Genomic DNA, 57,392 nt, shown 5'->3' with positions numbered 1-57,392 from the left:
GTGAATGCGTGTTATCGGCGTATTAGAGGTCGTTTTGGTATAACATCCGTTATCATCAGCACCATTATTATTAGCTGCAGCATCACCAGCTACAACTGTTGTTGTCAAAATCGTCTTGAGTATCATCGTCATAATTATCATCTACACATTATACTTATCATCTACACATCATCATCATCATCATCATCATCATGATGATGATCATCATCATTATCATCATCATCAGCGGCAGCAGCAGCATCAACATTATCATCATCATCATCATCATCATCATCATCATCATCATCATCATCATCATCATCATCATCATTTTATAAAACTCGTTGATAGTGAAATACCCCATGTTCGAGAAGATTGAGTTTTCCCAGCGCCATGACAATGTACAGCGCCACCACTGGGAACCAATACACAATTAGTATTGTGTCGCCGTACACTCCTCCGAAAAATTCCTCCCCATATCTGAAACAAGAAAAAAAATTAACAAAGATATCCGGCGTTGATCATTGTGGTTGGTTTGTATGAAAGATAAAAATTTATATCAATAAGATCAAATGTATTGCCACATGAGATTCGTGAGGACACGACGAGAAAATACGAATGGTGGTGTGAGGATTCGATAAAACAATATTCACGTATTACTTGATTTATAATACCGATTATGCACATCGCCACCGAAACACAAATGCGAGATTTTTGATAATGTCTATAGACACTTGCGCCACACACAAGAAATCTATCAAGTCGTTTGAGACAATAATGTATTTGAAGTTTTCGATAAAGATATACAAGGCAAACTTCCCTGCACTCTGGTGGCTATGTCTTCTTAAGAATTAAACTATTTTGAAGAAATTTGGTAGATGGTCACACACTTAACAGTTGAACGAAATTATCTTTAAATCTAGCACTTGGTATAATCCAATCAGAAGTTTTCAATGCTGACCTTTAAGCTAAAAAGTGACACCCAGGTGGCAAGGATTTGGAACGAATCAAAATAATTTCATAAATAATTTACGAATTCAGCCAGTGGTTTCGCGCTATATTGTTTTAAGCTTGTTGTTGCCATGGCAACACGCATTTCCAGATATTCAAATGCTTTAATGAATGTTAGTTAAAAGACCAGCACGAGGCCATTCCTGCCAAGATAACTGAAAAAGCCACCGCAATGTTTTGCAAAAGAAGTGATTCTAGTAAATTGTTGATGACGACGAACAGATGGACAGCGACTGAACAGAAATAGCTCATAATTGAACAGTTGGGTTCAGATCAGCTAATTATAAAACAATAATTATTTGAATGCTCTTTAATAAAAAGGGTGTGTATTTGCACAGCGTTTTTAAATAGATAAAACAGGTAACTCATTTATCAAATATGGTACCGTAGTGCCCTTCACTACGTTTCTTTAAAGTTACGCGACTCGTTCGTACGGTTGCAAGTGCCACTTGAGTGTAGTCAATAAGTACAGTGCACGAAGTGCAGTTATAAAAATGTGCCATACCTAGGGGTTACTTGAATAAGCAAACAAAATACCACTGGCACAAAGACAAGCCCACCAACCGTTTGTGTGTAAAATTGAACACAATCTAAATGCGTCAAATTCTTAAATCGGATGATAATTATTTAAAGTTTAACAATTAATTGTAACGTTGACTTAGGGTAAAGGAATCATTGCATCATAATCATCATTTCTACAATGAACATTTGCCAAGGCAAACAAAGTTCTTAGGATTTATTATTCCCTTTATTTGAAACCGCCTCAGCATGCTTATCGCTATTTCAAAACTATTAAGTGTAAAGTCATCTATGCCGGACACAAACATATTCCGGCCATTGTTCTCAAGATTTATTTCTGTTAGTTAATAACGGCTCCTTAAGCCCAGGGTTGTCAATACCATTGCGTTAAAATAAACGAAAAGGTTTAAAGGGGCCTTTTCACAGACTTTGGCACTTATTGAAGTATGTCGTTTAATGCTTTATATTGATAGATGTAAACATTGGATCTTAAAGCTCCAGTAAAAAAAAAATAAAAAATAAAAAATAAAAAAAAATAAAAAATAACCCTCAACTGGGCTCGAACCACTGGCCCCTGGAGTAAAACTTTATCGCTAAGACCACTCGGTTATCCCGTGATCATGCAATGAATGACGTATTTTATACTTTGTATAAGCAATCCTCGTAGTATCACAAAATATAACGACAACAACAGAACTCTTCAAATTACACAATAGTTTCGCGTTGCAACGTTTTATAATTTTCAGGTTTTTAAATCGTCAAAAGATGCATATACATTTAGAGCATGGTAAATGTTCAGTATAACTGTTTCTTCTCAAATATCATAACTACAGCGAAAATTTGCGAATCGGAAACATTTTTTAATTTTGTCCATTTACCAAAACGTGAAAAGGCCCCTTTAAACGAATCGAATGAAAGGACAACTTACGAATCCACAGTGAAGATGTTGACTCTGTGGAAGACCGGATGGTTACCGAAGCGAACGATGTTTATGGCAGCATACTCGAGCTCCTTGGCACGACGGTGTAACTAAGTGAAACGGTTTGAAATGAGCCCCAACTTGACGTTTTGCATAGGCATAAATTATAGTCCCAGCTTAGCCTGTTAAGTCCGCTCAGGTTAATCAGGGACGACACTTTCCGCTCTTAAGCGTACTTTTCGTCTAAAGGAAGTCTCTTCTTAGCAAACATTCAGGAACGATGCTCTTCGCTTTAATACATTTTATATATACAGTCTCTTTTTACGAAAAATTTCACTCTAGGCGGAAATTGTGTCGTCCATGATTAGCCAGTGTGGACTTCACAGGCTAATCTTGGACCACACTTTACGCGCATCAACTAGGTCCGTTTTTTCCAGAATGCGACTCAAATAAGGGTCAAACTTACAATTATATTAATGAAACTCAGAGAGTGCAATATGTCAAGGTATGGGTTAATTGAAGGCATGTGTAAAAAAGGAGGCAACTATTCTATGCAAGATCAATAAATCAGAACAACCTAACAATATTCGCATTATCAATTGTTAAGAAAGCTGCCTAAAAATGTTATTGAAGCTGGTCAATAAGTTTTAGAGATCTTGAACAGCAATAAATTATCAAATGTAAATGAAGTCAAAAGTGCCCTGAAAAACCATTGGAGTGGAACGACCTGACAACGTTTGCTGGTTCGCCCTTAAAATACGCTGAACATCACATCGTTCATTCAATTAAGGATCTTAAGATCGCTTGTATTTCCACTTTGAGTTTAAGAGGAGAATTTCTTTTAAGAAAAAATTCCAGAAAAGCGGAACGACATTGGTCGCACATGCATTTTACCCAGTTGTCCCTGAACAAGTCTCCTATTGTGATAACGAAGTATATAAAGTGGATTTGACCAAAAGATGACACCGCATATAAAAACATTACAAAATACATGTTAAAGAACACAACATTAACGTTAACAGTCATAACATAACGTACTGTGATTTTAGCAATACCGAAGTGCAAACAACATAACAAAATATTAATTACTTTGAACAAAGAACTAAAACATTATCATTTCAGTGGAGGAATACGTGAAGTAAATATACAATAGACCTTCGCGCGTCGGTACCTGCTCGCTGGATTGTATCAACCAGTCTGCATGCATGACGCCCGCCGACACGATGTGGCCACTGGAGTTTCGCTCCATGAGGCCCAATATCCGGGAGGCGTTGAAGGCAAATAGATACGTAGGGCTGGAATAGCCAATGTCAAGAGTTGTGTTATGGACATAGAATATCACATCGGCTTGAAAAGTCAATGCCAATTGTTTGATTATGGACATAAAATATCACACCGACTGGAATAGCTAATGCCAATAGTCTTGTTGTGAACATAGAATATCACACCGACTGGAATAGTTAACGAAAAAAAGTCAGATGATGGTCAAAGACTATCGCACCGACTGATAATGTCAATGCAAAAAGTATGGTTTTGGTTATAGAATATCACATCGGCTAAAATGGTTCATGCAAATTCAGGTTATGTTAACAGAATATAACATTGGCTGGAATAGTCAACGCAAAGTCAGGTTATGGTATCAGAATATCACATCGTCTTGAATAGTCGATGCAAAGTCAGTTTATGTTAGCAGACTATCAGATCGTCAGGAATAGTCAATGCAAAGTCAGGTTATGTTAACAGAATATCAAATAGGTTGGAATACTCAATGCTAAATCGGGCTATAGTATCAGAATATCACATCGGCTGGAATAGCCAATGCACTGTCAGTTTATGTTTACAGAATATCACATTGACTGGAATAGTCAATGCAAAGTCAGGTTATGTTAACAGAATATCACATCGGCTGGAATAACCAATGCAAAGTCAGGTCATTTTTATAGAATATCACATCGGCTGGAATAGCCAATGCACTGTCAGTTATTGTCAACATACTATCACATCGGCTGGAATAACCAATGCAAAGTCAGGTCATGTTAACAGAATATCACATCGGCTGGAATAACCAATGCACTGTCAGTTTATGTTAACAGAATATCACACCGGCTGGAATAGTCAATGCTAAATCAGGTTAGTTAACAGAATATCAAATCGGCTGGAATAGTCAATGCAAAGTCAGGCTAGTATAACAGAATATCAAATCGGCGGGAATAGTCAACGCAAGTCAGTGTTTGTTCACAGAATATCACATCGGATAGAATGGTCAATGCAAAGTCAGGTTATGTTAACAGAATATCACATCGGCTGGAATAGTCGATGCAAAGTCATGTTTTGTAATTATAATAATTATCACATTGACTAGAATAGTCAATGCAAAGTCAGGCTAGGTTAACAGAATATCACATTGACTAGAATAGTCAATGCAAAGTCAGGTTTTGTAATTAGAATATCACATCGGCTGGAATAGCTAATGCAGAGTGAGGTTATGTTAACAGAATATCACATCGGCTGGATAAGTCAATGTAAACAGTTTGGTTATGCTCACACAATTTAACATCGGCTGGAATAGTCAACGTAAAAAGTCTGGTTGTGCTAAGACAATATCACATCGGCTGGAATAGTCAATGCAAAGTCAAGTTATGAAAACAGATATCACATCGGATGCAATAGTTCACGCAAAATCTTTTTATGGTTATAGCATACCACAGCTCGCCTGGTTATGGGCATATAATATCGTCGCGGAGTGTTAACTACACCTGTTTATGTTCTTCTATTACGATGTATATTAGTGCGACATGACCACGCTTATGACATTTCCTCAATTATAATCAAATAAAGTATGATCATCCAGAATATGATTCTATATAACAATATAAGTGACATATTACCAGTGTGTACTGTAATAAAAGTGTACTAAACATTCAATCGCGATAATGACAATACTGGCATATCAAACGTGTGAGAAATTAATAGAAAGAATGAGAAGTATACGACATGCAAGTATAAATCTATAAAACAGGTAAACTAAAAATAATCATCACGCACGTTGTTGAAGTAATGCTAAGCGTAAATGCTTCATACTCAATGCAACGAAGGCACATCGGGCGCATAGGAAGCAGATAACATACGTTATTTGCATAAATTTAAGCACGTTTTTCCGTAAACAAGCAAACCTTTGCATTTAATATTTACTGAATCTCGCTGCATGATGTTTTAGGCAAAGTGATACAAATAATTGTTTTTAAGTACAGTATATACAATAGCTAAATTGGTTGAATGAAGCTTTTGTTCATTGCGAAGGTAAAAATCGTAAACACATTCGCGATTTAAACATGTTTTATAACGAAATACGCATGTATTATGGATAAGCTAAGCTTTGTATTTATATTTCTGTATGTTCATTTAAACATTTCAAAAAGCCGCAAAAATGCTAAGTATGGTTCGCCGTAGTCTCCATTTCTAAGTATAGCTCGCCGTAGTTTCAATTACTTAGTATAGTTCGCCGTAGTCTCCATTACTAAGTATGGTACGCCGTAGTTTCAATTATTAAGTATGGAACGCCGTAGTCTCCATTACTAAGTATGGTTCGTCGTAGTCTCCATTACTAAGTATGGTTCTCTGAAGACTGCATTACTAAGTATAGTACGCCTTAGTCTCCATTTTTAAGTATGGTTCGCAGTAGCCTCCATTACTAAGTATGGTTCGTCGTAGTATCCATTACTAAGTATGGTTCGCCGTAGTCTCCATTTTTAAGTATGGTACGCCTTAGTCTCCATTTTTAAGTATGGTTCGCAGTAGTCTCAATTACTAAGTATGGTTCGCCGTAGTCTCCATGACTAAGTATGGTTCGTCGTAGTATCCATTACTAAGTATGGTTCGCCGTAGCCTCCATTTTTAAGTATGGTACGCCTTAGTCTCCATTACTAAGTATGGTACGACTTAGTCTCCATTACTAAGTATGGTACGCCTTCGTCTTTATTACTATGTATGGTACGCCTTAGTCTCCATTACTAAGTATGGTACGCCTTCGTCTCCATTACTAAGTATGGTACGCCTTAGTCCCCATTACTAACTATGGTACGACTTAGTCTCCATTACTAAGTATGGTACGCCTTCGTCTCCATTACTATGTATGGTACGCATTAGTCTCCATTACTAAGTATGGCACGCCTTAGTCTCCATTACTATGTATGGTACGCCTTAGTCTCCATTATTAAGTATGGTACGCCTTAGTCTCCATTACATGGCACGCCTTAGTCTCCATTACTATGTATGGTACGCCTTAGTCTCCATTACTAACTATGGTACGCCTTCGTCTCCATTACTAAGTATGGTGCGCCTTAGTCTCCATTAATAAGTATTGTACGCCTTAGTCTCAATTACTAAGTATGGTTCGTCGTAGTCTCAATTACTAAGTATGGCACGCCTTAGTCTCCTTTACTAAGTATGGTACGCCTTAGTCTCCATTACTAACAATGGTACGCCTTAGTCTCAATTACTAGATATGGTTCGCCTTAGTCTCCATTGCTATGTATGGTGCGCCTTCGTTTCCATTACTAAGTATGGTACGCCTTAGTCTCCATTACTAAGTATGGCACGCCTTAGTCTCCATTACTAACTATGGTACGCCTTAGTCTCCATTACTAAGTATGGCACGCCTTTGTCTCCGTTACTAACTATGGTACGCCTTAGTCTCCATTACTAAGTATGGTACGCCTTCGTCTCCATTACTAAGTATGGTGCGCCTTAGTCTCCATTAATAAGTATGGTACGCCTTAGTCTCAATTACTAAGTATGGTTCGTCGTAGTCTCAATTACTAAGTATGGCACGCCTTAGTCTCCTTTACTAAGTATGGTACGCCTTAGTCTCCATTACTAACAATTGTACGCCTTAGTCTCAATTACTAGATATGGTTCGCCTTAGTCTCCATTGCTATGTATGGTGCGCCTTCGTTTCCATTACTAAGTATGGCACGCCTTTGTCTCCATTACTAAGTATGGTACGCCTTAGTCTCCATTACTAAGTATGGCACGCCTTAGTCTCCATTACTAACTATGGTACGCCTTAGTCTCCATTACTAAGTATGGCACGCCTTTGTCTCCGTTACTAAGTATGGTACGCCTTAGTCTCCATTACTAAGTATGGTACGCCTTCGTCTCCATTACTAAGTATGGCACACATTTGTCTCCATTACTAAGTATGGTACACCTTAGTCTCCATTACTAAGTATGGCACGCCTTAGTCTCCATTACTAAGTATGGTACGCCTTCGTCTCCATTACTAAGAATGGTACGCCTTAGTCTTCATTACTAAGTATGGCACGCCTTAGTCTTCATTACTATGTATGGTACGCCTTAGTCTCCATTACTAAGTATGGTACGCCTTAGTCTCCATTACTACGTATGGTACGCCTTAGTCTCCATTTCTAAGTATGGTACGCCTTAGTCTCCATTACTAAGTATGGTACGCCTTAGTCTCCATTACTAAGTATGGCACGCCTTAGTCTCCATTACTATGTATGGTACGCCCTAGTCTTCATTACTAAGTATGGTACGCCTTAGTCTCCATTACTAAGTATGGTACGCCTTCGTCTCCATTACTAAGTATGGCACGCCTTCGTCTCCGTTACTAAGTATGGTACGCCTTCGTCTCCTTTACTAAGTATGGTACGCCTTAGTCTCCATTACTAAGTATGGTACGCCTTCGTCTCCATTACTAAGTATGGTACGCCTTAGTCTCCATTACTAAGTATGGTACGCCTTAGTCTCAATTACTAAGTATTGTTCGTCGTTGTCTCAATTACTAAGTATGGCACGCCTTAGTCTCAATTACTAAGTATGGTTCGTCGTAGTCTCAATTACTAAGTATGGTACGCCGTAGTCTCCATTTCTAAATATGGTACGCCGTAGTCTCCATTACTAAATATGGTACGCCATAGTCTCCATTACTAAGTATGGTATGCCTTCGTCTCAATTACTAAGTATGGCACGCCTTCGTCTCCGTTACTAAGTATGGTACGCCTTCGTCTCCTTTACTAAGTATGGTACGCCTTAGTCTCCATTACTAAGTATGGTACGCCTTCGTCTCCATTACTAAGTATGGTACGCCTTAGTCTCCATTACTAAGTATGGTACGCCATTAGTCTCAATTACTAAGTATTGTTCGTCGTTGTCTCAATTACTAAGTATGGCACGCCTTAGTCTCAATTACTAAGTATGGTTCGTCGTAGTCTCAATTACTAAGTATGGTACGCCGTAGTCTCCATTTCTAAATATGGTACGCCGTAGTCTCCATTACTAAATATGGTACGCCATAGTCTCCATTACTAAGTATGGTACGCAGTAGTCTCCATTACTTAATATGGTACGCCGTAGTTTCCATTACTAAATATTGTACATCTTAGTCTCCATTACTAAGTATGGTAAGCCTTAGTCCCCATTACTAAATATTGTACGCCTTAGTCTCCATAACTAAGTATGGTACGCCTTAGTCTCCATTACTAAGTATGGTTCGTCGTAGTCTCCATTACTAAGTATGGTACGCCGAAGTTTCCATTACAAAGAATTGTTCGCCTTAGTCTCCATTTCTAAGTATGGTACGCCTTTGTCTCCATTACTAAGTATGGCACGCCTTAGTCTCCATTACTAAATATGGTACGCCGTAGTCTCCATTTCTAAGTATGGTACGCCGTTGTCTCCATTACTGAGTATGATTCGCCGTAGTCTCTATTTCTAATTATTGTTCGCCGTTGTCTCCATTACTAAGTATGGTTCACCGTCGTATCCATTTCTAATTATGGTTCGCCTTTGTGTCCATTATTAAGTATGGTACATAGTCTCCATTACTTTTATGGTTCGCCGTAGTCTCAATTTCTTAGTATGGTTCACTGTAGTCTCCATTACTAAGTATGGTTCACTTTAATCTCCATTACTAAATATGGTTCGTCTAAGCCTCCATTACTAAGTATTATTCAACGTATTATCCATTATTAAGTTTGGTTCGCCTTTGTCTCCATTACTTAGTATGGTTCGACGTAGTCTCCATTACTAAGTATGGTTCTCTGAAGAGTGCATTACTTAGTATGGTTCAACAAAGTCTCCATCGCTAAGTATGGTTTGCCGAAGTCTCCATTGCTAAGTATGGTTCGCCGTAGTCTCCATTACTAAGTATAGTTCAACAAATCTCCATTGCTAATTATGGTAAGCCGTTGTATGGTTAAACAAAGTCTCCATCGCTAAGTATGGTTCGCCGTAGTCTCCATTACTAAGTATAGTTCAACAAATCTCCATTGCTAAGTATGGTTTGCCGTAATCTCCATTACTAAGCATAGTTCAACAAAGTCTCCATTTCCAAGTATGGTTCGCCGAAGTCTCAATTACTTATTATGGTTCGCCGTAGTCTTCATTAAAAGTATTGTTCGCCGAGGCATCCATTACTAAATATGGTTCAACAAAGTCTCCATTGCTAAGTATGGTTAGCCGAAGTCTCCATTACTAAATATGGTTCGCCTAAGCCTCCATTACTAAGTATGGTTCACCGAAGTCTCCATTACTAAGTATAGTTCAACGTAGTCTCCATTATTACGTATGGTTCGCCTTAGTCTCCATTTCTAAGTATGGTTCGTCAAAGTCTCCATTATCAGTATGGTTCGACGTAGTTTTCATTACTAAGTATGGTTAGACGGAGTCTCCATTACTAAGTATGGTTCGCCAAAGTCTCCATTATTCAGTATGGTTCGACGTAGTTTTCATTACCAAGTATGATTCGACGTAGTCTCCATTACTAAGTATGGTTCTCTGAAGACTGCATTACTAAGTATGGTTCAACAAAGTCTCCATCGCTAAGTATGGTATGACGAAGTCTCCATTGTTTAGTATGGTTCGCCGTAGTCTCCATTACTAAGTATGGTTTAACAAAGTATCTATTGCTAAGTATGGTTAGCCGTAGTCTTCATTACTATGTATGGTTTAACAAAGTCTCAATTGCTTAGTATTGTTTGCCGTAGACTCCATTACCATGTACGGTTCAACAAAGTCTCCAATGCTAAGTATGGTTTGCCGTAGTCTCCATTACTAATTATGGTTCGCCGTAGTCTTCAGAGGGCAGGGATGTCGATGTGGAGGTCCAGGATGTCGACGTGGAGGTCGGTGATGTCGACGTGGAGGGCAGGGATGTCGACGTGGAGGGAAGGGATGTCGACGTGGAGGGAAGGGATGTCGAATTGGAGGGCAGGATTGTCGAAGTGGAGGTCAGAGTTGAAGTGGAATGCAAGGATGTCAAAGTGGAGGGCAAGTATGTCGAAGTGGAGGTCAGGGATTTCGATGTGGAGGTCAAGTATGTCGATGTGGAGGTCAAGTATGTCGATGTGGAGGTCAAGTATGTCGAAGTGGAGGGCACGGATGTCGATGTGGAGGGCAGGGATGTCGATGTGGAGGTGAACGATGTCGATTTGTAGGACAGGGATGTCGAAGTGGAGGGTAGGGATGTCGAAGTTGAGGCAGGGCTGACAAAGTCGGAAGCTTTGCAAACCAAAAGCCGAAATTCTCTTTAGCTTGTATCAAACGTTTCTTTCCATTCATCGAACAAATATAACTCTTCGGAATATCGCAGGCTTATATGTGAGACATTTTTAATCAAAGATTGTAACAGCTTCATACTATGCTAGCCCAGTGTGATGACTGTCTACTATCGCACAATAATTTGAATACCACGGACATTCTTTAACCGAACTAAGGACGGAACTGACCATCCCATGCAGCGTACACTATAAAGTAACATTCTGGTCTTCTGTTTTCAGTGTTTTATTTATAAATTTAAATAATTCAATCGCACTTCAAGTACTTCATGTGTATTTGTGCTGGTACTTACTTGTGCCGGTACTTACTTAAACTTGACCGTGTTAATGGTATCTATGATGCTCTGGTCCGTCAGAGTCTCAATGACCGAGAGATCGTTCTTCCAGAGAGCGAGAAGGCTGTCCACGAAACACTTGTTTAAAAGCCTGCAAATACAGCGGAATACGTCTCCTTTGAATAAGTAATAATAAATTACCGGACCGTCTGCCGGCGACTCAATGTGTTAACCGGTTTAATCGTAAAAATAACCTTTCATGAAATCAAGACTAATTGAAAATAAGACTTCTTGAATAAAAGACTTAAAACTTCGTGGAAAAAAGACGTCTCTTAAGTTGCGTCAGATGTAAACGTTAACTTCAAAGACTAATTATCATTGACGTTTAGTTTATTCGGTACACTGTAATGAAAGTAATGCATATACACACACAATTTTATCGAATTTTTTAAATATGTATATGTTATTCGTTATTTGTTATAATTATATGTATATTTTTTAAATAAACAAGAAATATGTCCAAAGGGAACGGACGCCACCCCCCCCCCCCCTCCAAGTCAACTTTAATACAATTTTATGGTCATATGTGACATTTGAAATCAACCAGTGACCTTAACCTTTGAGCAAGGCAGGTGGGTGTTACACGCGACACGTAGTCTGATGATAGTTGGCATTTGTGTCAAATTTCACTTTATATCGAGATTATGGCTGCGACAGGAAGTTTCGATCAGATGAGCAGACGCACCGACAGAAAGTGCGACTGCATATAGTCAATAAGTGCAGGAACACTCATTTGTAGAAAAGGTTGTTGATTCGTTATCAAAGAAAAGAACAACGCCTGTCAAGCATCTTTAAATCCGAGAGTAATCTCTCGCTAAGTTGCTACAGTAACCACTTTGTGGTTTGTTAAAAGATGTAGTTACTGTCGTATTTAAGATCGCACGACAAAATTATTTAACCATTAACTTGTCAATTGTATAAAATAAACGGTCATAAACAGAAACAATGTCCTTAAAATAAAAGACCCTCGAAAGCTTTAAAGCAAATTAATAAAATAATTGGCATTGACCTTTGAAATAGTGTGTTTATGTAAAACCATATGAACCGCGCTCTGGGAAAACAGGGCTAAATGCATGTGCGTAAATTGTCGTCTCAGATTAGCCCAGTCTCCAGACACTAATCAGGGACGATAGTTTCCGCCTATACTGAATTTTCGTTTGCAAAAAAATCATTTAAACAAAATAAATCCATTTAAACTAAAAGATCGTCGCGAACTGCACATGCTGATCTGAAACGACACTTAACGCACATGCATTTTGACCCTTTTCCCAGAGTTTGGCTCAAATATGTTCCTTCGAAAATTAAACCTTAATGTAAGTATGTCTTATGATGATTTATAATGTGGGCCCCAGGACCCATGTCATTTTCATGGTCGTAATTTAGCTTTTCCTACCGGACACACATGGACTCCATCGTGTGGTTGTCTTTCGCAGTCAACGACAAGATCTCCTCGTGTAGATGGTACAGCTGCACAAGTCAACATGCAAGTCAAGATATATTTTGGTAATACATGTTAACTTTTAATTGCCCAGATTATGAAAAATAAAACATGTGTAACTTCTTTCTCAGTGAGTTATAACTGTTCATACATGTACTTATGACTTAAAAGAGCATTTTATGTATTCAAACATACTTTTTAGAAATGTTAAACACCACAGGACTGATATAGCCATTCCATGAAAAAGTGTATAAATTAGCCTCGCCCAGGGAGGAATGGTGATAATGCATATGCGTCAACAGGCTAATCAGGGGCGACGCTATCGTCTTTAAAGGGATTTTTCATTAAAAGGAAGTCTGCTCTTTGCGAAAATCCAGTGTATGCGGTAAAGGTCGTCCCTAATTAGCCTGTACAGACTGCACAGGCCAATCATGGACAATACGTATTCATAGAATAACATAACAATCTGCAATTAAACTACAATAACAGTATGCATGGTTTTGTAAGTGACCTGGTTGTTCGGCAACTGAGCAGTCAACCTTTGGAAGTTGTAGAGTTGTTATTGTAGAATTTTGGTGAAGATAATGTGATTATTAAACAAACTAGTTTCGCTCATGTGCTAATTGCGTTTATGGTAAAGAAAACCAGAGCTTCGGAAAGCAATGTCGGTTTAAATTGCATTCAACTGACTGAAAATCTTGCAAGTGGACCCGAACAGAAAGTAGTTCACACTCACCCCAACGAGGCTCTCTTTGCTGAGCACGTTGTCGTTCTTCAGGATCAATCGGATGACACGCTGCTCGTAGGTCACGTGACTCCTCACCCATGCGCGGTCCTCAAATATCCGGGAACTTGGCGGCAAGAGTAGCTCCGCAAAATCCGTGTTGAACTGGAACTTGATAATGCCGATGGACAGCAGGAGAGGAGGGATAACCGCCAGGATGATGGTCAACACGGGGTGGTGGGCTATCACCTTGCCCACTCTGAAGTCAATACAAGTTTCGTTCTTGGAAAACCTTATTCAATGCATGTGCATAAAGTGTCGTCCCATACTAGCCTGTGCATTTCGCACAGTTTGATCAGGGACGACACTGTCCGTCTTAAATGGATTTTCATTCAGAAAAGACTTCATTTAAACGAAAATTTCACACAGGCTCATATGGCAGGATACCTTACGCACATGTATTTAGCCCCGTTTTCCAGAACGAGGCGCATACAGTATTCGCTCACGTATGCACGACATGCACAACATTGACATCAAGTACCATCATGTTACTTTCTGTTATGATATACATTGTGAGTTAGTTTTTAATTTTTATCACTAATTGTATAGCCTATAAGTAACAAAGAAGAATTTATAATGATACGGTGTTTCATTTAAGCCACAAGTTCGTTCGCACTTTTGATCTCCATATTACAAGCGCGACACGAAATCACGATGTCGTGCAAAAATTTCAATGCGAGATTGCAACGTGTTTTCGAGCTCTCGCCACGTCAGTTGTATGCCATGGGTGTTCCCATAGTACGTCCCGTAAAGAGACGGACTTGTTGAAAAAAGGCACTAAATGCAACCAGACATCGTACCTGTAAAATATCATCTCCAGGGAGCATATGAGCTTATTGCGGGCACGTGCCAAACAGTTCAGCCGTGACTTAGCTTTGGTGTGTGGAAGCGAGCCATTCGCCTCCTTATGACCGGTTCCGGATGTACCATCCGATGTACCATTCGAAATACCATTCGATGCGCTGTAATTCGTGACATCTGAAAATATAGAATTAAATACAATAATTAGAAAAAGAACATGCACAGACTCTTTATGTACACTATCTCCTCTTGAGATGTATTTTACTCCAGCGTTCTGTAGTCCTTGAGAAGCGTTTTATCAAAGCTGTCTCATTCGTTAGTCGATCATTTTCGTTGTATTGATTGGTCTATCAATACTTCTTTCTCTATCAATCGACCATTGCATCCCCGTCGAAGACGTAAAACCAGGCCTTTTTCAACTATTCTCACGGATAAAAATATATGCAAGAAAATTAGCAAGAAAATACTATATCAACTTTCGCGTGTATTCTTAAATGTAATTGCTCTAAAGTCTAATGGATAGATTATTTCTTTTTATAAGAATATTTACATGCAACATACATTTTGGCCTCGCTCTGTGAAACGCGCCTTAATATATGTGTGTCGAGTGTCGTTCCATACTGCACAGGCGCCTTAATATATGTGTGTCAAGTGTCGTCCCATACTGCACAGGCGCCTTAATATATGTGTGTCAAGTGTCGTTCCATACTGCACAGGCGCCTTAATATATGTGTGTCAAGTGTCGTTCCATACTGCACAGGCGCCTTAATATATGTGTGTCAAGTTTCGTTCCATACTGCACAGGCGCCTTAATATATGTGTGTCAAGTGTCGTTCCATACTGCACAGGCTGTTCTGGAACGATACTTTACGCACGTGCATTCAGCCCGGTTTTCCCAGAGCGTTCAGTTGTATTTTATTTTCCCAATTAGCGGTAGACACATTTCTGAAATCAAAATGGGTGTTTTATCCTTAAATGTGAGAAAAAAAGCCTGCATTCACGATCACCTCGGTCTCGCTTCGGTATTTTAGCTTTTAGCCAACCGTGAAGGCTGCGTAGGTTCCTAATTTTTTGAAATTATATATATATATATATATAAAATATGAAGAATGGGATCTAGTTTGTCACACTTAAATAGCGATAAAATATATTGAATGCTTACATTTGCAGTGTAACAAAATACAGTGGATGTTCACATTTAAAGAGTTATAGAATGCAGAGAATGTTCATATCTGAAGAGTGATACAATACAATTTGCTGTTCACATTTTAAGTGTCATAAAACACAGTTGAATACGCAAAATTGAATACTGATCATTGATATTGTGATCAATTTGAAAACTATTACGGGAGTGTACCTGAGCAATGCTATTTCCCCTTGGTCAGAACAACTTCCGGTCATCAATGCCCGCCGGCTTTATTCAGTTACTTTCATACTGATCAGATATGATCAATTCACACAATTTATATGCATGACTTTATTATAACTCAAAATGTGCGCATGTTTATTTGACTTTTTCAGAAAAGAGTATTCGAAAAAATCGCTCTTCAACAGTAAGTTGTTTAAAAGCACGGAAATGTGTGACCATAGTTAAATTAAGCCTGTATTTAAAATTAAAAATGTAATGATTTTACAACCTGGTTCGATTATTGAGTCTGAACATTGTCTTTTTATGGACTTTATGCTATATTGAGAAGGTGCACGGCTCTCCAAAATAATGTGGTTCGTAGCCAAAGTCGACATTGTCATATTGTTAGTTTTTTTACCAATTGTAAGTTTTTTTCCTACTACTAAACTGTTGAAATTTCGCAAACACCAAATACTACGGAATTTCATTTCATTATGTGTTATTAGTGCATACTGCAAACACCAAATACTAAAGGAATTCATTGCATTATGTGTTATTAGTGCCTACTTTGAAGTTTTGAAAAACAGAATATTCAAATCGTGTGCACACATTTCCAAATTAAAAATCAAACATTTGAAGGCGGTAATTGGTTAAGAATTTACTTATAATGTATCAATCATGTAATGTCTCGTAACTTGTCATGTAAGGTTCTGTAAAAAAAACAACAACAGACAAATCGTGTAAAAAATATAATATGTAAGTTAACAGCAACATTCACTGCACACACTATTGCGCAATAAAATCAAATCACAGTGCAATCGATAATGTTCGCGTATTGCAATATATTGAGCATTTACGTATAATGACGCATCGGCTGTAAAATCAGGGTTATTCCCGTGCTTTACCTGTAAACGCAGGGTTGTCCATCAGGTCAATATGCAAACACTTTGAAGATTGTTCTTTAAAGAATTATCACAGAGGTGAGCGTATAGGAAAAAAAGACGTCACAGCGTGGATTGTCCTTCTGAAACAAACAACACACATTAACAATTTAAATGATTAGTATACAATATTTTAGGGAAAGAAACAGATATCTACACAAAATTCATTTTGAAATATTAGCCTCGCTCGGGGATAACGGGGTTCAAAAAACGTGCGTAAATTGTCGTCCCAGATTAGCCTGTTTAGTCCGCACAGGCTTATCAGGGACAACACTTACCACTTTAACTGGATTTTTGTTGAGAAGAGACTTCCTTTCCACGAAACATTCCATCATAGCGGAAGTGTTGCCCCTGATCAGCCACTGATCCCAGAGCGCGCTTCATATATAGGTCCACAGTCAAAACTGACATAAAATGTAGAAATTAACGATTTGAAATACTTAATAAAAACTGATATTTGAATCGACCGTAATTACGTGGGATGTAATGACGGAATGGTTCGAGGTAAGCTTTAAACGGAATTAGTCAAATCCCTCTGTTAAAGTGTCTAAATGCGACGAAAGTACGCCATTGTAGCGCCGTTAAATATCGCATCGCCGTTATATGTCGCAGGCTACAAGATTTGTCGCAACGTTGACGATAAATGTCGCAAGGACCATCAAATGTCGCAAATCCTACTGACGATATATGTCGCAACTTTTACGATAAATGTCGCAAAATTTTCAACTGCCGATATATGCCGCAACATTAACGACAAATGTGGCACACCTTTGTAAGTCATGTAAAAATGAAAAGTTGAAGTAAAATGACTAAAACTTTAAGGTAGATCTAAATTACCCGACGAGGTTCCACCAGAATGTTCAGTTTTTCGTTAGTATTGTCCGAAATGATGAGTTGTGGTCAGTATTTTCCATAAATGTCAGTTGCAGTCAGTATTGTCCGAAATGGTCAGTTGTGGTCAATATTGACCCAATCAATTCTTATAATTCTTGGCTCAAGTAGCCAATTGATTTCACTGTGCTAAATTGACTGCTGTTTTCAAGATTGGCCAAGGATGTAAGATGTGATAAAACTTTAACATTATTACAGCAATACAAATTACGATAAAACTGAATTGCATATTATATGTTAGTTACATGACTGTAGTACATGTATCATTATCTTAGTATTACTATTTTGCAGACGCACTTGCATATGCCGTAATTTGCACTGGCATACTGATAAACTGATTGAAGACTGATATGTTCTTTTTATTTTTTTTCAATATCGTTGCCTTCAATTCATGCTTAACATATAGGCAGCGGAATTATATTTCGCCGATTCACTTACTCGCTGCAGAGTATAAATCTAATGAAAAATACCACATCACCGTTTATCACATATAAGTGAGCTTTCCCCAAAGTAAGTATATCCCGGAGAGAGTCTATTGAAGCAAAACACTATGCACTGAAATACTTTACTAAATGGTCTTTCTTTCTGTTTGATGGGGAATACAAAGACCTATAAAATACTAGATCTATGTATTTTATAGGTCTTTGGAGAATAGTAACATTCCTCAAATACCACTTTTTGTAATAAAAGCATTATCAATTTCCTCAGGTCAAATGACTTTAATATGAAATGAAAAAATAAACCACATTGGACTTTACATTATTCAACATTCCAATGTCGAAGATATGTGTGTTTAATGAAATTTGATAACTCAAAACGTAAACGCTGAATACCGGTATACAAACACCTGTATCGGCTGAGTAAATGGCTAGATTTACATACCGGTACTAGTATTTAAGACTTATCATCACGCTATCACGCATGAGCTATGATAGAATTTAATGTAAACACACAGACAACAGTAGCTACCGGTAGTAGTTGTTAATGCCTATAGTAAATGCACTCTATGTTAACTATTTTTCGAAATTACTGATTGAAAGAAAAGAAAATGAAAGAAAATTCAGAGAGTGACGTATTCTATCTTTTTTCTTTAAAAAGATCAGTGATCAAAATGTTTGATTATTTTTCTCATGTTAACGTTGCTTTTCTTACAGGGAACATAAATGTTGAAAAAATGTATTAAAAATTGTATACAACCTAATGTGTTCATTTTGTTTTCAGTCATTGTCGTCTTATTGGAATTAAGTTTTTATAAATGTATATATTTAATTTAATATGATTTCCATTTAAAAACATTGCGTTTATAATTATTTATACTTGTGTTGCTGTACTGTAGACATTTAATTAGTGTATTGACACTTAACATAATATTTCACTTATAATTCTGCGATACATCAATGGTATTGTGGGGGTCAAAGGGGGCAGGGTGGGACCATGGGAGGGGGCGGGGTGCTGCGGTCCTAGCAGGATTTATATCAGGACACTGAAGCCGTATATTTTATGATATAAAATCAAGATCTCATACACGTGTATATCTCACACGCTCTTCTTTAAACCTTTATTTGAAATACCACGAACTTTGAGCATAAACATATTGCGAAAATGTTAACTGGCCAAATAAACATCGGATTTATTACCAAAAAAAATGTAAATTACGTATTTTAGGAGTTCAATAAAAAAAAATCCATGACTTTTCGCATAATGTTATTAAAGATGCTGAATCTGTATCTTTCCAGTATTTCGTTGTTATTTCTCGTTTCGAAAATTGTGTTGGCACTGTTTTACAATCCACAAAATATTAATATTCCCGACCCACGGCGCCTGACCAAAACGGATAATACCGGATTTTTTTTGCGTTACCGATTATTACGCGAAAATACTCCAGTCGGTCTATGTTTAACCTAGAAAAAATTGCAAAAGAATTGATTCCGTGTGGGTCGTATTCTCCTATGTCTAATTAATTCATAGTGTTATTTTCAAGTCTCAACTAAATGGGGTAAAGTGTTATAATTCAACGTTGAAAATGGCGAAAAACGCGAAGTTTTATGATTCCAATGTAGTACACCATACGGGTGCTTCCAATAAATATGACGTCATAAAGTGACGTGAAACAGTACAAAATGGCGGGCAATGTTAGTTGTCACTATATTGATGTGATATCGACTGTGATTTGAGGTTATAAAGACGATAAGTAGAAGTTTTGTCTTTTAAATTATAAGAATTGTAATATTTCAATATAGAGCAATACTTAATTGTGCCGACGTTTTAGCTGAAGCCTAGTTGAAAGAAGATAATAAGAAGATAAGAGCCCCCTTCAAAGACATGCATCAAGTAATTGAATTGAGTCGTTTTAACTTCTTTGAAGACTTTTTACATATAAAAGACACATGGACAGTTGATATTTACCAAAGTCATCGTAAATACATGAAAAAGGGTGTGTTTTTACAAACTGTGAACAGTAGTCTGCAAAAAATTTAAAACTACGGAAGCGTGTTTGTGTCAAAATTCGCAAATTTTGGGAAAATATTATTTCTTCGTTTTTCGCATTGTATGCCTTTTTTTGATTTAAACAAGTTTTTTAAGTACATACAAATTGCTAAGTATTAAATATTATCTATATCTACGCCATTTCAGGTCACACGGATCAGTGAAATACAGTATGTGACAAGACCAGCTGATCAAGTAGCTTTGGCCATGTTTCTCATTCAGCATGGTATTTTATATTTACTGAACAATCAATTTTAGGAAGTATTTGAAGTATTATAATCAGAAAAAAAAATCAAAGCATAATTATAGATATACTGCTAGTCAATGCTGTTTGGATTGGGTCTCTTCAACAGTGGTTATTAACAATATGCCACTCATGCCACCAAGCACGTACTTAATTATACTGAACTTGAAATATGCTATTATATAATGAACTTCAGCATATATTTCACGATCCAATAGGACGCGGAAAAAGCAACACACACCGATTCAAAATGCTGGGCGGCTTTAATGGGGAGCTACACAAATCATTATTTAACGCTATTCTACTTCTGTTACAGTTGTATGTATTGAAATTATATTAAAGATATATTTATACAAACAGTTACTTTAGCATTTTTGTTGCAGGACAATGTATGATGGATTACCAGGCGAAAAGCAGAAGTTTAAGATCGGATGTGACTTTGATATCAAGTTTGACTGCTTATTCTGTGCTAAATATGCTTAATCGGACAAAAATAAATGGGGTGGGGGTGTATGGGATGTCAAAACTTTTGACTTTCAAGAAACTATAATAACAGAGACATGACGAATATACCAGATATATTCAAGTATGAATTGTGCCAAGTTCCATCGTCTATGTTTGACAAAAGCGGACTTCTAAGAGAGTCAATCAAACGCATTTATCCGAATATTTGGAATATGGGTGACTGTAAAGCTAACACCTTACCACAATCACCAACATATGCTTAAGATGGTGGGTCATTGCTGCAACGTGTTCCATGGAAAAAAAACAGTACATTTCAGCAGATATGCAAAAAATACCTCCGGAGTATTAGACAACAATTTGGCAACAGAGCAAAAGTTGTGTTTGACTGGTATTCCTCCTCACCAAGTCTCAAGGATGTTACACATATGAGGAGAACGAAAGGAAAAATAGGGACTAAGGCACTATTTAACCTTGATACAACGTTCAGGTCAGATAAGGAAATATTCATCAACAGCACAGAAAACAAACATAACTTCCTAACCATCCTGAGCAAATACCTGAGAGACAACAACGTGGATGCAATACAAGCAGACGATGACGCTGATACGCTGATAGTAAGCACTGCAGTTCAAGAAGCAACATCGCATAATACGGTCGTTGTCGGTGAGGACACTGGCGTGCTTGTCTTATTGTGTCACCATGGAGACGATTCAAGTCACAATCTAATGTATAAATCAGATATTAGGCGAGCAAATCTGACAAATAAAGTATGGAATATCAAGAAAACGAAGAATGTCCTTGGACCATAGTTATGCAACATGTTTCCGTTTATACATGCATGCACAGGTTGTGATACGACTTCTAGGATATATGGTACTAGTATCAGCAAAGAAGCCGTACTGAAGTTTTTCAAAACCAGTACCGAATTCAGACAAATCATTGAAATATTTAATGAAGAAGAACCAGACGTTAACGAGATAACAACTCGTAGTGTAGAGGCAATGATTCTTCTCAACAACGGTGTTCCTTCAGAAGGGCTCGATATCCTGAGATTCCGGAAGTTTACCCAGAAGGTTTGCACAAGCAAAACATCCGTCCAAGTGGAGACATCACCACCAACCACTGATGCCTTTCGCTTTCACTCACTGCGTACATACCTACAGACACAGATATGGCGAAGAAACAACACACTGGATAGAGTAAATTGGGGCTTGGCAATATCCAACAAAAATTGATTCCAGTAAGGATACATCTTTTGCCTTCTCCTGAATCTCTACTCAAAGTCATACGCTGTAATTGCCGACAAAGTTGTAACTCAACACGATGTACGTGTAGGAAACATGGACTCGATTGTTCACAAGGCTGTGGGAACAGGGCAATATCAGAAAATCAATGACTTTTTGAGGTAAGTGTGCTGTTTTGGTTTCACAATGCTTTACTTTATGTTTACATTTTTTACCGAAACAATATACTACCAATACATACATTGACTACATTGGATGATTGTTCTCACTAACAAAAACGTTATTGTAAGTGAAAACAAACTACCTCCAAGTGTGTGCACACAACTTGTGGAAACTGTAGTACAATGCAGACATTGGTCCATGGGCTAGGTTCGTGTTGCAAAATGCAGCATTCTTGTGAAAGAATTCTCATGATGAGTGAGCGCCAGCGGCGTTGAAAGTCTATTGGCAAGATACAGGGAAGTTTTTGCTAAGTAAATGTTAATGGAACAGTTGACTGAATGTAAATCTAAAAGGCTATCCCAAAAAGTTGTTTTAAGATTAAGTACAAATAAATTAAACAAGAAGTGGTGAAATATTGCAAACCATCCTATATCAATCGGAAAATCAGTGACATGAATTAAGGGAGCTTGTTTTTTTTGCGAGCAAGTAAATGCCCGGATGTAAATATTATTTCTGATTGGCTAGATGTTTATTTATGCTCTTATTTTAATTAACGTTATCATAACACCATTACTATTTACGAGACTGAACGACGTTTTAATTCGGAAGCTAAGGTCAAAATTATATCTTTGTTTTTTTTTCTCGTTTTGTTTGTTACTGTTAAGTATACAGTTACGATTGCTTCATTTTCATAAAAGCAGAAAGGAACAATTCGTCGTGTTGTTATTGTATTTGTTGTAATATTTACCTACTTCGTTAAAAGTAATAAAATATGTTGACCCTATACTGAAAAGGGTTATAAAAACTTGCATTTAAACTTTTAAAGGTTACACAATGTATAAGTTCTTTTTTAATCTGATATAGTAAGCGTGTTTCTGAAGAACGACTTATTTATCAATACTTCCTTTGTATTATTTTTAAAATAAAAAATACTAACTTCAAGGATTTGTAGTATACTATAGTTTATAGTATTCGAAAATCACCTACCTATTTTGAAAATGCATGAGGAAAACATAATGTTACAAATTGGATAAGCTGTTTATGAACAAATTTTATATGTGACCTCTAATGTTACTTTGACCTTTGATGTAGGAAATGGAGACGTGTCTTCAACGTGACAGTCCGTCTCCTCGTGGCGATCATTTGTGGTAAGTTATTGGCGTCGCCCTGGATGGCGACGCCTAGTATGTAATGCATTTTTTTCGCTTATGGGAGGAGAAGTTATTTTACGGATCAATGTATATATTTTTGTTTTAAGAATATCTTGCATAGTGGTGATTTTTTTTGTAAATTAGTGTAAATAAGTACTGCATTTGTGCCTATTACATTAATTACAACATTTATTGCCAATAATGCAAAGCTATTTGTTTTAATTAATAACTGATCCACAACTGATCACAGGGGAAAGATCACAGGGACTAGGGAAATACGCGAAACTTTCGTATAAACGCAAATGATGTTTTGTATAAAAACAAAACATAATCAAAATATATTTATTTTGTGTGTTTTTATAATTTGCTTATTTAGTGGAGAATCAATGAAGTACGATATTTGACGACCTATCGCGCAAGCAAGTTTATTGGGAGGCGAAGTGGTACGAAAACGTACAATGTATTAGTTTATTAATAGACATATAATAACGATAGCACACAACATCACCAAATAGCAGTACAAAAGTGAATTGCAGCCGGAATAGCTCAGTTGGGAAAGCGTTAGACTGAAGTTGTTCACGCAACAGTCATCTAAAGGCCCCCCGGTTCAATCCCGGGTTCCGGCACGAACAGTTCGGCGGCTGACAATTTTTTCAGTCAGGTTAATAAATATAATAAAGCTTTATTCTATGTAGACATTTTAAAATCCATTTGACTACAATTGGACATTTTTATTAAAATTAATGGATGCAACGTGGTGACAACGTTAATTAAAATTTGTTACATCACTTAAATATCTTATAAAATAACACGTGTTTTTATATTAACAAATAAATGCAAACAACACATCTATTATCCATGTATTTTTATGGATGTCTATCATAGGCCTATCCTTACCACATATAGAGCGCGAAGCGCGACACGTATTATTGATTGTAACAATGAGTTGCGATAAAGGAAGCAGCCGCTTATCAAGGAGGAGCTGTGTCCCAGCAACCCGTTTCCCTAAGGTCAAGCACTCCTCGGAGTTGTTTTTTTAAGAACCACATATCGAGCGCGAAGCGCGACACGTATTACTATCCAGGTGGTATGGGCCCTTAAGCATTATCCGACCATTACGTCCATAGTTATCTTCCTTAGAAGTTGAGAAATTTTGAAATCCTTGTTCGAAGTCTAAAATTTTCATCAGATTGTTCCCAAACTTTCACAGTTTTTTTATCAATGAGGACCAAATCCAACCTCTATATGAGCAATATCGGACCATAATTCCAGACTAATGTCTCTTTGAATTTAAAAATAAAAGTGAAAAGCTGCTTGGTTAGGTGATTATGTCAACATTTTTCATCAGATTCTTTCTAAATTTATAGTGTCGTCATATCAATGAGCATTTTTACCTCATTTAAAATGAGAAACATCGGGACAATAAGTCCAGATTTTTTTCTATTAAATTTGACAAAATAAACAATTTCCACTTGTTTAAAAGATTTCACAACTTTCGTCTGAATCTTTCCAAACTTGTTAAGTGTTTTTATATCAGTATTACTCGAACCCTATTGAAAATGATGAATATCGGAGCAATAAATCTATTTTGATCTTTTACTTAATTCCAAAATATTGTGAAATGCAGCTTCTTTATATAATTTACAGTTTTCATTCTTTTTTTTTCAAACTTTTACAGTGTTTTCATATCAATGAGTACTCAACCCCTATCGTAAATGAGCAACGTAAGAATAAGTTCAGAATCATCTCCCTTTGAAGTTGAGAAAAATATGAAATTACGCTTACAAGATGAAGCAGATTTTTTTAAACCTACACAGTTCTGTTTCATTAATGAAAACTGCACACGGATACCAGTAAAAAAAGGAAACCGATGTAAATAAAATTAACTATGAAATATTTGGGGGTTACAACACAAAATCATAAATAATGGTTATTTGGGGGTTATAACACAACATCATAAATAATGTTTATTTGGGGGTTATAACACAAAATCATAGATAATGGTTAAACCAGTATCTTTTTCTATTTTGTTTAAAATAATCGGCCAATATATTAATATTTTCAGTAGAAAAAAAATCGTTCCATGTAACTTCATTGAGTGCCTTTAACACTGAAATTCCCTACGCCCTTTGATGCTTTGCATCAATACTTATCTTGTAAAATATTAGGATAAATGCCAAAGTTACAACCAGGATTTTGTTTTATGGCCAATTTACTCCTTTTGATCTTAAATGAGACGTGTTGATTTTTTAGGTAGGGAGAAAGGTGTTACATGCCGTATGATGATGGCCATTTGTTGCTAGGTATGTGACACTGTTTCTGTGCCGACAAGCTCGATGGGACGTTCCCAGGCACGCGCGCATTTACTATTACACTAGACTATGGTTCCTATAGTGTCGAGCTTTCCATAAGCGCGCTCGACAACAAATCTTACAAGGTTCATGATGTTACTTTTAGTTCGCATTAGTCCTTTTGGAAAGAGAATTAAACAAAACAGTGCGAGTATACATAGATACAATGCGAATTTACTACGCATATGCACTTGAGCACCAACTTCAAGTATAAAATTCAACGTTTTCACACACGATATGAAAATTTTATTGAGAATAGGCTGAAAAAAAACATTAATTAACCCTCAGTAAATCACGTTATGTCGTGTAATATACGGTGTCGTGTTTTCGGACTTTATCTGGTGCTAGTACTTTATGGTTTCGTCAATGCTCACGTATTTAGCAGCTACCTGTTATTTCGAACTATTGTATCATGTTGTTTTTTCCAACAAATTACAAAATATACAAGTTTCTTTAACTATTTCATGACATTGAGAAGGATGAGGTTCAATTATTGACGTTCGTTCAGATAAAATACTGTATTTTTTTCAGTGCGAATTTTAGTTTAAAACTATTTATTTTAGCTCGATTGCATCTCAAGCATCAGGCTTGTATGAAACGCTCTCGAGTCCGTTTCCTGTGCCTAGAAACAGTACTTGGTGCCTATGGAAAGATTTACAGAACGCTCCCATAGTTGGGATTGAAACCGTGACCCCCCGGACGCTAGGCGGACACCATATCCACTACACCACGGCGATTCAGAATTTTTACGTTTACCATTGGTTGAAAGACCGAAATGTTCTGTGTCATATTTACGAGGTTTATTTAGTTTTTACTATGAATACTCGGCACATCCTGCATTTTGCAACGTTTTGGCGCTCATATGATCCGGTGACGTTTCGCGTATAAGCCAGTGGCGCACAAAAGTTTCCGGTATAACCTGTTTTGTCTAAATGTTAATAAAGCTCTGGTTAATTCCCCACATGAGTCACGTGATAAAAAACAGCACTATATACATTTAACAGACTCATTAGACTTGTATAACAGGATGATTGATGATGGCGCATGTTCACCTGTGAAAGGTAACAATCACGGCCAGTGAGTATGAACAATTACAAAGATATCGCGTGGTTGTTCTAAAATAATCGCATTAGCGAAATTATGCACATTTAAATAATGGAAATCGCAGACGACGAACATGATGGTGATTTTTATGACGACGAAGAAGAAGATGATGGTGGTTTGATGATAAGCATTGTGTTGCTGACAAATGTGACAGCGACTTAAAACATTAAGATATTTTATAACCCAACATCATTTAAAAATGTGTGTTTTCTTATAATTTTGTTATTTTGATCTATTATTTTAGAATTCAATAAAAATACACAAGTAATTCATTCAACACATATAACATACATACTTAAACTATTAAGGCAAAAAACATAAAATATTAAATTGTGATTGTTTAACCCTTGAATATTAAACAATTAAAGAACTGAATTCAAAAAGTAGAAGACATAAACCTGATGTTCAGCAAAAGGATGTGTGCAGGTACAGGCATAGTGTTTGTTCCAATGTGAGTTGATAACGAACTATTTAGCATATTCACATGAGTAATGAAGTTTAAACAGTCCTTCACTGAACGCCCGATTATGTCCTATACATCAGGTATTCAGATCGTTTATTGTTTTAGCAACAGAGTTGTTTGGTAATTGTCAGGCTATACCTGGAGAAAAGACGAGACTATCTTAGATAAAAAGTTTGCAAAAGAGTCAAGATATGTCCTGTAATAAAATTATATACTACGCCAGTTCTAGCCATTGAGCATGATGCGCTGAATAACTTAAATAAACATGTAACTTTGTCTAGAATTTCCAATATGTTGAATTGTTAATGAATTTTATACAATATGGTCTTTGTAATTGTTTTGCCTTGGCTTACGTCAAGGGGAGGTAATTTCGCCTCTCCTATTTTCTCTTTTCGTCGAAGACCTTGAATTATTTTTGCAAAGTGACATACAGTCTGGCTTACATATTGATGAGATTGTTTTGATTTTATTATTATTTGCAGATGATATGGCTATTGTAGATAAAACTCCGGAAGAAATACAAGCCCATCTAGATTGTTTGTACACATACTGTGATACATGGGGCCTACAAGTTAATACTTCTAAAACTAAGATTATGGTGTTTCGGATATGTAGAGGACTGCTTCCTTCGGAAACTTGGACCTACAATAGCCAACCCATCGAGGTGGTCAATAATTTTAACTATTTAGGATGTGTTTTTTACTATACTGGAAATTACGGTCTGAACATTGAACATCTCATTGGTAAATCCTTAAAAGCTTTAAACCTAAATGTCAACAGTTTGATTTTAAGCCTAAAACTCTATGTCAATTATTTGACGCATTTGTGTCCCCTATCATCAATAATTCTTGTGAAATATGGGGCTATACAAAGGCAAAAGAAGTTGAGCGCATTCATTTGAAGTTTTGTAAACGGATATTGCAGGTTAGGAGTAATACTTGTACAGCAAGTGTTTACGGTGAACTTGGTAGATTTCCGCTGTATGTTCAAAGATATGTACGATTGTTGAAATATTGGTTAAAAGTGGTCAATAGTGACAACATTATTTTACGCACAGTGTATTATGGTGCACTTAGAGATTGTCAAAAAGATTATAACAACTGGGTAACAAATATAAAGAAGCTTTTGAATGATTTGGGGTTTACTTTTGTTTTCGAAAACTACGCTTGTATCAATGAAAAACGTTTTTATGTAAAATCAAAAATAGAGTCATTGATTGTTTTAAACAAGAGTGGTTTAGGTCGCTACAAAGTCCAGTTTTGATGTTATATAAGGAATATAAACTAAATTTTGAATATGAAACATATTATTAGTCGACTCAGACTCTTGGTACATCCTATTAGGATACAAACCGGGAGGTTCGGTAGAAATCGACTCCCGCGAGAAGACAGGTATTGCCTTTGCTGTAACACAAGGGACATCGAAGACGAATATCATTTTGTACTTGTTTGTTCAAGTTTCACAACAGTTAGAAAAAAGTACATCAAAGCGAAATGTCATAGAAATCCATCTGTATTTAAAATTTTTGAACTTATGAAATCGTGTAAAAGAAAAGATCTTATTAAACTTTCCCTATACATCAAAGAAGCTATGTTTCTCCGAAAAACTCTTTTTAATACTGAAGAGGGATCACAATAGTCTTTTTGTTCATCCACATTGCTTATTTCTTAATAAATGTATACTGTTATAGAAATTTAGTTATTTAAATATATTAGATAACATCCCCTTTGCTTTCTACTTTATAAATGTATTTTGTTGTTCATCCTCATTGTTTATTTCTTTATAAATGTATACTGTTATAGAAATTTAGTGATTTGAATATATTATAAATAAAGTTATTTGAATATATTAGATTACATTCCCTTTGCTTACGACTTTATAAATTATATTGTTACTGAAATTTAGTTATTTTAATATATAAGATTACACATGTATTACTAAAATTGTCCTAACCATGTTGACACAAGACCTTTTGTATATTATGTAACATATTATGAAGACGATGTACTATGTAAAAGTCTTAATAAATTATCTGTTCTATCTGTTCTGATAAACGCTATTTAAAATTGAACGCATCATAAATATGTGCAGGTGACGACTTTGACGTAGTACACTATAAGCACGTGTATCTTACTAACGAAGACGATTGAGTATTATGTACACTTTTCCATCAACTAATAAATACACGAATTCACTTACCTTAGTTAATATAATTCACAATATGTCCGTATTAAACAACAACTTTCAATAAAACATAACACTATGTCTATTTTTATTCACTGTCATGCGTAACGCTTCAGTTTACGTTCACGATCCGCTACTATTTTTTCGAAAGTCAACGTATTGGAACGGCTACGTTTAAAACCGCAAAATGTGTGTATTTAACAACGATTGAAAATGAAACGCGTGCTTCAATGGGTCATGAAAAACGAAACATGCATTTGTGAACGGGAAAATCTTTCGCCGGAATAGACATTTATTTGAAATTTGCCTCTGGCAATGCAATGTACACAATTTTTGTAAATGCATCCGCCGTTTTGATGTGTAGTTGTCATATGATCACCACTCACCGTGGCATACGGTAACGTGATTTCAACGTGGTAGTAAGCGTTAGATGTCGAATTGAATTGGCAAATAAATCGTGAATCAAAATTAAGGGCCTGTGATAATGCTATGACGAGCAAACTTGGTACATAAAACATACCCAACATGTTTTGTTAAAAATCGGTCGTAGAATATTGGACCGTGTTAGAGAAAACGAACTCTTCTGAAATAGCAAAAATAATAAGAGGTTATTCTTTGGTAGTGTTTAACAATCACTTCAAATTGGCTTTAGGCATTCTATGCAATCGAGCGAAAATAAAAACATTTAAAAAATAGGTTTAAACTAATAATCACATTTTTCCACGAGCGCTAGCGTATCATACGATTAACTGTCTCAAACTTATGTCAAAAAAATCAGTATTATATCCGAAGTTAAACAACAATCAATAGTTGATGTTGTTAAGAATTCTTCTCATAATAGTTGTTATTGAATGCGTGATTGGCTTACTATTTTCAGATTGATGCGTATTTAATAGGTTGACAAATGAAAAATCAAAAGGCGTGTTCAATCGTAAAATACTAAACGCAACAATAATCATGTGTCAAACTAAGCAGTGCCCTGTCATTTTGGCTGTAAATCGCACTGATAATGGTGAATATCATTATTACATCGACGTGAATTAAATGTGACCAGAATCAATAGTGTATATGAATTAAAAGACACATTACACAGTCAATGAAACACATGAAAATGATCCATACCAGATAAGTCATTATATATATATAATTAATATGTGCATGTCAGTGGATCGTGAGCCTTACCCGAATACCCCGAAAATGATTGACAAATGTCAGCGCAGGCTGTGACAGAAAGGGAAGGGGCCGCCATTATGTTATTAAGACAACAAAATAGTCATTAAACTGGTCAAACAGTTACCCTTTGTCGCTGTGTGCTTGTCACATTTGAAATATTAACAGTTATTCGATCATGAGCGCTAAGAATGTGTTTTCCCATTATCCCGACTTAACTTAATTGTGTGTGCCGACCGTTAACTTTTTATGTCCCCCAGTCTATACTCGGGGACTTTTTGTGTTTGCCCTCTATACTCGGGGACATTTTGTGTTTGCCCTGTCTGTTTGTTGGTTTGTTTGTTTGCGTCAAACTTTAACATTTGCCATAACTTTTGCAATATGGAAGATAGCAACTTGATATTTGGCATGCATGTGTATCTCATGGAGCTGCACATTTTGAGTGGTGAAAGGTCAAGGTCATCCTTCAAGGTAAAAGGTCAAATATATGGGGGACATAGTGTTTCACAAACACATCTTGTTTCTCTTTTTTTGTAATCCAGGTTGCGTGTTCGATCTTTTTTCTCTATTCGATCGTATTCGCTAGATTTACTATAAATAAACTAGAAATGAGAAATAATTTTACTATTGAATATTTTTTCAAGATATTGCATACTTTATTAAAACTGGGAAATAGCGCGTCTATCTTTAAAAAGAAAGGTACACTAAAAACTGCCTACCCTTTTTGTCGATGGTAGTGAAAACCATCAACATTTTATCTTTGGTCTAAATTTAACAAAACAAATCCGCTTGAATATATTGTTTATCACAACCCCTAAAACAGGTTAAAATATTCATTTTAGAAAAAAAAATATGTCTCCTTTGAAAACGATTATTTATTTCGTGTTTTTTTTTTTTAGTTAACTCACAAATTACACGATAATGTAGTATTATCAATTCAATCATTATAGCACATTTGAAATAAAATATTCGTGAACATCTATTATTGTACACATGTTATACAGCACAGTTGCATTATTGCTTAATAAAAGTTCACTACACGAACATACTTTTATATATGCAAATATTTTATAAGAACATCCGAACGTCGAAATCCTATTAACGAGGTAGCATAACAACCTAAAAGGAACTACAACTCTATACCTTTTGGTAGAAATTCAACGTGTGTATACCAGAATTGTGTCCCTTTTATCGAACCTCGAGCATCAATTTTCCGAATGTAATTATAATAGAATCCCAAATCAGATGTTTTCACTTCAAATATGCGCATCGTTCTTAGCATGTGCACCTTACCTTATTATCGCATGATCTAACTTAATAAAATAATAGCGGTTCTATGAGGAAATGCATATTTGGAAATTCGATGTACGCCACTACTAATTGTCCAAAAGCACGATAATAAAGAATTGCTGGTGTTGTTGTTACAACCGTGCCTGGTACGTGACAACATGCAAGGGTAAGAGCTCTATTACCACGCCGCATATTTATTTTGCGTTTTGAACGTGGACACACGCGTGCAAGAATGACTTTCAAACGCATACCCGCGGCAAATTTTATATAACAAAATGGCAAAGTTTCACCGTATAGAATTACTTTAATATTTAATAATAAGCATGCGACTGCAGGGGGGGGGGGGGGGCGCTGTTGTTGCTAGTTCTGCTTTTGATATGTCTGTGCTTTACCAACCAGCACAAAATACATTCCCTTAAGTATAAATTCAAAGTAAGTTTGGAGTAAGGATATATCAGGCTTAACAATCGACACTTGGCATGCGAAGTAATTCACCTTATTTAATTTAGTAATAATAAACTAAAATAAAGTAATACATATTTATATTCATATTGCTGAAATTACCGGAATGCTGTGAACTAATCGAACAAATACATCGATATAGTGAATCCGATATCATCCCTCATTGAATCCCGTTCATTAAAAATGGTGTTATTTAAATCTTGTACAAGTCTGCGATGTTCATTTATAGGGTAGTTTTTCTTGGAACTTTTGCACGACAAACAGCACGAATAAGGTAAACAACCGGTTTATGCCAATTATAACATTTCACTTCTCGAAAGCTACGAATGCTTACCCATTATGTGCTTTTTGTGATATGGAAAAAAATACGAGCGTTAGAAGTGTAGCGCTGTACAGATGGGTACTCGTGTTAGAAGTTTAGCGCTGTACAGATATGTACGCGTGTTAGAAGTGTAGCGCTGTACAGATGTGTACGTGTGTTAAAAGTGTAGCGCTGTACAAATGTGTACGCGTGTTAGAAGTGTAGCGCTGTACAGATGTGTACACGTGTAAGAAGTGTAGCGCTGTGCAGATGTGTACACGTGTTAGAAGTGTAGCGCTGTACAGATGTGTACGCGTGTTAGAAGTGTAGCGCTGTACAGATGTGTACACGTGTTAGAAGTGTAGCGCTGTACATATGTGTACGCGTGTAAGAAGTGTAGCGCTGTACAGATGTGTATACGTGTTAGAAGTGTAGCGCTGTACAGATGTGTACGCGTGTAAGAAGTGTAGCGCTGTACAGATGTGTACACGTGTAAGAAGTGTATCGCTGTACAGATGTGTACGCGTGTAAGAAGTGTAGCGCTGTACAGATGTTACAGGAGCGGCCTTAACAATGTTCAGTGCTAATATCAGTCGCCGACAACATGATAGCAAATATAGTACTAATAACTCAGACATCGCAATACGGAAAGCCGTATTATATGTTTAATAATCTTAAATCTCTGTTGTTATAAAAAAAAACTCACGAATTTTTGTATGGGAAATTCTCATGTCGTACCGATATTGTCGAAGTCGGTCGAATATTTAAAATAATATAAATAAAAATATACTCCGGCTACTGGTATGATATGGAAACGGAAAACGCTGGTAGCGAATACGGTTTCAAGCATTTCGGTGCTAAATACAATATGTGCTAGTGGCCGAAATGCGATATGATATAACACAAATTTCATGTATTTAAAGGGACTGTCAACCACGACGACGAAGAAAAGAAAAGTTGTAAAATACCGCATTTTTTACAATTATTACATAATATTGATTAAAATATCATGACTGGTATATTACATTACTTGACAAAAGTTGTTAAGTTTTCATATTTTTAGACGGTTTGGTAATAAATTTTACTGGGTATGTCTACCAGGTAACTACCAGTCAACTATAAATAACGCCAGTAGATTGATCATCGTCGTCACGTGGTTAATCTAGGAAAATGCAAACTGTGCATGCGTAATGAATTGTATATATTTTATCTATAAAATGATCAATCTACTTGCGTTATTTATAGTGTGTATATTGTTATGTCACCTATTTTCGCGATGTACTTTCGATTTCACATCGCGAAATTGTATATCCGAATATACTGAAAATATGAACTTTTTTCAAGTAATGTAATATACCGATCGTGATATGTTGATCAATATAAACTAATAATTGTAAAAAATACGGTATTTTAGAACTTTTCTTTTTTCGTCATTCGTGGTTGACAGTCCCTTTAAAGTGAAGCTATAAATGTCAAGAAAAAAAACAATAAATGAAAAAATTGTACAAAATGGACAGGTGTAATGTTATTTGGATAGCATTACAAGTATAGTGTAAAGTTAAAGCGAGTAAACAGCGAGTTTACTACCTTTATATATTTGAATGTAAAAAACACCACATTTCTTAATACTGTAATTCACGATCTGTATGAATGCTGCAAATGTTCGTAGCTTTTTACCTATGTACTTATTTAATTATTTATTTTTTCACTTTGAGTTACACCATTTAGGATAAGGATCAAAGACACTTTCATTCATGCACATTTACACGCCTGTTTCCTACCAATGATGTCGAGCGCTTGTCAACGTTTCTCTAGGTTCTGTCAAACAAAAAGTCCATGTCTCGTGTAAACCTTGCGAGACTTTAACATTCGGACATCCGGCTCCATAGCAGAAAGCCATAACCGCTTTGTCGCAGACACTGTATAATAACTTTTATTGGCTTTTTGGAGACCAACATTCCCGCCAATTCACGTCTACTGCGAGATTAACGCGTGCGTATAGCCGGATTACCTCGGTAAACATCGTTTATGAGAGAGACAATCCGCTCTGCAAAACTTCGTATTTATACAGATGAGCAGAATGCGTCCACATCAAAAGTGGCGGATTTTCCCTCATGATCGCGTATTTGTCGACTGTTGTTAATGCTGTAATAGGGAAACGGACTTGTAGATAAGACATGTACGACATCTGTTTGTTTACATGGTGTCCGAGCGCCGAAATATTCGCGTTCGTTGTGTTCGCACGGTGAATCGGGGTGAGTTGTGGAATTCTATTATTTACCGACATCTGAACGATTGTTTGAATCTTAAGTGATGGATTAGCCCAGGTGTGAAGCTAGCCGGCGTTATCACGACGTGCATGTTTAAAGTATTGCGTGCATCTCGAGGTGTTTATTGATAGGATAAATATTGTGAACAATATGAACGAATTACACGTGCGCGGAACAACAGCGGAGACTTCGGTAATCCGGACAATTGAATATTTGTTCTCAATATAAGTATCGTTCTGGTTAAACTGGGCTAAATGCATGAGCATAAAGTGTCTGCCTAGATAAGCATGTACATTCCGCACAGACTAATCAGAGACGACACTTTCCGCCCTGGATTTTTGTTTAGACAAGACTTCCTTTTAACGAAAGATTACACTACAGCGTTACATGTCGTCTCTAGTGATTACACTACAGCGTTACATGTCGTCTCTAGTTACACTACAGCGTTACATGTCGTCTCTAGTTACACTACAGCGTTACATGTCGTCTCTAGTGATTACACTACAGCGTTACATGTCGTCTCTAGTGATTACACTACAGCGTTACATGTCGTCTCTAGTTTACACTACAGCGTTACATGTCGTCTGTAGTGATTACACTACAGCGTTACATGTCGTCTCTAGATTACACTACAGCGTTACATGTCGTCTCTAGATTACACTACAGCGTTACATGTCGTCTCTAGTTACACTACAGCGTTACATGTCGTCTCTAGATTACACTACAGCGTTACATGTCGTCTCTAGTTACACTACAGCGTTACATGTCGTCTCTAGATTACACTACAGCGTTACATGTCGTCTCTAGTTAGGCTGTGCGAACTGTACAGGCTAATCTTGTATGACACTACAGCGTTACATGTCGTCTCTAGTTAGGCTGATTACACTACAGCGTTACATGTCGTCTCTAGTTAGGCTGTGCGAACTGTACAGGCTAATCTTGTATGACACTTAACGCTCATGTATTAAGACCAGTTTTCTCAGAGCAAAGCTTATAAAGTAATTAATATGAATGGCTAATACGCGCACGAAACCACAACGGGGCCTTTGGTTATCAGAGACATATTTGTTCTCAATATTATCTCAGAATTTGGAAGACCTTCATTGCTAGCAAATGAACACAACAATCGTGTAAATGCGAGAGTCTTCACAACTTTTACGTGTATCTATTTCCCCATAACAATCCCTCCCTCCATTCTCTCCACATCGTCATCTGTGCACATGCCCCCTCTATCTTCATGGGTTTGACTCCCTGCCATCTTTAACCATTCTCTATCTGCCAGAAGGTCTGTTTCTTTTTCTAGTTTCTCTAGCCAGTCGTCCTCTCATGTCCAATCTCCATTTTGCGTCAAAGAACAATAGTAGTTATTTTATTATCTTGACCGTTAATGTATGTATGATCTAGGTGAAAATGAAAATGTCGCAGACAGGGCGGGCTCGTATGACATGAAGAAAAGAACAAACCCAATATGGTTGATTGAAAAAGGTCATTTTTAGTGCCATACAACAGCTAAAACTAGAAAAGATTTTTTCTGGAGTGACATAATGGGAGCTAAAACATGCCCTTTGAGATATACGAAAACAGGTATATGAAAAACAGGTTCTTACAAGGTATATACAATTGAATATATAAATATACGTTGAATGCTCTGCACTCTATTTTTTGTTAATGATTCTCATAAATCACACACGGCAAATTATGGTTCTTCCTTTACAATTCTAGAATACACTATAGCGGAAACACGAATTGCAAGTCGAAATTCCATAGAGGTACATGTGTGACTGTAAATAAGTGGCTGTAATATTTGCTACATAAGTCTTAATGCCGATACTCACAAACATGATAAAATAAGAATCGTATGTAGTATTTGTATAATCAGTGATTCAATACATAAAACGTATGATTACCAGCATGACTGTTTCGTAATTACACGAACGCAGATGTAAAGTTACAACTTTAATTCTTAATAATCTTCGTTCTGGGAAAACTGGACTTATTGAAAGTGCGTAAGGTGTCGTCCCAGATTAGAATGTACAGTCCGCGAAGACTCATCAAGGACGACACTTTCCGCCGAGACTGAATTTGCGTTTAGAAAAGACTTCGTTAAATCAAAAAAATCTATAGAAGCGGAAAGTGTCGTTCTTGCCAAACGAAGCACGTGTAGATTGCGATTGATGTTATTTAAAAACAAGATTTACCCGAGGGACCAATTGCGCTCACCCAATGATTTACCCGAGGGACCAATTGCGCTCACCCGATTTACCCGAGGGACCAATTGCGCTCACCCGATTTTGTTACACCAATAATTTGCCAACGGCCGAAATATGGTTAGAATAAAGGTTATGACTAAGTTTCATAAAAATTGACAAATACCAGTTACATATTATTACATATATTATTACATATATTTACACACTAATTCTTGACTGACAATGACTGTGTGACCTTATTAACTAGAATGTTGACAAACATTCTTACCATTTTACTAAGTGACATAGGTTAACCCCACACGACTCTTTTCGAACTAGGCCTATGTATTATTCGGACAAACAGACGGACAAGTTTCGTTAAGATTGGACAATATAATTTTGACTCTATGGGGTTTATAAGTGAAATGGCGACGTTCGTAAAGGCGAACAATCTCTCCTTGCATAGTACCCCACTATCTTCATAATCCCTCCCTCCACTATCTCACCATCTTCCTCCTTTCCCCAAGTCTGCCTCTGTCCCGATGTATTCAATTTGCACGCAATGTATCTTCCACTGACCATCTTCCTTAAGTAGTTCGCTTGCGAAAGGCTTATGTGCACACTCAAACAAAAGTCCAACTTCAAAACTACCACGAAGGTTACATCACTAAGTGGTTAACAAAAAAGGTGAGTCCATTAGAAAACCAGTCGGAATTTTTCGTGTGGCATTATTTTTCCCAAAGAGGCTGATTTGATTACGCTTAAGTTGAATGCATGCATACTGAGACAGACTTTCAAACGAGGGATCTAGGTACCGAGATTGAAGGTCAAGGTCAGATTCAATGTCAATGGTAACATTAAAGAAATCTGTGTTTTGAGGCTATATACATACAGAACGTAAAGGTACCCCTTAGTTCACAAAAAGGGACTCTTTAATAAGCCTTTTACTTCTATAAATTAAATAAAAGGAAGTGTGGATATTTAGTGGGAATAGGTTTGCCATGCATTTACCGCGATTGAAATACGACCGGCCTCTCTAAAGTGTATACACTCCTATATAATCCATCTGTTTAGCTCGTTTACAATTTGAAGCACTCGTAAACAGCATTAAAAGATTAGTTAAGAGCTAACACTTTTCGGCATCCCCCCTTTTTAGTTGGAGTGTTTTAACTAAAAATAGTCACCTAAGCTTATATTTACGATTCTGTTTAAACTATCGATAATAAAATAAACTGTATAATACTTGTCCCCAATTGTTTGCAGTATTAAATTATTTCGCTCCTTTTTGATTGTCGACAGTTTTATAGCCCCACCTCTAGTTCCCCTGGACTAAATATGTGCCAAGATTTATTCTTCCCGTTTATAGATGTCACATTTTCATGTTTCTGTCAATATTTGCCCTTTTGTTTCCCGTATTTGCTCGCGATAAAGCGTAGTTTCATCTATCGAAGGGTCACGTGACCTTCAGAAGCACGTGACCACTCCTGGGGCGCTTTCGATTGGCGATAAGACACGTTGCGCGCCCATTAACTGAAATGTGTTTCTTCAACAACACACGCGTTTATCTATCTGTTTTCTTGTAATCAAAGTAGTAAATACCTATCTTCTTGTTGGTCTACAGAATAAATGATCCGCAAAGCTGCGTTTAAAAATATTGTTTAATTTCATATTGATCTTGGCAAATAGATACAATAGATTCCATTATGTTCAGTTAATTGGTGTTGCTGTTGTATTTTATTCATTCCAAGCAAAGAAAAAGAGCTTAAATACATGTTTGTTCATCGATTCATATGTATCTAATGAATACTTATGTTGTATTTTGGAAAAATATGCACTTTTTATCTTACACGTGAAAAAAGCCTAACAAATGTGTATTATTTCGTGGCAAATGTGATTACTAATGATTAATTTAAACGGTAAAACCGCGAATGCGCGGTAAGATGTAAGCTGAATGAAATAACAAAATGCATTGATAATCGATTTAGCGAAATGTGCTTCATCACTGTGTGCCGCTTCTTAGGTGACTGAAAAGTGGCCGAATTTTACACTGACATGTTCCGGGGACATAAACCACTCAAAAACAAACATGGATTTGAATTCGCGAATATTTATTACAATAGAAGCACGCTTAGATGTCCAAATTTAAGCTATTCGTCGAAAGAATGGGTTCTCGGCGATCGCCCACGGAATCGATGACATGTCATTTATTTTCTACAGATATGGGTGCTTAAGATTTCATAGCGATCTGATTTTTGCACGGGCGATGTGCACTTGAAATAAAGCAAGGTCATGAAAGTCGCAAACGACAATTGAGCAAAATGGCTGACATATTGTTTGCACTGAACAGAATTTCCTCGCAGCACGTGCCTGACGACTCGTTGCTATGTGACACGTGTTGGTCACGTGTGGTGCCCGCAAGCTTCTATCAATGCTGATGGTAGAACCATAAACAATGAAACTTGATCGTTTACAATATTTTTGAAAACCTATACTCACTAGAAATAAAATCATTGTTGGTGACATTGCACCTGTTTATTATGAATAATAATAATTCAAGATGTCCTCGGTGGTATTCTTATTTGATATCTAAGAAATATATTAATTATTAAATGTAAATACGGTCAATAATATATTTTAGAAGGATACAATTGACAATAATTTTTCAGGATGAAACTGTTGAGTATTTGAGTTTTTAAATGCTCACACAGAAAGCCATATTAAAATATTCATAAAGAAATTGTTATATCTAATTTCGGATAACAGGACATCAATTTTCTCATAATCAAAATCCGTTGCAGCATTGATTGACGTAATTCGTTGCAAGTTTCCAACTGTAAATTCAGTGATTAAGGTACTATAAAGCACTTTATCGAAGCTGCCAAAACCTACGAAATCAGAAAACTGTGATATACAACGAGATAGTCGATGACATTCAAACAAGTGCCATAACTCCCATGAAAAAAAATCGTATTTGCGATTCTCATGACAATTTTATTTTGCAAGTCACCGATATCACATGTTTGCAGTTTACAACACGGTTTTCAAAGACGTGTTATATACGAATTATTTGTCAATTTGCGATAAGAATTAAACAATTTGGCATGATACGGTTGTGACGATCAGCCAAACGTTGATTAGAAATCGATGTTTGTAGAGTGATAGTCTAATCTGCGGCAATCGAAAAGCACCCTATATCACACATGGCCTTTGACAGATTTACAGCATTAAGCTGTCAAAGAATCAGTCGGGACTCCCGCGTTTTTTACGAGCGTGTTTATCAATTCACGAGGTAGCTGTGGTTGGTGTTTCAAGTTGTGCCGTTTAGACAATTAGGAAAAATAGTGCTAGGAATAAAAGCTAATAAGGCTCTTTTTTTAACAACATCATAACTACAATAATCATCATCGCAAAAAATTCATTATCAGCGGCATAAACAGCATCAGTAGCTTCGGTTTGTCGCGATCAATACAGTATACACGCTAAATGGCGCACTTTTCATAACTCCGTGGCATGCATTCTTGACTTACCGTGCGTGGGTGTATTAAGAAGTTTATGAAGTCCTTCCGGGCCAGAGGCCGCATTATGTGAAGACTCGGAGTGTGTCCCAGCACTCATACCTATTTTGCTAACTAGACTCACGAAAGTTGGGACACATTTTTGAGTAATTTCCAGTAATTAATTAATTAGTTTGTAATTATTGATTTTTTTTAATGTTGGTGTGGTCTCATGTGGTGAGGGGAAACCGGAGTGCCCGGAGGATACCCACCTGTCGGTTATGGTGACCACCTACCAAACTCACATGCGTCGGGAACGGGGATATACCAACCACTGCGGTAACCGGACAGCCTCTTGACTAACTATTTTTCCGTGTTTCGTTATAACAGAATCACCACTTTCATAACGTGTGTAGTTATACCAGAATCATTAATTTCATCACGTGTGTCGTTATGGCAGAACGTTGATTTGTGCCGTTATAACAGGATCATCATTCTCATTGTGTGTGCCGTTATAACTGAATCACCACTTTCATTATGTGAGTGGGTAATGCAGGGTCACCATTTTGATGACGTGTTGTTATATAAGAAAAACATATTTTATTTGAATGTGTCTTAATAACAGAGTGTTTTGTGCATTTATAAATGGATTTCAGAGGGATTCTTTCACATATCGCATCGAAATGGACGCGTTGATCGGGTAACAAGAGGCATTCCAAAACCACAGACAACCCGGAGCCTTTCGCTAGTTCCGGATGTGAAACTCCTATCAAACTGCAACTCAGTTAACAGCCCCAGTGCAATACCATTGTAAGTTAACAGCCCCAGTGCAATACCATTGTAAGTTAACAGCCCCAGTGCAATACCATTGTAAGTTAACAGCCCCAGTGCAATACCATTGTAAGTTAATAGCCTCAGTGCAATACCATTGTAAGTTAACAGCCCCAGTGCAATACCATTGTAAGTTAACAGCCCCAGTGCAATACCATAGTAAGTTAACAGCCCCAGTGCAATACCATTGTAAGTTAACAGCCCCAGTGCAATACCATTGTAAGTTAACAGCCCCAGTGCAATACCATTGTAAGTTAACAGCCCCAGTGCAATACCATTGTAAGTTAACAGCCCCAGTGCAATACCATTGTATAAAGAATAATATGCACAAAGCGTTTCTAAAAGACATCTTACCGACCACAAAAAACATTGAAAGGATCTAAATAAAGGTTTGGTGATTGTAAATGATAGTTTTTCTACACACGTGATATTGTGAAATGCATCTGGACTACCGGTATACCGATAAAGTACATATCGTTTCGTACACAGCATACGATAAAGTATACATTATATGCACACCCATAACTATCGAGCATAATCATATCCACATCATTTTTTTTACACACGGAATATTGTTATGGGAAATAAAACTTATTTTTATGCCCCCGGATCGAATGATCGGGGGTATATTTTTTTTTGCCTGTCTGTCATTGTGTGTATCTGTCTGTCCCAAAACTTTAACCTTGTTCAATAGCAATATTGACGATAGCAACTTGATATTTGGCATGCATGTGTATCTCATGGAGCTGCACATTTTGAGTGGTGAAAGGTCAAGGTCATCCGTCAAGGTCAAAGGTCAAATATACTGCTTCAAAGCGCAGTAGGGGAATGTCTTGTTCTTCTTAGAACAGATGCCATTTCAAGACATATTTACTTATTTTCGGTGGACATGAACTCTAACGTATTGTGTGCAAGAAACATAAGTATCGGGAGATCAAGCCTGCGACCTCTAGATTGCTGGGCCAATGTGTCACTACATGCAGAAGATGTTCGTCCGCCGTTGCATGGAGTGTGTCCGAGTGAATATTTATGATGGCCTGTGTGAGCTTAGGTAACATATTATCTAACTGCAGTAGAGTGTTTTTCAAATATTCAATTTGGCTACTTACCGGTATTTGCGTGGGTGGTAAATCTATGTCAGTTTATTAAATATAATTTTCGGGGCACGTCCGCCATTCTTCTCCGTGCGACGAAGTATCTGCGACATGAATACATCAAAGGTTTCGGAGTCAAACAAGAAGTTCATAACACTCGCCTCCATTCCCCCATCGCACTCGATGTGAATATTGCACTGTTAAAAATCGGGCAACTGCAAAAGCGGTCTGCCTTTCATGACAGTTTTCCTAAATCCCAACCTATCAAAATGGCTTATATATTTACATATACGTTTTTCGTGCGATTACAGAGGTAATCATCCAATATGGGATGACACCTGTGTTGGTTTCGCCTTGAATAGCTCATTATAATGGTTCACTAATATTTCCCGGGTGTTTTGCCATGTTTTTTCTTTGAAGTCGAAACCTGTCTGCTCTGACTTCAAATCCCGAAAACGCTTTTTATTCGCTTTTATTCCTACTGTCACGTTAAGAAGGCGCTTGATTTCGACAATACTGCCCCTGCTCCCTCTGATTTAGAAGTTGGATTTCACCTCTGCGCGACAAGGTTCCACACAAAAGCAGTCGACAACAACGCAATGAGTATGAAATAATTTATACAGTAAACTCATCGAAGCAAAAGCAGTATTTGTTGGCGGTTTTCGCCGCTCTGCGTGTCCATTTTACGCGCATTTACAGAAGGTAGCATACAAATAATGGCTGGTTCGGTAGGAACGTTCCGCGGTCACAATGGTAGAAAATCTGATTAAAACAGCGAGTGATTTATTATAAAAAAATCAAAAATCAAAATTGAATTAGTGCATGGAGTGTAAATTCCGAGGTCCTACTGTTGACAGTTTTGAATGAAGACGACATTACTCTACGGACAGAGAAGCGGCGATCGCAAATGGCATACAATCGCGACGGAATCGCAAAAGTATTATTTACGAGGCGATAAATGCTCATTTCAAAAGCTGAGATCGTGGCAGAATTGTTGTTTTCTAATGAATGTTGTAGTCGCGTTTCTTATCCAATTTGTATATGCAACCAAAAATCATCTTGTGTCTATAAATTGCAATAATGTAGAAACGAATGCATAAGAAGTATGCAAGTGCACATATTCATATGCTGAATAACATGAATCAAAGGTTTGATTTCTTTTCAATTCGGTTTTGCTTATTGGTTGATTGGTTTACTTGGCAAGTCCGAATAAGAAATGCTTCGCACAATATACTTTACCATACTATATACTTTAACGGGGCCTTTTCACAGACTTTGGCATGTTTTGAAGTTTATCATAAAATATTTTATATTGATACATTGAATCTAAAAAGCTCCAATACAAGAATACAATTAAAGAAAGGAAATAAGAAACCCTCAACTGGTCTCGAACCACTGACCGCGGAGTAAAAGTCTATCTCTTCGTCTCGGCCACCCGCGCCCACACAATGAGTGATGAATTTTATACTATATAAGCAATTTTCGTAGTATCGCAGAATATAACGAAAACAACAAAACTCTCCAAATTATTCAATCGTTTCGTATTAAATTATTTTCAGGTTTTTAAATCGTACAAAGATGCATATAATGGATATTTTAGAGCATGGTAAATGTTCAGTATTACTGTTTCCTCACAAATATCATAACTTCAACGAAAATTTGCCAATCCTAACATTTTTTTTTAATTTCGTCAATTTTCCGAAACGTAAAAAGTCCCCTTTAAGACGCATTTTTTTTTCTAAATTTTAGGAACGTCGTAATAAATGAATATGTTATAGGTGTATATAAAAACAATTGTTAAGATAACATGACGTGGATAAATTAATTAATAGCACTTAAACATTCGCAATATTATATTTTTGACAAGGGACAAAAGCTAGGAAGAGGAAACCTGACTCAACAACAGTGTAATTGCAATACTTTCCACTCTAATGCCTCGGTCACACTGTCACGAATCAGAGCTACGAATGAGCTACGATTCAATCGGCTACGAATGACAACGGAATTGTCAAAATTCGTAGGCCGCTACGATTTCAGTACGGAGCACAACGAATTTACCATCAAAATGTTGGAAAACGAACAAGGAAATGTACGGACTGCTATTGATCGAAGCGATTTAGTAAGGAGCGCCACGAATCGATACGATAAAACTACGAATCCGCTATGGTCTGGTACGATTAAGTACGATGCTACGCGAATCAGTACGATATAACTACGGATCCGCTACGGTCTAGTACAGGTAAGTACGAACTAGAACGGTCCGCTGCGAAGCAGTGGGAATTGCGAAGGAATGGTACAGACAGGAAGGAACGAACTACGATTGAACATATTGCGCTCCAGCATCTTGTATTGGCATACACAGAATGCCTCCCAAAAAGAGAACATGCAAGCGGCAGCAATAGCGCGTAACAGAAAAAATGGAATCAGCCGTGTCTGGGGAAGAGTCTACCTTCTCCATCCAAAACCAAGAGCCGGGTCGTCTTAAAAGCTAGTCTCTTATCCACCATCTCCTTTTTCTTCTCTGACCTGATGAAGTATGATATAATTGATGTACAAGGATTATAGATTATGCTTAGGAAAGTATGATTAATTTTGTATTTTATTATGTCGGCTATTAATTTAACAATTATGAAATCACGTAAAAGTAGGAGCAAGATTCAAAAGAAATTTGAGGCAGACACTTACATGCAAATAAAAAAAATGTATTACTAGTAAGTTCAAATTCGAATCTTTTAAAAATACGTAACCTTTAGCACAAAGCTATACTAGTCATACGATATTGAATCATTATTACCTCTGTGCACATTGTCAAGCAGCTCGACTACGGCCACTGCATTTTGTGCCATATCAATATCCAAGTGTAACAAATTAATCGCAAAAGCAAGTTGCTGGTGGTCCATGATTTTGAATTCAACAAATACAAGTACGGTTGCTTTGTAATTTCAATGATGTATTTCAGTAGCAATTTATTGTAGTGGACAATACATGTCCGTACTGTTTCGTGATGAAATGTAGTACATCGTACACGATCGTGCAAATTCCTGCCTATCCGTAGTACAACGTACTAGAACCTTGGCTTTCCGTAGTATATCCGTGGAATAATCGTAGCTAATACGTAGCGTAACCGTACCGCTCCGTAGTTCTTCGTATCAATCCGTAGAAGTCCTTGAAAATCTTTGGGCTCACGAAAAAGGTACGGCCGACTACGGTGTCGTTACGCACAAGTACGGATCAGTACGGTTTAGTACGGACTGCTACAGATACGCTACGGTCGATAAATTCGTAGCAATTTTTTGAACATGTTCAAAATTTGTCAAGAGTCGCTACGGACATCCAAAAACTACTTCGACTGATCACGGATCAATTACGGAGAGCCACGGTCCAGAAAGGATAGCTACGAACTGTGCCGAAAAGTATTCGTAGCTCGTTCGTAGCTCTGATTCGTGACAGTGTGACCGAGGCAATATGCTATGTATCGTTTGGAGGAAGTTTCTTCCTAGCGTAAATCCAGTTAAAGCGGAAAGGGACGTCCCTAATTGGCCCGTGCGGATTGCACATGCTAATCAGGGTCGACACTCTACGCACATGCATTAAGACCCGATTGCACAGAGCGAGGTTCAAATGTTTTTAAATATATGGTCGTCATGCCGGAGAATGTGGATTTCCTTTTTATTGTTGTACAATTATAAGCTTGTTCCGTGCCTTATAAACATTAAATATCTTCTATACAGCGGTACATGTATCAAATATGTAAACGACAACACATATGTCAGATTTTGTTTTCCGTCATAGTGAAAATCGCGTAAACTGATACCTCGTCCCTTTCTCCTTCCGTCTTAAGATGTATTTTAAACTCACCAAAGTGAATTAATGGGTCCGCTTAACCCGAGCATTAATCGAGTTCGGATCGTTATTACAAGCACCGATCATAGTAATTACACATGCGCTCTGATTGGAAAGCAAGGGCCCGTTTGCGACTCATTTAAACCAATTAAATGAAATGTTTAGCACCCCAAGTCATTTGAGGCGTACGAGAGAGTGACAATAATCGTCGTAAGGTTATTTTAAGTGCCGCTAAGAGACAAATTAGAGCTGGTTGCCATTGTGCAGTACAAAACACCCGATTACAGGGTATCTCATTCTCTCGTGCCGTTGGTCAAAATAATGTGATATATGTCTCAACTGTTTAGCGAACGCCGATACTGTTCACGAAGGATGAATGCCAAGATCTTATCTCGCGGCGTGTGGATACCTAATAGCTGTACGTTTTCGCTTTGTAACATAAGTTCATAATTTCTAGCTTGGAAGAACGACTTCACGTGTTTTTGTTTACTCTAAAAAGCGCCTTATAGGCTAAAATCAGTGTTAACCTTCTCGTCCAATGAACAACAGACACACGTTATTGAAAGTTAGAGTTTAACCCATTTATGCAAAGCGTCTAGAAAAAAGGCATTGGAAAACAGCGTCAATCCCATGTCGTCGATTGAAAGACAGCATTTGGACTGTGCCTTCTTTGCTCGTACATATACACATGTACACTAATCGCACCTACTGGCAATGAGGACCCGCCATGCATAACCTGCACTTCTTTTTATTCACAAACTTGCATTCTTTTTGGCATTCTTGGCAAATAATTATGCGAAAAACCACTTTCGGATAGTCAAGTCCCGCAATACAATAACCGTGTTTGCCTGAAAATGCACACAATTATGCGCATAACACATTCTTATATTCTATGATTAATTGGTTCGTCCATGAAACTACTATCTAGCTATTGGTATACATGTGTACTCAGCACACATTTTTCGTGGATCGGAATCCAGTAATCTCGTGCATGTCATCTTGTGTGCAAGTGATCCCCGTGTTGATAATAACCTGTTCTTTTAATGAACATGCTTTTTTTACAGTTTCAGCTGAGGGACATTAAGCGTTTAATCTTTTAGTCTAAAGTGAAGAGACTCGGCTTGCCATTATTTTCGATGCGGATTCAACGCTATGTTCATCATCGTATTGTGGTCGGAAATTGATTGCGACGGGCGGCGACACATGTCGTGAACAGTGCAAACATGTCGACGCTGAAAGGTGTCGTGTTTCCGGTTTTGAAATATAACACGTCTGATAAATTATGACAGGTTTAGGTGAAACAAGCCCTATCAGTTTCAACCCTTCGATTTACCGTGGAATTACGTCCTTCAAGTGCGCTCTACTCAAGTCGCTCACGTCGGCCAACTGACGCCCGTCGACTTTTGTATTCCTACGCTCTAAATAGCGCTAAGTATTTCTAAAAGTCTTATTAAGCATCTAAAAGAAGTCCGAAATGTCTTCGGGGTGTGGCAACAGATCGTCTCTGAAAATATCGCGATTTGGATCAAACTCTCACGCCGATTCTAGTGTAGTAATTAATGTCCATTGTGTCCCGACTCATTTTCTTTATATTGCCCCAAAAAGCAACTGTATGACTTAGCCTGCAGTGGTTTCCGACGGCCGCTGAAAGTGTTTGAAAACTGATAGTTTCCACGTTGAAATTCAAGGCTCCTTTTTGTTGGGCAATTGTGCGGCTGTTAAACGGGTTCATCCCTTACAAATGAGGACAACAATTAGAGGACCACGGAGCCTAGACCTGTCAAAACAGACCGTAATTGTGTTTTTTATTTTATACAATACGCAACATGGATTCTCTTACCTGAAATGAAGCGAAATAAATTGAATTAAACGAATGTTATTGTGTGTATTTGTTTGTTATGGTCGTGTTCTGTTTGTTTTGCGCAAGATGGAGAATTCCACGTTGTGATTTTGATGTCATATTCCATGTCCAATTCAAACTATAGAATAACAATCTACTACAAATCAATTTCGATAGAATAAACATCTGGGTAATTCATATTTACCTTAACTATAAAAAGTATGGTTTCGTACGAAATTCAATTCAGTGAAATACTATCGTTCAGCTAGTCACAAACATTTACGAAATCATAGTAGAAAAACTAATTATAAGTTTAACTGACATGTTCAAAGATTATTTGGACTAATCTTTCTGCAAAATTAATATCAAGAAGCAAAGTTCGACCATTTAGGCATTAGATCTTCGCAGCAAAATTACGTATGCGCTATGTTTTAATAGTAACAAAACATATTTTCCTTCTTTCAATAGATGGACAAACATACATAGGAGTACAACTTTGACATTTTAGGATTATTTTAAAGCTTTGTGAAAAATGTTTAGACTGGTCAGACAAGCACATTTGCTAATGACGGTTTGAATTATGTCTTCGCTTTTGTTGGGATGTGAAAAGTACGCCACGAAAAATTTACGGCAATTCAAAATAAACAAAAAGGAACGGCCGCTTTGCATCATTTATACGATTGAAAGAAAAAAATCGTCGTCATCTTTTTTTGTAAATTGCAAATAATAGGCAAGCAAGATCCGTATTTTTTTTAAATAAAAACAGAGCATAAGTAAGTAAGTTTGTTTTCATATGCTGACACATACAAATTTGGGTGGGGTAAAGCTTCATTTGACTTATAGGACTGAAGCTTTTTCGACTGATTTTACTGTAATTCAGCCATTATTGAAGACTATGCCTGCTAAAAAGAAACGACGTCTTTAATTCTCAATAATTTTTCGAATACAAACCTCTGTTTGAGGTTTTAATTAATTGTTCAAAGTCTATTTTTGAAAACAAGGGCGTACCAGATAAAATAAAACGTCTCCAGTTTAGGACTTACACATAACAATAAACACAATGCGTTCATTTGAAACTTTCATTTCAAACTATTTAAAACATTGTTAAAATGTTCAATTAAGCCTGGACCAGCATACTGCGAGCTTTGAAATCATTTTGTTCAAACGTCATTTTCTTGAGTTATGGCCGCCATGACAGAAATTCCCGTAAAGGAGGCAAGCAATATCGCGACATTCCTGACTATTTTACGACAATACCGGAAAACAGGGCGTGCTTGTTTTGCATTACTTGAAAGCCACGTTAAGCGATTGATTACTTCGGATTATCATAAGCGACAATACGGCAATTTATGGCGTTGGCTTTTAATGAGCTAAGGAAGCCGAGAAAACGTTATTAAACAAGTCGACAGAGACAATTTACTCGCGCATCACACAGGTGAACGAAGGCTAAAGAGACCGGAATAAAAGTCCGGCTGATCTGGAGATTTATTTCTTCAAACCCTCTATATCAACGACACGGACAATAGTTTATTACGAACTGTGAATATCAGAAAAGAAGCAGACAGTGTTAAGAGCGTTCGTCACGATTTAATATTGAAGTGAAGCGACCCCGTATCTTGTTCATTCGTGCACTTTTATTATCTCTAAAACCGTTGAGGGATTTAGTTTATTACCAAATAAAGACGCGTGGACTTTGCTCTTTACGAGAATCAATTGAAAAATATGGAACCCTTTGAACATAATGCAGAGAATCCGTTAGTATGCAGAAACCATCGGATCGTGCTACAATATGAAGGCATTTAAGGCATATCCATTGAAATCGTTTTAAAAGCAAGAAAAGAGACCCATATTTCTTAAAAGAAAGCTTATGTTCTTCTTCAGACGCCACAAAACTACGCTTTGCATTTTCTTTGTCCGGTCAGGTCTGTTTAAAAGACTTCTCTTGTCAGCGTCGCGGATGAATACCTGCGACTGTTCGCCCATCGTTCTGACGCTTGTTTGGCGTTGTTTTCAAGCGTCCCGCGAAGTTAAGCGCGAGCATGAACATGGCGCGTTTTGGAGCCAGTCATTGTTATCACCGGATGTAAATAGTGCGAGAAAAACATGTCGTCTGTAACCGACATTTACCTCCTGTTGTGGGTGAAATGACGAGGAAAATCGACACAAAAATGCTTTTACACGCCCCTGAAAGACTATTGAAAAAGTCTCCATTTTCCACAGCGATTTGGTCTAGCGCTTACATCTCTCGAAAACATTACCCACCGCCTAGAACTGGCGGTTTAAATTTCTTGCGATAAAGTACGTTTATGGTGTCCAAGAAACATCTTAAGGGCAGAACCTTGTGTTTGTAACTAAGTAATATTTCAATCACGTATTAGCACATCAAGCACGGGTACTTTTATTTATGTTTATGTGTGGATTTGCATATCAATGTATGTTAGTAATTAAGGTACGCGTGTTTCCACGTGAAGCTGTAAGAATTGGGGAAAAAAACACTGAAAAACACTGTAATGAATGACTCGGTCTATAAAAGAAAAACCATCACCAGGATTATTGATCACGAAAAAAGCACATTGCATCTCACATAGAAATTCACACACTTTAACGTTCTTTACAATAGGTAAGTTTGCAGTGATGATTCAGAAGACTTACCTTCACAAATATTCTTTTCAGTTGTTTGATGTCTTTGTTTTATTGCCTAATCTACCCGTCCAATACTTTGATCTCTTGTTTGATGACCGTATCCATGTGCCAGCAACCAACACGTTACAGATTTCTCTCATTTATGTACATGCAGTGGGCGTGTTCTACGTGAATATTTGACGCATGTCTTAAACATGTGTTTGTACAAAATCGTGTTCTTTGACAAAAAGGGAAACGTGACAATTTAACTCAATAAAAACTTAGTATAAAAACGAAATGATTTTCGATATGAATCATACCACCAAACGGATGTCTGCGTTTGTAGTTTACCGAGTTGTGTTCGATATCAAGCTAAATTGGCATTCGAAAATATAAAAACAACATGCATTAGTGTAATTACGAACAATTAAATATTAGGTCCTATAGCTGATTTCGGATTAATTCGTCGATAATTTCGGTAAATGATTACACGTGGGTGGGGTTCCAAATTTTTTTTTTCAAATGAATTACTTTTTTCAACGAATGCAGCTTATCAAGCTATTTAAATATATATGTAAATTCAGTATATTATTTGATCATCACATGTAACATATGAACGCGAAGTGTTGTTCGTGATCTCTTCAAAGGCTAACAAACAACTTAATGGACTCGTTCTCAACAAAATAATTGACTGCTGATGTGACCACTGTGTATTATATAGAACAAAATTGGCGAAACAATATCTTTAAACGACTTTTATTGCAGATTTTCGCTGAATACATTGCTATCTTTTGAGTCAAATTAAAAAGTGGTAACATTCGTTTAAAATTTACCTTATCTGGTTTAAATTCGTCATTTAAAATGGGTGTTTTAATCATATCGCTTCTTATATAAAGGCAATAATGTTGGAACTTGCAAGTCTCGCATATCCATGGAAAAATACCGTCAAATACTAGTACACGGTATCTTGGTCTTCGTTATTTTGCGGGCCCCATGTGCGTTGATATCAGGTGACCACAAGCGAATGGATTCCATACTTCAAAAGATTCCAAACATAGAAATTATGTCTTTCATAACTTTATTCAACGATTCAAGTAACCGAGTATTAATTGTCGTCAAAATTCTTACAATTGAACTTTTCTATCGTTGCAATTTTGATCAACGAAACCATATCAATGAGCCAGTGCTATTTCATTGTGTCTCCGTGTCTCTTGTCTTTTACCATCACTGGAAACTCGTCAGGAAAAGTGACATTAATAATAGAAAGGTTAACAGATGATATTATACATGTGCGAACGGCTGCTAATAAGAGTCGTCGTCGATTAAAAAGCGTTATTTTAAGTGTGTATTGAAGAGTCGAAGTTAGGTCAAACATGAGTTTTGCCATTACTAAATTAGTAATGAGAGGCCAAAGAGCTCCATAACAGGAAGAGGCAATTATAATTGATGGAATCCAATGACCGAATCAACCGTTTAAATGTGAATATAATAATTATTATAAAAATGTATGTACATGTAGTTCGAATGATGAGATATTCCCTCGTTATTTGTTTGCTAATATTATTTGAAAGTTGTTTTTGATCTTACGCTGCTGCATGATGGTAGAGGGGACGGATTACAACCGGGAATCCCTGGTATAGGGGACGGAGTACAATCGGGGATCCCTGGTATAGCGGACGGAGTAAAATTGGGGATCCCTGGTAGAGGGGACGGAGTACAATCGGGGATCCATGGTAGAGGGGACGGAGTACAATCGGGAATCCCTGGTGGAGGAGACGGAATACAATCGGGGATCCCTGGTAGAGGATACGGAGTACAATCGGGGATCCCTGGTAGAGGGGACGGAGTACAATCGGGGATCCCTGGTAGAGGGGACGCAGTTCAATCGGGGATCCCTGGTAGAAGAGATGGAGTACAATCAGGGATCCCCGGTAGAGGGGACGGAGTACAATCGGGATCCCTGGTAGAGGGGATGGAGTACAATCGGGGATCTCGGGTTGAGGGGACGGAGTACAATCGGGGATCCCTGGTAGAGGGGACGCAGTTCAATCGGGGATCCCTGGTAGAAGAGATGGAGTACAATCAGGGATCCCCGGTAGAGGGGACGGAGTACAATCGGGATCCCTGGTAGAGGGGATGGAGTACAATCGGGGATCTCGGGTTGAGGGGACGGAGTACAATCGGGATCTCTGGTAGAGGGGACGAAATACAGTCGGGGATCCCTGGTAGATGGGACGGAGTACACTCGGGGATCCCTTATATAGGGGACGCATTACATTCGGGAATACTTGGTAGAGGGGACGGAGTACAATCGGGGACCCCTGGTAGAGGGGACAGAATACCGTCGGGGATCCCTGGTAGATGGGACGGAGTACACTCGGGGATCCCTTATATATGGGACGCAGTACATTCGGGGATACCTGGTAGAGGGGACGGTGTATAATCGGGGATCCCTGGTAAAGGGGACGGAGTACAATCGGGGATCTCTGGTAGAGGGGACGGATTACAATCGGGGATCTCTGGTAGAGGGGACGGATTACAATAGGGGATCCCTGGTAGAGGGGACGGAGTACAATCGGGGATACCTTGTAGAGGGGACGGTGTACAATCGGGGATCCGTGGTAGAGGTGACGGAGTACAATCGGGGATCTCTGGTAGAGGGGACGGATTACAATCGGGGATCCCTGGTGGAGGGGACGGAGTTCCATCGGGGATCTCTGGTAGAAATGACGGAGTACCGTCGGGGATCCCTTATATAGAGGACGCAGTACACTCGGGGATCCCTGGTAGAGGGGACGAAATTCCGTCGGGGATCCCTGGTAGAGTCGACGGAGTACACTCAGGGATCCCTTATATAGGGGGACGAAGTACATTCGGGAATACCTGGTAGAGGGGACGGAGTACAATCGGGGATCCCTGGTAGTGGGGGACGGAATACCGTCGGAGATCCCTGGTAGATGGGACGGAGTGCACTCGGGGATCCCTTATATAGGGACGCAGTACATTCGGGGATAAACTGGTAGAGGGGACGGAGTACAATCGGGGATCCCTGGTAGAGGGGACGGAGTACAATCGGGGATCTCTGGTAGAGGAGGCGGAGTACAATCGGAGATCTCTGGTAGAGGTGACGGAGTTCAATCGGCGATCCCTGGTAGAAGGGACGGAGTACAATCGGGGATCCTCGGTAGAAGGGACTGAGTTCACTCGGGGATATCTGGTAGAGGGGACGGAGTACACTCGGGGATCTCTGGGTAGAGGGGACGGAGTACACTCGGGGATCCCTGGGAGAGGGGACGGAGTACAATCGGGGATCCCGGTAAAGAGAACGGAGTACAATCGGGGATCTGTGGTAGAGGGGACGGAGTACAATCGGTGATCTTGGTAGAGGGGACGGAGTAACAATCGGGGATCCCTAGTAGAGGGGACAAAGTACAATCGGGGATCCCTGATGGAGGGGACGGAATACCGTCGGGGACCCTGGTAGAGTGGACGGAGTACACTCGGGGATCCCTGGTAGAGGGGACGGAGTACACTCGGGGATCCCTGGTAGAGGGGACGGAGTACAATTCGGGATCTCTGGTAGAGGGGACGGAGTACAATCGGGGATCCCTGGTAGAGGGGACGGAGTACAATCGGGGATCTGTGGTAGAGGGGACGGAGTACAATCGGTGATACTTGGTAGAGGGGACGGAATACCGTCAGGGATCCCTGGTAGAGGGGACGGAGCACAATCGGGGATCCCTGGTAGAGGTGACGGAATACCGTCGAGATTCCTGGTAGAAGGGACGGAGTACACTCGGGGATCCCTTATATAAGGGACGCAGAACAATCGGGGATCCCTGGTAGACGGGACGCAGCACAATCGAGATCTCTGGTAGAGGGGACGATGTACAATTTGGGATCCCGTCCGTATGGGGCCGTGAACACCTACCAAGCTCTCATCCACCGAGTTGAAAGCTTACCCGTTTGACCTGGCGGATCAAAACTATAATATTCTCATAATTGAAGCAAGCATAGGCAAAGGCATAACACCACCAGATAAAGGTACATTTTGTTAAAATAACATTGAATTTTATCAATGTGAAGCATATATACACACAAATCGGTCTTCACATAATCATAGTCCTACAATTTCTTGGTATACAGAAAAAACTTGTAAATCAGATTGCAACAAAATTCTAATAAAATGTATGTTTGTTTTAAGAGGCCTTTTCCCAGATTTTGGCATGTTTTTAAGTTTTTCATTAAATGCTTTTTTATGTTGATAAATGTAGACAAACTAGACATTGGATCTAAAAATTTCCAGTAATAAAATAACGCAAGAAAAAATGTAACACTCAACTGGGCTCGAACTGCTGACCCCTGGAGTAAACGTGTGTCGCTTAGACCACTAAGCCATCCGAGCTCATAGCATGAGTGATGAATTTTATAGTTTATATAAGCGATTTTTGTAGTACTGTATCACAAAATATTAACGACAACAACGGAACTCTCCAAATTAGTCACTCGTTTCGCGTTGCATCGCTTTATTACTTTTTCAGGTTTTTTAAATCATTAAACGATGCATATAATGTTTATTTTAGGGCATGGTTAAATGTTCAGTATTACTGTTTTCCTCACAAATATCAAAACGAATCTGAAACAATTTTTTTTTATTTGTCAATTTACCAAACGTAAAAAGGACCCTGTTAATATTAATTTTTCAATATACAAAAAAAATATCGGGTATTGCTAAATCTAATATGTTAACAGTTAAACTTCATGAAATATGTGCATTATATAATACATTGTATTGTATGCTCGCGTTTCTTTATAACATTCGTTCTACAAAGTTTTTTTGTTTGCTTTCGTTAAAATGTGTTAGTTGAAACTTATTTTTTTAGCTCGATTGATGCAAGCCTAAGGCTTATTTGAAACACTCTCGAGTCCGTTTCCTGGGAATAGAACCAGTACGTGGTGTCAATGGGGAGATCGAAAGAACGCTACCACAGTGTGGATCGAACCCGTGACCTCCCGGTCGCTAGGCGGACGCACATACTTCGCCACGGCGACCTGGTTTATGTGTCATGACCCCCGTCCACACGTTTATATGTTTGCCTTGACAAGTAGTGTTTAAGAAACTTAGAAACACGCGTGGAATACTGTATCAAACGCACGATTATCAATGCACATTTTAACAACATAACATAAATAAACTAAAATTAGCTAGCCAATACAACAGTCAAAGTGTCAGTGGTTTTATTTATATTGTACAAGTTATTGTTTTTGTTTTTCAGGCATCAGTGTTCTAAAAAACGCTTTCTCGTGAATATTTTTCTGAGAAATAAAGGATTTCGTGATAAACGAACAATAAGCAGACAATAACAATAAAACGAGATTCAAAGATGAAGCGTCTTCCACACTCCGACAAGACACATGTGATCGCCGCATGATGGTCGCAGATATTGAATTGAAAGATAACGCGCTGACAGGGGTTTTCCACAGGCTACAAACACACTACAAAGCCTGTAATTAGTTTTCACGATAAATTGAGTTTTATAGTTCTAATTAACCGCATTACTCCACCCACACCGCCGGTCATTGTGCGCGTGTTTTGTTCCTCTCGAATATCACCGAGGACGCCCGATTGTCACCCGTGTAAACACCGGTTTCCGATTTTTGGGATCACGTGGCCTGTATTTCTGCGATGATTGGCGTTATGGGCCTCGGGATAAATCTTAGAGAGTGTTCAGCAATTCGAAATATTCTATATTTAACAGGAAGAGGCTACGTTTGACCAAATGTTGCAATTTATTATTGTGTTCTCTTTATTTATTAGCAGGGTAACATTATTGTATTTTAATATTTATCGGTATTATGTAAGTTATTTATAGTTTATTTTTTACTTTAATAATTAAAACAGTTAATACTTTAACCTTAGACGTTTTGAACATATGCATACACGTATATAGGTCACACTCCGGAAAACGCAGATACAAATGTACTTAATATTTTAAAAGACATCTGGGCATGTCACGACTAATAGCTTTATGAACGTTAAACACGTATTTCAAACTACTTCGTCACTGTACCTACGTTGTAGTCTGCAGCTCAGTTTTTGTACGTATATACATACTTATGAAACAAAAGATTTTTAACACGTCATCTATTTTTGCGACAAAATAGACTTGGATTGAAAGTATTGTACAAACTTCGACGTTTTATTGCAGGTATATACATATCTCAATAAAATATACAATGGGAGTCATTATTTTGTCGCGCATTGTACTCAATGTTTCGTAAAATATTATCTGTTCAATATACGCTTTTGTCCACCATTGTGTTATACATTCTGTGTATGTTCAATAGAATACAAATTGATGGGTAAGGTAAACAAGAATTGATTAGTGCATTTGGTAACGCACCTTCACCTTCAAAAAAAAATAAACAGCTTTTGTTATCAATAGACCGAGCAAGTTTTCGCTGATTTAAAGTTAAATGCTTTTCAGACGAGATAATAACAAAATACCATTTTTACAAAACGTTTGGTATATCTCTATTTTTGCACTGTACCTGATAACATAACTTTCAAACAAACATTTTTAGCCCT

At 37.7% G+C, this 57,392-nt stretch overlaps 2 long non-coding RNA genes across 2 annotated transcripts; both read left to right on the top strand.

Moving 5' to 3' along the window:
* Positions 1-19,687: 19,687 nt before the first annotated feature.
* Positions 19,688-21,604, top strand: LOC127839324 (uncharacterized). Its single transcript, XR_008030290.1, has 3 exons — positions 19,688-19,873; positions 20,177-20,255; positions 20,657-21,604. It is a non-coding gene; the product is annotated as an uncharacterized LOC127839324 (long non-coding RNA).
* A 19,194-nt stretch (positions 21,605-40,798) lies between these two features.
* On the top strand, positions 40,799-48,215 carry LOC127838626 (uncharacterized). The gene is made up of 3 exons (XR_008029889.1): positions 40,799-40,912; positions 41,230-41,383; positions 47,406-48,215. It is a non-coding gene; the product is annotated as an uncharacterized LOC127838626 (long non-coding RNA).
* Positions 48,216-57,392: the final 9,177 nt, after the last annotated feature.

The sequence above is a fragment of the Dreissena polymorpha genome, chromosome 7 (assembly GCF_020536995.1).
Source record: "Dreissena polymorpha isolate Duluth1 chromosome 7, UMN_Dpol_1.0, whole genome shotgun sequence".
In the NCBI taxonomy this organism is placed as follows: Eukaryota; Metazoa; Mollusca; class Bivalvia; order Myida; family Dreissenidae; genus Dreissena; species Dreissena polymorpha.
This window is presented reverse-complemented; position numbering and strand designations above follow the sequence as displayed.